The sequence below is a fragment of the Mesoplodon densirostris genome, chromosome 5 (genome assembly GCF_025265405.1).
Source record: "Mesoplodon densirostris isolate mMesDen1 chromosome 5, mMesDen1 primary haplotype, whole genome shotgun sequence".
Taxonomy (NCBI): Eukaryota; Metazoa; Chordata; class Mammalia; order Artiodactyla; family Ziphiidae; genus Mesoplodon; species Mesoplodon densirostris.
The window spans coordinates 93,441,286-93,513,043 of NC_082665.1; the positions used below are offsets into that span (position 1 = coordinate 93,441,286).

General features: G+C 39.8%; 2 protein-coding genes across 4 annotated transcripts; both read left to right on the top strand.

Moving 5' to 3' along the window:
- Positions 1-364: 364 nt before the first annotated feature.
- Positions 365-35,039, top strand: SKIL (SKI like proto-oncogene). 3 transcript variants are annotated; one of them, XM_060099124.1, is made up of 7 exons: positions 598-683; positions 2,284-4,047; positions 16,897-16,990; positions 25,887-26,119; positions 29,177-29,418; positions 29,712-29,936; positions 30,602-35,039. In XM_060099124.1, the coding sequence occupies exons 2-7, from the start codon at positions 2,946-2,948 to the stop codon at positions 30,758-30,760; spliced, it is 2,055 nt and encodes a 684-aa protein (XP_059955107.1). In that variant the 5' UTR covers positions 598-683; positions 2,284-2,945; the 3' UTR covers positions 30,761-35,039. The 3 variants fall into 3 exon arrangements, with proteins under 3 accessions (XP_059955106.1, XP_059955105.1, XP_059955107.1); XM_060099123.1 differs by lacking the exon at positions 2,284-4,047 and having other exon boundaries at positions 365-683; positions 16,893-16,990; positions 29,712-29,867; XM_060099122.1 differs by lacking the exon at positions 2,284-4,047 and having other exon boundaries at positions 366-683; positions 16,893-16,990.
- Positions 35,040-50,099: 15,060 nt separating this feature from the next.
- CLDN11 (claudin 11) lies at positions 50,100-63,790 on the top strand. Its single transcript, XM_060100025.1, has 3 exons — positions 50,100-50,426; positions 53,977-54,141; positions 63,558-63,790. The coding sequence occupies exons 1-3, from the start codon at positions 50,201-50,203 to the stop codon at positions 63,788-63,790; spliced, it is 624 nt and encodes a 207-aa protein (XP_059956008.1). The 5' UTR covers positions 50,100-50,200.
- Positions 63,791-71,758: the final 7,968 nt, after the last annotated feature.

Genomic DNA, 71,758 nt, shown 5'->3' on the forward strand with positions numbered 1-71,758 from the left:
CCTGCCTCCGCCCTGCCGGCTGCTGGGGTCGCGCACAGTGCACCGCGCGGCCGCCCTGCCCCCTCTCTCCGTGTCGCGCGGCGGCCGAACGACCAGGGCGCCCCCGGGTCTGGCCCGTCTCCACCGAGCAGCGGGTGGGGCGGGGGCGGGGCGGTGGCGGCCCCAGACAGCCGGCTGGGCGACTCGAGGAAGGAAGGAGGGAGGGCGGCGGTGGGGGTGGGGCGGGGAGGGAACATCCTGTCTGCGCCGGGTGCACCGCAGACAGCGCCGCGCGCCAGCCGCCCAGACGGCGCGCGGGGCTGGGAACGCCGGGCGCGCGCCTTGGGGGAGGGGCGCGCGCGCCAGACGACGGGCCGGGGGAGCCCTCGGGAGCCACAATAGGCCAGACGGCGCGCGCGTCCCCGAGGGGCTAGGAGTCGCGAGGCGGCGGCCGGCCCGCGGGCGCGGTGCCGCTGCTGGCTCCGTTCCCTTCCCCCCCGCTCCTCCGCCCCTCCGCCCTCGCTCTGCCCCGGGCGGCCGGAGACGGCGGCGGCGTCTGCGGGAAGCCGTGTGTCTCCGCAGTGACGTGGGCGGGCCGAGGACTCGGTGACGTCAGAGGGCTGTGTGTAGCGATGTGTGTGGGGTTCGGAGCGGCGCCGGCACAGCCGAGGGGAGCGGGCGAGCGGCGGCGGCTGCGGGCACAGGTGCGGCCTCGGCTTGCTGGGGGGACGCGGCGGGAGGCAAGGGGCGCGCGGCCCCCGGGGCGCCCGACGGCAGCGCTGGGGTTAGTGGGGAGTTAACAAAGCTCGTCGGGCTTCCTGGGGCGCGGAGGCCGGAGTCGGGGGTGCGGATGCGCGGGTCACGGGTGAGATCGGAGCCCCGGGGGGTTGGGGCGCGGGGCGGGTGTCTCACGGCGTATCTTGTCTCGCTGATGCCGGGTGGTGGGCAGGGGCAGGGCGCTGCACTTGACCGGAGCCGTCGGGACCCCGGAGACCTGGGCGCCCGTCCCCGCCCCCCCGCCCCCCCGCTGCCTGTCTGCGCTGCGCGGGGATGCCCCGGGCTCGACCCGGTTGGTCGGCGCCCAGCGGCTGGGGGATCCTGGCTGGGCTCCCCACCCGCCCCTCTCTCTTCTGTCCCCGGGCGGGCGAGGGAGGTGCAGTCTTAGGGGTGCTGAGGTAACACCCGAGAACTTCCCGGGGAGAGGGTGCACGGGGGATTTCCAGTCTTCCCAGCGGCCCACTCAACGGGGTGGTGTGGGGAGGGCACTGAGGGTGTTCCGAGACCGCGGGGGGGGTGCTCCTTTTCCTCCACTTCCCACGACCCCCTGGCACGCCCCGAGGCGTCCCGGGTCCCTTCCTCCCCACCCCCCCGCCGCCTCCTCGGGTTTGAGGTGGGTGGGTGGCTTTGCGTGGGCCGAGGATTTCAGGGTTTGGGGGCTCCCCCATTCTAGGTCTCGCCTCCTCCCCTCTTCCTTGGCCAGCGTTGGCTGAGGTGTTCCTGTGGTGGGCGAAATCAGTACGTTGGCTAGTGGCCTTGGTCCTTAACCCTTTGGGTCTGTTTTAAGGTAAATTGCTCGCAGTTTGGGAGGCAAAAATTTCTATTTATTGGATTCCTTTTGGAATTTCTGTCAAGAAGGAAGTGGAAGAAGAATCTTTTTTCCCCTCTTCCTCCATTTGCATTCTTTGTGAGGTCTGTCTGCCTTGTGCTTTTTGTCCCGGATTAGTCTTGTTCAAGGATGGAGACTCCCAGGAGTGGAGTCTGTAGCTTTTGGCTTCCATTAAGCAAATTCTCTAACCCTTTAAAGGGAAAGTTAATTTTTGCCTACAGTCATTCCAGAAAAATAGCCTACACTGACTAGATGAATTGTGCACTTAAGATTGTAACTTACATATGGTAGGTATGTTAACTAGTTTCTGATTTTTTTGGATGAAACTGGTGGGTTTTTTTTTTTTTTTTTTTGAGAGATGAAATAATAGGTGATTTTAGCTAAAATGGCGTAACTGAGAAAACCTTTAGTATTGAGTTTTGGGTGAGATGATCTCTTTAAGGTTCTTCCTGTTCTGAGTAGGAGTAGCCCTCTCCCTTTTGAGGGATATTATTGCAACCTTTACCCATTCTCCGAATTGCTTTCCTATTTAAATGAAGATACTTCTAGGTAACTGGTATTAGATTTAAAGGAATCACTGAAGTGTCACCTTTGGTAAAGTGAACTCAGTTTAAGATTAAGAAACTATTTTCAAACTGACCCTTTGGGCTCTGGAGCAAATTCAACTGTAACTCTCCCCCAACCCCCCTCTCTTCCAGATTAATTAAAAGAAGAACGAACAGTAATCCTGAAGATAACTGGGCAGTTTTTCTTTAGGTTTCATTTTTAATTGTAGAAGTTCAAGTGGAGTCAGAGGCTCTTCTTAACTGTTTGTGAGGATTTATACAAGCCTTCATTTTGTCCACACAGACCAACAGATCATCATTTTTAGAGAAGATACTTTTCTCCCTCCTTTTTTGGTGTCCTTGGTGCCAAATACTAAATTTGGGTGCATAATTTTGTCTCAAGTAATTGCATAAACTTTTCGCATGTTGTGCTTAAAACCAAACCAAACTGTTGCGTTGAACTTGGACATCTTGAATTGAGAGAACTGGTAACTTTATTTTAATAGTATATCTGAAGAACTTAAGAAAACAAAGGCTTCCTCGGAGGTGTGCCTCTTAAAATTACTTTCTGTGTTATTAGACAATAAGAAATTTTATAGCACTTGCAGTGAAATTATACTTAAGAGTATAAGCAGAACCAAAACAAAGTTTCAAAATCTATTGAGTAGTTTAGGGAGATCTCTTTGGAAATTTAAATTTTCTGTGAGAGTAAGTTACCATAAGTATTGGTATACATTGTGTTTCTCTCTTCAAATAAGCAACTAGATAACAATGCAAATCTCAGACTTACTTATTTAACACAATAGTTTTTAGCAATGGAAAACCTACAGACAAATTTTTCCTTGGTTCAGGGCTCAAATAAAAAACTGAACGGGATGGAAGATGATGGCAGCCCTCCAGTGAAAAAAATGATGACAGACATTCATGCAAATGGAAAAATGATGGTAAACAAGATGCCAACTGTAAAGAAGGAACACTTGGACGACTATGAAGCGCCAATGGAAACTGATGAAGAGCATGTCAAGAGAACCTGTGCCTCTGTGCCTGAACCTTTACATTTAAATCCCAGTTTGAAACACACTTTGGCACAATTCCATTTAAGTAGCCAGAGCTCTCTGGGTGGACCAGCAGCATTTTCCGCTCGGTATTCCCAAGAAAGCATGTCACCTACCGTATTTCTGCCTCTTCCATCTCCTCAGGTTCTTCCTGGTCCACTGCTCATCCCTTCTGATAGCTCCACAGAACTCACCCAGACTGTGTTGGAAGGGGAGTCTATTTCTTGTTTTCAGGTTGGAGGAGAAAAGAGACTCTGTTTGCCCCAAGTCCTAAATTCTGTTCTCCGAGAATTTTCACTCCAACAAATAAATACAGTATGTGATGAATTGTACATCTATTGTTCAAGGTGTACATCAGACCAGCTTCATATCTTAAAGGTCCTGGGAATACTTCCATTCAATGCCCCGTCCTGTGGGCTGATCACATTAACTGATGCACAAAGACTGTGTAATGCTTTATTGCGGCCACGCACTTTTCCTCAAAATGGTAGTATACTTCCTGCTAAAAACTCATTGGCCCAGTTGAAGGAAACTGGCAGTGCCTTTGAAGTGGAACATGAATGCTTAGGCAAATGTCAGGGTTTATTTGCACCCCAATTTTATGTTCAGCCGGATGCCCCGTGTATTCAGTGTCTGGAGTGCTGTGGAATGTTTGCGCCCCAGACATTTGTGATGCATTCTCACAGATCACCAGACAAAAGGACTTGCCACTGGGGCTTTGAATCAGCCAAATGGCATTGCTATCTTCACGTGAACCAAAAATACTTAGGGACACCTGAAGAAAAGAAACTGAAGGTAATTTTAGAAGAAATGAAGGAGAAATTTAGCATGAGAAATGGGAAGAGGACTCAATCCAAGGCAAGTTTTTTTTTTTTTAATAGCAATTTTGAATAACGGTAATGGTTTACTTTGAAGTTAAGAGTCTATTTAGAATATAACTGTTAAGAAACTATTACTGCTCATGCAACAACAGCAAAAACTCATCTAAATAATATGTTATGTTTGTATTACATGTTTTAGGCTATAAAGTGCTTTCCTGTATGTGTTCTCATTTGATCTTCCAAACAACCTACTGAGAGAAGTGGGATTATTCCCATTTTACAGATAAAGAGAATGAGGCTCAGAGAGATCAGGTGGCTTTCCCAAGATTATATAACCAGGGACTGGAGGATTTGGGGCTTCTTTCTCAAGCCATGTCCTCGTTTTCACACATCTTGCTTTTTGATGACTAAATCAGTTGTTTTCCTAGGACTCAAGATAATTTACACTTTGGTGTTATATCTATTTGCAAATGATATAATAGCCCAAACAACTCTGGTGGTGGGCCCCAAACAGCGTTTTTCAAAGGTATATTTAGGATTTCTGACATTGTTTCTATAATTGAATATTCAGACTTGATCAGTACTGGAGACAAATGCAAAAGACAGATTTATCTGAAGACTTCATGATTCTAGTCACCAAGAATTTTTTATAAAGAGAGGAATAATTTAAAAAAATTATGACAATAAAGATTATTTTATTTTTTTAATTAAAAAATTTATTTTATTCATTTGTTTTTGGCAGCATTGGGTCTTCATTGCTGCACTCAGGCTTTCTCTAGTTGCAGCGAGCGGGGGCTACTCTTCCTTGTGGTGCACAGGCTTATCATTGCGGTGGCTTCTCTTGTTGCGGAGCGCGCGCTCTAGGTGCCCAAGCTTCAGTAGTTGTAGTGCGCGGGCTCAGTAGTTGCGGTTCATGGGCTCTAGAGTGCAGGCTCAGTAGTTGTGGCGCACAGGCTTAGCTGCTCCACGGATGTAGGATCTACCCGGACCAGGGCTCGAATCTGTATCCCTGCATTGGCAGGCGGATTCTTAACCACTGCACCACCAGGGAAGCCCAAGATTATTTTAGATTAAATAAATATTAATATAAAAATGTCTCAGCAAAGAGATTTTAAACTTATTTTCCCACTGCATTATCTGGTAGGCTAAACTAGTTCATTCTAAGAGTTTGAATGGCTGGCTAATAGATAAGATTTAGGCTATTAAATATTCAGTTTGTTGATCTGGTTTTTAAATATTTTCCTACTTGATTAAAATCAGTATAATAGCTAACACTAAGTGTTTAAAATGTGGCAAGCATTGTATTTGAACAGTTTTACACGTATAATTTTATTTGATTGGTACCACAAAAGATTGGCCATGTTTCATCTTAAGAATCTAATTTTTCCACTATTAATTAGTTTTTATTCCTTGAATATCTCTGCTCTTTCTACTTCACAGAAGTATTAAATGACTGAAGTTTATTTACAGCAAGATTAGAGCTTGGGCAAGAAACTAAGGTTTCGTGGCCTGTGCTTTAAACCTTTCAGGTTTTGAGGGAAATTTAGTTACAGTGTAGTTTTAAGACAGTGATTTGCTTCTGAAGCCCAATGAAGATAATTTCAGACTTGAATTCAGGGTCGTTTGCTACTTGCTGATTCCAAAGGGTCAGTACTTCTTGGAAATTCCTTGCCTGTGGCTACTAGATAAGTATATTGTTTAACTGATTTTAAAGCAGAATTGACTTCAAGCCAGTTCTCACATTGTTGGACATGCTTACAGCTGGCCTGGTCCCATGCTGAAAATTGTGTTTAGAATTGTCTGTATTCTCAAAATGTGGAATGCCCCTTTTGATATTTATGATATCTTGCCCTAACCTAACTAGGACTCTTACATGTCCATAGGTGGCCACATTATTTGCCAGATATTCTTGGTCCAATCTTGATTGCTCTGACATAAGCATTTGGGGGATAAATTACTTTGCCTAATATTCCTGCTTTGTGTTTGTGAGAAAAAATATCTGAGAACCATGATAAAGGTTAAAAAAAAAAAGGTGATGAATTTACTTAACTGAAACTGAATGTGCTAGGGTTTGGTTAAAATTGAAACTGTCCTTCATCAGGATGTAGTCATTTATTGTCTCAGAATTTATTAATTTGAATTCAGTTTTTATTTGGGGAAGCTGTGAGATTTTTCCCCCCATCTTTTTACTATGTTATGTTTTGCAGTATTTGCTAGTGTTTCTGGTGTATTCTATTATTTTTTCCAATTTTATGTGAATTTTAAGCAATTTAAGGGAATTTGAAAATTTCCAGTAATCAAACCTTTAAGAAAGAAGTTTTTGGGGAGTTCATATGTAGTAATATATGCTTGCCGCTTCACATTTTGAAAATTTACTCCTCAAAACTTGGTGAAGTAGTTCTCTTTTGAAGTTGAGATGAGAAACCGGTGGGTTCAGATGGGTCACATGCTTCTGGTTGTATAACTGGTAGGTGGTAGAATCAGGAGTTGAATGCAGGTCTTCTGACTTCAAGTCTAGTAATTTTCACTACTTTTCCCATAAGCAAACTCAGTAGCAGAAACTGAATTTTGAGAAACATTAACTTTTCTTATTATCAACTTACCTTAGTATAATGGTTCTTAAGCTCTCTGTTAACTTGTATGTAGACTAAGGTATTTTACTGGGAAGGGGGCACGGGGATAGTCCTTGGCTGGGGAACATTTTTCATTATCTTCTGTGAGTCACTGAATTGGTTGCCCAACAAACCAAATACATCCAGAGGAAGCTCATTAAAAAAAGTCAAAACAGGCTTTTTTAAAAAAAAATTAAAGCATATGCTAAATATATTAACCTTATCTAAAGGTCCTTATGTTTAGTGTGAACACTAATGTAATTGGGTATGTTTAGTTAATGTAGTCAGAGTAGAGTTTTGGATTTTAAAAATCCCCTCAAACTCAGTAGGCAATTGTTTGAAATGTAGCAACTGTTGAATTATTTCTAAGGATGAAAATTATATTAGTGATGGTCACCAAACTATTTGCATAACTAAAACCTATATTTACTTTGCATAGTTAGGAGCTATATTTAGATGGGAGAAATAAGTGGTAGAAGGTCAGTGTTCTAAGTGAAGAGCTGACTATTCTTTGCAGACACCAGAGGTATAGTATTTTGAACTCTTTCTCACTCAGGTCACCACAAGAAATAATACTTGATTTTTAGATCTGCCTAGGTTGCTTTTCAAAATGGTGTTATCAAAACTGTCTCTTCGAGAGGCATGGACATATATACACTACCAAACGTAAAATAGATAGCTAGTGGGAAGCAGCCGCATAGCACAGGGAGATCAGCTCGGTGCTTTGTGACCGCCTGGAGGGGTGGGATAGGGAGGGTGGGAGGGAGGGATATGCAAGAGGGAAGGGATATGGGAACAGATGTATATGTATAACTGATTCACTTTGTTATAAAGCAGAAACTAATACACCATTGTGAAGCAATTATACTCCAATAAAGTTGTAAAAAACAAACAAAAAACCCCCCAAACTGTCTCTTCATATCATTTGAGTTTTTTATGTTTTTATTAGAAAAATTATTATTGTATTTTATAGTGCACAAATATATGGAAGAATATATTCTTGATTCTTTTCCATATCTCCAGTGGGTGTTATTTATTTGATCTAATTCTGATTCTGTTGAATCTTAGTTTCTATCTGTGGAAAAAAGGTTTGCCAAGCAAACTGATCATTTGTAAGTAAAATTTGAAGGGTGATGTTTCCTTGAGATTATTTTCAAGCACATTAGAAAAACCTATTTGTAGTCAACTGATAAGATCATTATAGGTGATTCTTTGCTGTTACAGCATGTGGCTGACAGTGTCCAGTTCACTAAGTAAAGATGGTTTAGGCCTTTATAATTTTTTAGGGGTTAAAATTTAGATTTCTAACATTTAGACTTGACTACTGTTAGGTAAGTAAAATAATATAGTTCTTACTTTGCTTAGGGAAAAAAACCCTGTGGATTATCTGTGATGCAAATAGATTACCTAAAGATATCAACTTAAAAGTTTTCCTCTTAAAGCCTATTACTTAAACATTTCACTTTTTTTAGTTTTGCATTTTTCTTACAGTTCATTTCTGTGAGGTCATTGGCAATAATGATAATCCTACAAAATATTTCTCCCCTCTTGTAAGCTATTATACTTTTGTTTAGGAAGTGTGTTTCTTAATACAAACCTAAGTGAGGTAAAGAAATACACTAGAGAGAATGGGTAACTACAAAGAGTAGTGTTGGGACAAAATGTGTACCAGTAATAATTGTGATAGATTTGATGGTAATTTGTTACATCAGAGGCAGAGTTTGCATTTTATGATTAGCATAAATTTTTATTAAGTGGCTATAAGGTCAGAATCAAATGAAGTATTTGTGCTCATATAAGGGACGAGTATAATATTTTTTTCTAACTTTCTAAAATTAACAACTGTCTTAATGAGTTTTGAGACTATCTTTTTCCTGTTTTCCCAGAATTTAGTTTACTGCTTGGCAGGTCAAAGTTACTCAGTGAAAAAGAAAAAAATTTTTAAACTGAATAAATTTTGGGAGACAATGCTCCATTGTATTTTAGAATATTGGGGATTTTTTTGGAGAAATTATGGTTTAACCCTTAATAAACATATAATGTGCAAATAAACTGTTGAATAAGACAGCTGATCAAATGAGAGAATGGATGTAAAAGTACTTTGGAAGTTAAGAGTCTAGAAATATCAGATGGTACTTCAAACTATTATTGAAATGTTTACTAATATGTATTTCAGGATTTTTCCTTTCCCCAAACATTTTCTTGATTTATCTAGAATTATCTGAAGATATTTCTAAGTAAGATAACTGAGTGTTGGGCTCAGCTGTATCTCACGTTTAGTTGTTTGTACACAGTAATTATACTATTTGGATATTTGTTTATTTATCAAAATGAAGTATGCAAGAAGAAAGTACAAAACACGTTTGTTATAAAATATGTTATAAGAAGGAAATTTCAGTGAAATCTTTAGAATGGCTTTGGGAATAGTGCCCCCTTATGGTTTAGGAAATATAGAGTCTATATTCATTTTATCATTAAAATTTTTTAATTTTTTAACATTTTAAACATTTTAAAATGTTAATATTTAAAAAAAGGCTTCTGATAAAAAGCTTTATCCTTTTGGTCTGAGAAATGGGAAAAAAATTAAGAAACTTCAAGGAAGAAAAGAAAAAGGATAGGCCTGAATCAGTACATAGTTAGCCAGTAGTGTTCTCATACCTATGCATATGTTATAATTTATACCACTTGGAGAACAAGGAAGAAAGCAAGAATTTGATTAATTTCAATGCCTTTAGAATTCTGGGAGTAGAGAGTGTGGAGCCAGAACTCAATTTGTTCAAGTAAAGAGACAGAATTAGTTTGGGAATAGTTTTAGTAATGGCTTGAACCTTTATTTTGTCCATGCGTAAAATTTGGTCTGTTGAGGTTTCATATACGTTACATATACATTAAAATAATGTAAGGATTTTATTTGACTAAAAAGGCATAAAGAATATATAATTTAAGGTGTGATTTGGTTCCATCACTAAATAAAGTATTACAGCACCATGCTAGGCGAAAGAGAAATGAATAGGAAAGATTTATGAATAGTTAGTTTAAAACTCATTTTGATTGCTAGACTTAGAAATGGGTCACAGAAATATGTATGTAAAGACTAGTTGGAGGCTCCCTAGGGCAGGAATTCATCTTGTAGTTTCTAAACCTAGAATGTGACGGATGCTTAACAAAAGTTTGGATACAACTGAATGAAAAGTCTTAGTAGCCCTAGAAAGCTACCAGTGATTTTCAAGGCGGAAAAGAGTTTAGTTTTAAAGCAAAGCAGCATTTTGTTTTTATTTGTGGTATTGAATTTATTTTGAGATTTCTAATAGCCTTAAAAGTGCATATTTTGTTTATCTTGTGGGTACAAGGAATACAAAAGTTAAAGAAAATTACTAAAGACCATTTTGGTACAGAGTACGGCTTTTATTCCATTTTGAAAAAAATTTTTGGTGTGATTATGAAAGCTATATAGGCCCATTAGAGTAAATCCTTAAAAAAGTACAAAGAAGAAAACAAAATTTCCTCATTATTTCTCCATGGAGTGATAACCACCATTGGAATTGATTCCTTTACGTATGTAATGCTTTGTAAATCTGTGCAAAAGCATCTGTAGAGTGCACATGTTATTAATTTAAGACCTAATTGTTGAAATAATACATTTGGACAAACTTTAGGACATGTACTTAGAGTAGTGTTTATCAAATTGCAATTTGTCACCCATGCAGCCTTTCTCATCTGGGGCTCTATGAGAGGAGAATTAAGCCATAGAAAGGATGGTATATAGTACCTTTCTAAGTCCTTTGGAGAGAAGTTAATTTAGTGCATACAATGGAAGCTTTGCAGAGTTTGGGCTTAATTTTCTTGAGAACCTCAGTTGAGAAGGGTGAGGGGGGAATATCAAAGAAGTCAATTTACTGGGTCACCAGCATTTTAAAAATACATGAAATCGAGTAAAATTTTTAAAAATGCAATATATTGCACATAGTAAAATTAATTAATTTACATTTTGATATTGTCAATTTACATTATTTGAAGGCCAAAATAATCTGAGTTTTTTTTTTTTTTTTTTTTTTTTTTTTTTTTTTTGCGGTACACGGGCCTCCCACTGTTGTGGCCTCTCCCGTTGCGGAGCACAGGCTCCGGACGCGCAGGCTCAGCGGCCATGGCTCACGGGCCTAGCCGCTCCGCGGCATGTGGGATCTTCCCGGACCGGGGCACGAACCCGCGTCCCCTGCATCCCCCTGCGTCGGCAGGCGGACTCTCAACTACTGCGCCACCAGGGAAGCCCTGAGATAATTTTTAAAAAGCATCTATGCTGAAATGGGATAGAAAAGCAAAGCCTTACATGTATATAGATTAAAACTTTTTTAAAAAATTAATTTATCTTTGGCTGCGTTGGGTCTTTGTTGCTGGGCCCAGGCTTTTCTCTAGTTGCGGTGAGCGTGGGCTACTCTTCGTTGCAGTGCGCGGGCTTCTCATTGTGGTGGCTTCTCTTGTTGTGGAGCACGGGCTCTAGGCGCGCAGGCTTCAGTAGCTGTGGCTCACGGGCCCTAGAGCGCAGGCTCAGTAGTTGTGGCGCACGGGCTTAGTTGTTCCGTGGCACGTGGGATCCGGGATTGAACCCATGTGTCCTGCGTTGGCAGGCGGATTCTTAACCACTGCACCACCAGGGAAAACCTAGATTAAAACTTTTTATAACATATTTTAGTGAAAAGATGTATATGACATGGAAATTTTCAAATAATTGCAATATTAAGTGGATTGGACACCATAGAATTCCAGTGTAAATTATTTTTCAAGTCCCAGAAATTATTTTTCAAGTCCCAGAAATTAACAGGATTTTTATCAGTTTGTTCTGTTTCCTTTAAGTTTTTTTAAAAATAAACTTTATTTATTTTTGGCTTCATTGGGTTTTCGTTGCCGCACAGGGGCTTTTCTCTAGTTGCGGCGAGTTCGCAGTGTGCTGGCTTCTCATTGCAGTGGCTTGTCTTTGTGGAGCACGGGCTCTAGGCGTGCGGGCTTCAGTAGTTGTGGCATGCTGGCTCTAGAGTGCAGACTCAGTAGTTGTGGCTCATGGGCTTAATAGCTCTGCGGCATATGGGATCTTCCACCAGGGCTCGAACCCTTGTCTCCTGCATTGGCAGGCGGATTCTTAACCACTGTGCCATCAGGGAAGCCTTGTTTTCTTTAAGTTTAAGGGAGGAATATCGTACTACTGACTTTTACATGGCTTTGTTTCCATGAAGGATTTAAGAAGAGAGTTGCATATTATAAGAATGTGAGCCTTTGCTTTTCCTGTGAGAGTTTTTAAGCACTTTAAACCTAAAATTGGCTTTGTGAGGTAGATATGATTCTGCAGTGTGGAGGAGCAACGGGTTGTTGTGATTTCTGCAGATCCATCTTTGATAAGTTAGTGGAAGTGCTTAGACCATATTGTTCCGGTTTTGCATTAGGTTGATTAATTCTAATAATTACAATGAAATGAGGCACAAAACTAAGCCTTAAAATCTCTTAAGTAGCTATTTGCTACCTTGTAACACTATTCCTGTTTCAGTTGTTGAAACACTCATTCACAGCCTGTTGGAAGTATTGAGGAATCCTGATCCTATTCTGAGAGATTCAGTTTCTTTCAGTAGGAGTTGGCAGCTGTCTGGTAGGGTGTCTTTTGTGTCCTTCTGAAATCATTTATGGACCACTTGAATGTCTTAGTATTATACACAGTAAAAGGAACCTGGCAGGTATATTGGCTTTATATAGCTAGGGAGTTGTTGCTTAACTATGTGTTTGGTCATGTGTTTACTAAGGTTGCTAACGATTTATGTTTGGCTTGTACAAAGTAATGTGTATTTAATATGCATTATATTTTACTTTTTATGTAAGCACACCATTATAGGAGGACTATGAAATTTATCAGTCTACTAGTCCTTCATATGCTTACTGGCTTATAAATACCAAAATGTAAAAATTAATCTTTGTCTTTCTAAATTCTATTTTAAAAAATATTTTCCACATATTTTAAAAAGATTTAATTCTTATTTTTTGAGGGGAATTTTTGAAATCCCATCAATACTTTGAGATATTGTCTTGATTTCTTTAGTTCATCATTGTTTGTCATTAGGACTTAAAGATCATAATATTAATCTGACACTGTAATTTAGAAACTAAAGTGCCACCTAAAATCAAAGTTTATTATTGAAGATAAATCTGGGAATTTTCAAGCATTTTGATTTTTGTTTTGGGGTTTTTTTTTAGTGCAGATTGGAATGTTAGTATACAAAGGGTGCTGAGTGGGTGGAATTGCTTTTGTAACTAGAAAGTGGTGACAAATGCTTATTGGTCTTTTTGTAAATGAAATCAAGTTCTCTAAACTATTTGTCATTGTGAGGCTAATAAGCATAGTAGCAAAATACAATGATTCTTTATTAGGAAACCTGATTATTAAAGGGTCATGTGTACATAACACAGTAAGTTGAAATTTAGAGAAACTTGCATATAACATTTCCTAATTTTTACTTATTTAAAGTTAACTTCTATACAGTTTGGGCTTATTTAAATTTTGCTTTCATAGACGTTATTTGTTGTTTTACGACTTAGAGAAAGAACTTTTGGAATGAAATCATATGTCTGAAATTTTTCTTGTATGTTTCAGATGAGGATGCCATCTGTTCATTTTGTGGTAGATAATTATGGGGAAGTTGGGCAATAGAAGTATTTTAAAATCTTAAGGCTCTAACTTAAGCTACTAAGTGATCTACTTCTCTTCTTTGCCAAGTAATGTAATGTATTCTATTTTAATGTTTAAGTACATGAAGGGAATTAAATTATTCTCATATTGAAAGGTAAAAGAAAAGGCAATAGATGTGCTTATCTTGGTGTCTCATCTTTATTCCTGATCAGTAGTAGCATTATTGCTGTGCCATTTAATTATATTGTTATTTTTTTGAAGACCTAATTTGTATGTTGCCACAAATGCAGAATAGATGAGAAAATCTGGCATGCCCGTGAATGTTCTGTTGTATAATATGTGCTTTTCGTAATTGTTTTTAACATGCAGTTAGGATAATTTTTTTTTTTTTTTTGTGGTATGCGGGCCTCTCACTGTTGTGGCCTCCCCCGTTGCGGAGCGCAGGCTCCGGACGCGCAGGCTCAGCGGCCATGGCTCACGGGCCCAGCCGCTCCGCGGCATATGGGATCCTCCCAGACCGGGGCACGAACCCGTATCCCCTGCATCGGCAGGCGGACTCTCAACCACTTGCGCCACCAGGGAGGCCCGCAGTTAGGATAATTTGTTATAAATGTGTTTATGGCTTACCACAGCATATTAGGTAAAATTAACTCCCAACATTTTATCATGGTTAGTGTTGTGCATTTCCCCATCATTTATATTATTTAATTTGTAGATCTGATCTCTAAAAATACAGCCCAGAGACTGTTAGGATTGTTGGTACTTCATTGAACAGAAGGGTATTAAATGTGAAAGAGACTATCTTGTGAGTGTTGTGGTAGCAGATTAACCTTAAAAAAGTCCACCCTGGGAATTAATGAGCTACACTGTCGTTCAGAATTCATTCAACAAATATTTATTGAGTCCCTACTACATGCCAGGCATGGTGCTAGGTACTGAAAATACAAAAGTGATTAAGACAGTACTTGACCTCAAGCTGCTGTTTAAGCAGAGGCGTAATAGCCACTCGTCAGGGATTTTGTATAGGGAGTTCAGACATTAGAGGACTGCACTAGGTGATCTTTAAGGAAGGTTTTTTTTTTAATAACCCCTCTGTGACTCTCTTCATGTGTTGGTGCAAGAATAGGAAACAAAGGTCAGAAACTAGAGAGGGATGGATGTTTAAATGGAAAGAATGTGCTAGCAATTATTTAAAGTGGCATTTGAAGTTTAGAGACATCATAGAAACAAAGCTATACTGAGTTTGGATCATGAATAAAGGTAAAACTTACACAAATCAAACTGTAGAGTTTTAAAATGCACTTGATCAAAATTGAATCAGATTTGAAGTCAAGATCTCTGGCTGAAGAAGTTTAGAATTTGTTATTCTGAAGATTTGACATTCCAGTTATCTGTAATAGGGAAAACTTTAAAATATATAAATCAATTTTAGTAATTTTAATTTAAAAAATCTGGAAACAGTTGATTTCTTGGGCAGTACATCCAGAATTGTCTCAGATATAAAACTGATTTAAAGTGGAGCTTTCCATGTTTTCTAAATAATGAGTTTAACAAATAACTTCTAAAAATGAAGTTATCATTTAATTTGAACCAATCTTATATTTCATTGATTTGTTAGAGTGAGCTTATCCCTGCTCATTAACACCCTTTTTATCACAGTGTTGGCGTAAAAAATGTTCTGCCTAAGTGAGTTTTCTAGATGATGAAACTACTCTTCTCAGCACTGTGTCTTTTTAAAAACTTGAACCTTTTTAAAAATGAATTCTAAAATGTCTTAAATAGTTTTCAGTCTCTCTGAATGGTATGTGTATGGTATATATATGTATATGGTATACTAATAAATATAAATATCGACTATAACTATGTCATGTTGACTCAAGACTTCTTAAACATCAGTTACTCTGTTGTGATAAGGGTAGGGAACAATTGAGATACATTAAATTATTTGCCCTGTCCTATGTGTGATAAAGCCCTCAGATTGTCTTGCTTTTTTAATCAGTTTTTGTGTTTGTGTCTTGTAATTCTCCTCTCTCCCTAGGCTGTCAGCTGGCACCTGGTATCTATCATTTAGTATTTCTGTTGCCAGCAGTCAGTTCCCTTTCTAATTTATGGTAGAACTAAGCTATAGGCTGAGAAACTGTGTAAACAAATGATTGATTTATTTTATAAATAAGCAGTTGATTTTGCCCCAGATTTTGAACTTTAGAATACTTGATCAGGATTGTGAGGTTTTGAAACAAATTCTACTCTTATAGAGTCTAGAGGCCGTCACTGAATACTCACCTCTTAAATCCTTTCAAAATGCTGTTCTTTTCGCTATAATCTTGTGCTCTTGTTAGTCTTTCAAATTCCTTGCCCAGTAATTCTTTTTTTTTTTTTGCGGTACGCGGGCCTCTCACTGTTGTGGCCTCTCCCGTTGCGGAGCACAGGCTCCGGACGCGCAGGCTCAGCGGCCATGGCTCACGGGCCCAGCCGCTCCGCGGCATGCGGGATCCTCCCGCACCGGGGCACGAACCCGTGTCCCCTGCATCGGCAGGCGGACTCTCAACCACTGCGCCACCAGGGAAGCCCCATTGCCCAGTAATTCTTAACAAAACATTGATCTCCTACCAATATGTGTGTGTGTCAGGGGAGGGGAGACAAAACATAAAACAAACCAAATGAGGAAGTTAGTAGCCACAGGTTATTTATTCTTTTCTATCAGTTTCTGAACCTCAGTTTTCTTAGCTGTAAAATGGAGATAATTATACCTACTTAATGAGGTATTCATTAGAAATAAGCAGGATATAAAGTTCTTATCATGAACATTGAGGTAGCCAGTTACCTTCTCCTCTTACTTTATTTACAGGTAGAGTTCATCCTTCAGGGCTAAAAAGAGCTTTTCATATTTATGAGAAAGTGTGGTTTATTGATAAGTATTAGCAGACACAGTGGTTTTAAAGTTTAGCAAAATATTGCTGTAGAATGTTATCTAATATAATATGCTAAGAAATACTATAGGGGGCCTCCCTGGTGGCGCAGTGGTTGAGAGTCCGCCTGCCGATGCAGGGGATACGGGTTCGTGCCCCGGTCTGGGAGGATCCCATATGCCGCGGAGCGGCTGGGCCCGTGAGCCATGGCCGCTGGGCCTGCGCGTCCGGAGCCTGTGCTCCGCAACGGGGGAGGCCACAACAGTGAGAGGCCCGCGTACCGAAAAAAAAAAAAAAGAAATACTATAGGGATGGGGGTATATTCTAGGTAATTGTAACAGTGAGAAGAATCAGAACTTAGTAATGCTGCACATTTGCAGAGTACTATTATTTAAAATGGATTTTTAAAATAGATTCCATAAGTATGATATTTGATGAAATCATTCTGGTAGTCCATGTTAACATACACGCTAAAACTGTTCTTGTGATGGGACAGTTCTTGTCCCTTTTCGGTTTTAAGTGACTACACGTGATACTTTAAGGAAAGACTGCCTTATTAGAAGATGATTCTTAAATAACATTATTCTTTACTAGTCAGTGTTCTCTGGAGGCAGCCTATGGCTCTGTCAAGTAGATACATAAAATTACCCATCACATCCTCCTTCAATAAACTTTTCCCCTTCCACATTTTTCTACAGATAGATACACCACCAGGAATGGAATTACAGTCATGGTATCCAGTTATAAAGCAGGAAGGTGACCATGTTTCTCAGACACATTCATTTCTACACCCCAGGTGAGTGGGTATTGGCTCATTCATTCATTCATTCAACATCTATACATCAGGTACTATTCTAGGCCCTGGGAATTCATTTTATAGTTTTAGGTTTTTTTTGCTAATCAGTGAAATGAATTATAAATAGTGTTGAATATTTGAATTAACCTTTCCTATGTGTTTCTATGTTTTTTTTTTCCTAGAAATAGGTCATTTCTTTTTTGCCCTAAAGTGAAAAAATTGGAAGTTTTCTTTTTACTTCCCTTCAAGAAGTAAACCAACTTTTCAAGAGTGTGGTGTGCAACTTTCATATTTTATTTTATTTTTATTTATTTATTTTTTTACATCTTTATTGGAGTATAATTGTTTTACAATGGTGTGTTACTTTCTGCTTTATAACAAAGTGAATCAGCTGTACATATATGTATGTTCCCATATCTCTTCCCTCTTCTGTCTCCCTCCCTCCCACCCTCCCTATCCCACCCCTCTAGGTGGTCACAAAGCACCGAGCTGATCTCCCTGTGCTATGCGGCTGCTTCCCACTAGCTATCTATTTTACGTATGGTAGTGTATATATGTCCATGCCACTCTCTCACTTTGTCACAGCTTACCCTTCCCCCTCCCCATATCCTCAAGTCCGTTCTCTAGTAGGTCTGTGTCTTTATTCCTGTCTTACCCCTAGGTTCTTCATGACATTTTTTTTTCTTAAATTCCATATATATGTGTTAGCATATGGTATTTGTCTTTCTCTTCCTGAGTTACTTCACTCTGTATGACAGACTCTAGGTCCATCCACCTCATTACAAATAGCTCAATTTCGTTTCTTTTTATGTCTGAGTAATATTCCATTGTATACATGTGCCACATCTTCTTTATCCATTCATCCGATGATGGACACTTAGGTTGTTTCCATCTCCTGGCTATTGTAAATAGAGCTGCAGTGAACATTTTGGTACATGACTCTTTTTGAATTATGGTTTTCTCAGGATATATGCCCAGGAGTGGGATTGCTGGGTCATATGGTAGTTTCTTTTTTGTAGTTTCTATTTGTAGTTTCTTTTTTTTGTAGTTTTTTAAGGAACCTCCATACTGTTCTCCATAGTGGCTGTACCAATTCACATTCCCACCAGCAGTGCAAGAGTGTTCCCTTTTCTCCACATTTATTGTTTCTAGATTTTTTGATGATGGCCATTCTGACTGGTGTGAGATGATATCTCATTGTAGTTTTGATTTGAATTTCTCTAATGATTAATGATGTTGAGCATTCTTTCATGTGTTTGTTGGCAGTCTGTATATCTTCTTTGGAGAAATGTCTCTTTAGGTCTTCTGCCCATTTTTGGATTGGGTTGTTTGTTTTTTTGCTATTGAGCTGCATGAGCTGGTTGTAAATTTTGGAGATTAATCCTTTGTCAGTTGCTTCATTTGCAAATATTTTCTCCCATTCTGAGGGTTGTCCTTTGGTCTTGTTTATGGTTTCCTTTGCTGTGCAAAAGCTTTGCAGTTTCATTAGGTCCCATTTGTTTATTTTTGTTTTTATTTCCATTTCTCTAGGAGGTGGGTCCAAAAGGATCTTGCTGTGATTTATGTCATAGAGTGTTCTGCCTATGTTTTCCTCTAAGACTTTGATAGTTTCTGGCCTTACATTTAGGTCTTTAATCCATTTTGAGCTTACTTTTGTGTATGGTGTTAGGGAGTGATCTAATCTCATACTTTTACATGTAGCTGTCCAGTTTTCCCAGCACCACTTATTGAAGAGGCTGTCCTTTCTCCACTGTACATTCCTGCCTCCTTTATCAAAGATAAGTTGACCATATGTGCGTGGGTTTATCTCTGGGCTTTCTATCCTGTTCCATTGATCTATCTTTCTGTTTTTGTGCCAGTACCATACTGTCTTGATTACTGTAGCTTTGTAGTATAGTCTGAAGTCAGGGAGCCTGATTCCTCCAGCTCCGTTTTTCGTTCTCAAGATTGCTTTGGCTATTCGGGGTCTTTTGTGTTTCCATACAAATTGTGAAATTTTTTGTTCTAGTTCTGTGAAAAATGCCAGTGGTAGTTTGATAGGGATTGCATTGAATCTGTAGATCGCTTTGGGTAGTATTGTCATTTTCACAATATTGATTCTTCCAATCCAAGAACATGGTATATCTCTTCATCTATTTGTATCATCCTTAATTTCTTTCATCACTGTCTTATAATTTTCTGCATACAGGTCTTTTGTCTCCTTAGGTAGGTTTATTCGTAGATATTTTATTCTTTTTGTTGCAGTGGTAAATGGGAGTGTTTTCTTGATTTCACTTTCAGATTTTTCATCATTAGTGTATAGGAATGCCAGAGATTTCTGTGCATTAATTTTGTATCCTGCTACTTTACCAAATTCATTGATTAGCTCTAGTAGTTTTCTGGTAGCATCTTTAGGATTCTCTATGTATAGTATCATGTCATCTGCAAACAGTGACAGCTTTACTTCTTCTTTTCCAATTTGGATTCCTTTTATTTCCTTTTCTTCTCTGATTGCTGTGGCTAAAACTTCCAAAACTATGTTGAATAAGAGTGGTGAGAGTGGGCAGCCTTGTCTTGTTCCTGATCTTAGTGGAAATGGTTTCAGTTTTTCACCATTGAGGACGATGTTGGCTGTGGGTTTGTCATAAATTGCCTTTATTATGTGGAGGAAAGTTCCCTCTATGCCTACTTTCTGGAGGGTTTTTATCATAAATGGGTGTTGAATTTTGTTGAAAGCTTTCTCTGCATCTATTGGGATGACCATATGGTTTTTCTCCTTCAGTTTGTTAATATGGGGTATCACATTGATTGATTTGTGTGTATTGAAGAATCCTTGCATTCCTGGAATAAACCCCACTCGATCATGGTGTATTATCCTTTTAATGTGCTGTTGGATTCTGTTTGCTAGATTTTGTTGAGGATTTTTGCATCTATGTTCATCAGTGATATTGGCCTGTAGTTTTCTTTTTTTGTGACATCCTTGTCTGGTTTTGGTATCAGGGCGTTGGTGGCCTCATAGAATGAGTTTGGGAGTGTTCCTCCCTCTGCTATATTTTGGAAGAGTTTGAGAAGGATAGGTGTTAGCTCTTCTCTAAATGTTTGATAGAATTCACCTGTGAAGCCATCTGGTCCTGGGCTTTTGTTTGTTGGAAGATTTTTAATCACAGTTTCAATTTCAGTGCTTGTGATTGGTCTGTTCCTATTTTCTATTTCTTCCTGATTCAGTCTTGGCAGGTTGTGCATTTCTAAGAATTTGTCCATTTCTTCCAGGTTGTCCATTTTATTGGCATAGAGTTGCTTGTAGTAATCTGTCATGATCCTTTGTATTTCTGCAGTGTCAGTTTTTACTTCTCCTTTTTCATTCTAATTCTATTGATTTGAGTCTTCTCCCTTTTTTTCTTGATGAGTCTGGCTAATACCAGTTTTGTTTATCATCTCAAAGAACCAGTTTTTAGTTTTATTGAGCCTTGCTATCGTTTCCTTCATTTCTTTTTTATTTATTTCTGATCTGATCTTTATGATTTCTTTCCTTCTGTTAACTTTGGGATGTTTTTGTTCTTCTTTCTCTAATTGCTTTAGGTGCAAGGTTAGGTTGTTTATTTGAGATGTTTCCTGTTTCTTAAGGTAGGATTGTATTGCTATAAACTTCCCTCTTAGAAGTGCTTTTGCTGCATCCCATAGGTGTTGGGTCATCGTGTCTCCATTGTCATTTGTTTCTAGGTATTTTTTTATTTCCTCTTTGATTTCTTCAGTGATCACTTCGTTATTAAGTAGTGTATTGTTTAGCCTCCATGTGTTTGTATTTTTTACAGATCTTTTCCTGTAATTGATATCTAGTCTCATAGCATTGTGGTCAGAAAAGATACTTGATACAATTTCAGTTTTCTTAAATTTACCAAGGCTTGATTTGTGACCCAAGATATGATCTATCCTGGAGAACGTTCCATGAGCACTTGAGAAAAATGTGTATTCTGTTGTTTTTGGATGGAATGTCCTATAAATATCAATTAAGTCCATCTTGTTTAATGTATCGTGTATCCTTATTTATTTTCATTTTGGATGATCTGTCCATTGGTGAAAGTGGGGTGTTAAAGTCCCCTACTATGAAAGTGTTACTGTCCATTTCCCCTTTTATGGCTGTTAGTATTTGCCTTATGTATTGAGGTGCTCCTATGTTATGTGCATAAATATTTACAATTGTTATATCTTCTTCTTGGATTGATCCCTTGATCATTATGTAGTGTCCTTCTTTGTCTCTTCTAATAGTCTTTATTTTAAAGTCTATTTTGTCTGATATGAGTATTGCTACTCCAGCTTTCTTTTGGTTTCCATTTGCATGGAATATCTTTTTCCATCCCCTTACTTTCAGTCTGTATGTGTCTCTAGGTCTGAAGTGGGTCTCTTGTAGACAGCATATATATGGGTCTTGTTTTTGTATCCATTCAGCCAGTCTGTGTTTTTTGGTGGGAGCATTTAATCCATTTACATTTATGGTAATTATCAATATGTATGTTCCTATTCCCATTTTCTTAATTGTTTTGGTTTGTTATTATAGGTCTTTTCCTTCTCTTGTGTTTCTTGCCTAGAGAAGATCCTTTAGCATTTGTTGTAAAGCTGGTTTGGTGGTGCTGAACTCTCTCAGCTTTTGCTTGTCTGTAAAGGTTTTAATTTCTCCATCAAATCTGAATGAGATCCTTGCTGGGTAGAGTAATCTTGGTTGTAGGTTTTTCTCCTTCATCACTTTAAATATGTCCTGCCAGTCCCTTCTGGCTTGGAGAGTTTCTGCTGAAAGATCAGATGTTAACCTTATGGGGATTCCTTTGTGTGTTAATTGTTGTTTTTCCTTTGCTACTTTTAATATGTTTTCTTTGTATTTAATTTTTGACAGTTTGATTAATATGTGTCTTGGCGTGTTTCTCCTTGGATTTATCCTGTATGGGACTCTCTGTGCTTCCTGGACTTGATTAACTATTTCCTTTCCCATATTAGGGAAGTTTTCAACTATAATCTCTTCAAATATTTTCTCAGTCCCTTTCTTTTTCTTTTCTTCTTCTGGGACCCCTATAATTCAAATGTTGGTGCATTTAATGTTGTCCCAGAGGTCTCTGAGACTGTCCTCAGTTCTTTTCATTCTTTTTTCTTTATTCTGCTCTGCAGTAGTTATTTCCACTATTTTATCTTCCAGGTCACTTATCCGTTCTTCTGCCTCAGTTATTCTGCTGTTGATCCCATCTAGAGTATTTTTAATTTCATTTATTGTGTTGTTCATCATTGCTTGTTTCATCTTTAGTTCTTCTAGGTCCTTGTGAAATGTTTCTTGCATTTTCTCTCTTCTATTTCCAAGATTTTGGATCATCTTTACTATCATTATTCTGAATTCTTTTTCAGGTAGACTGCTTATTTCCTCTTCATTTGTTAGGTCTGGTGGGTTTTTATCTTGCTCCTTCATCTGCTGTGTGTTTTTCTGTCTTCTCATTTTGCTTATCTTACTGTGTTTGGGGTCTCCTTTTTGCAGGCTGCAGGTTTGTAGTTCCTGTTGTTTTTGGTATCTGTCCCCAGTGGCTAAAGTTGGTTCAGTGGGTTGTGTAGGCTTCCTGGTGGAGGGGACTAGTGCCTGTGTTCTGGTGGGTGAGGCTGGATCTTGTCTTTCTGGTGGGCAGGTCCAAGTCTGGTGGTGTGTTTTCGGATGTCTGTGGACTTACTATGATTTTAGGCAGCCTCTCTGCTAATGGGTGGGGTTGTGTTCCTGTCCTGCTAGTTGTTTGGCATAGGATGTCCAGCACTGTAGCTTGCTGGTCGTTGAGAGAAGCTGGGTGTTGGTGTTGAGATGGAGATCTCTGGGAGATTTTCGCCGTTTGATCTTATATGGAGCTGGGAGGTCTCTTGTGGACCAGTGTCCTGAAGTTGGCTTTCCCACCTCAGGGGCACAGCACTGACTCCTGGCTGCAGCACCAAGAGCCTTTCATCCACACAGCTCAGAATAAAAGGGAGAAAAAGTAGAAAGAAAGGAAGAAAGAGGATAAAAGAAAATAAAACAAAGTAAGGTAAAATAAAATAAAGTTATTAAAATAAAAAAATAATTATTAAGAAAAAAAATTTTTTTAAAGTAACAAAAACACACACAAAAAAACGGATGGATAGAACGCTAGGACAGATGGTGAAAGCAGAGCTATACAGACAAAATCTCACACAGAAGCATTCACATACACACTCACAAAAAGAGGAAAAGGGGAAAAAATAATAAATCTTGCTCTCAAAGTCCACCTCCTCAATTTGGGATGATTTGTTGTCTATTCTGGTATTCCACAAATGCAGGGTACATCAAGTTGATTGTGGAGATTTAATCCGCTGCTCTTGAGGCTGCTGGGAGAGATTTCTCTTTCTCTTCTTTGTTCACACAGCTCCCGGGATTCAGATTTGGATTTGGCCCTGCCTCTGCGTGTAGGTCGCAGGAGGGCGTCTGTTCTTCGCTCAGACAGGACGGGGTTAAAGGAGCCGCTGATTCGGGGGCTCCAGCTCATTCAGGCCGCAGGGAGGGAGGGGTACGGAGTGCAGGGTGAGCCTGCGGCGGCAGAGGCCAGCATGATGTTGCACCAGGCTGAGGCGCGCTGTGCGTTCTCCTGGGGAAGTTGTCCCTGGATCCCGGGACCCTGGCAGTGGCGGGCTGCACAGGCTCCCCAGAAGGGAGGTGTGGAGAGTGACCTGCGCTCACACACAGGCTTCTTGGTGGCGGCAGCAGCAGCAGCCCCAGCGTCCCACGCTCCTCTCTGGGGTCCGCGCTGTTAGCCGTGGCTCGAGCCCGTCTCTGGAGCTCCTTTAAGCAGCGCTCTTAATCCCCTCTCCTCATGCATCAGGAAACAAAGAGGGAAGAAAAAGTCTCTTGCCTCTTCGTCAGGTCCAGACTTTTCCCCGGACTCCCTCCCGGCTAGCCGTGGCGCACTAGCCCCTTTAGGCTGTGTTCACGCCGCCAACCCCAGTCCTCTCCCTGTGCTCCAACCGAAGCCCGAGCCTCAGCTCCCAGCCCTGCCCGCCCTGGCGGGTGAGCAGACAAGCCTCTCAGGCTGGTGAGTGCTGGTCAGCATCGATTGTCTGTGCGGGAATCTCTCAGCTTTGCCCTCCGCACCCCTGTGGCTGCACTCTCCTCCGCGACTCCGAAGCTCCCCACTCCTCCATCCGCAGTCTCCGCCCGCGAAGGGCCTTCCGAGTGTGTGGAAACCTTTCTTCCTTCACGGCTCCCTCCCACTGGTGCAGGTCCTGTCCCTATTCTGTCTCTGTTTATTCTGTTTTCTTTTGTCCTACCCAGGTACGTGGGGAGTTTCTTGCCTTTTGGGAGGTCTGAGGTCTTCTGTCAGCGTTCAGTAGGTGTTCTGTAGGAGTTGTTCCACGTGTAGATGAATTTCTGATGTATCTGTGGGGAGGAAAGTGATCTCTGCGTCTTACTCTTCTGCCATCTTCCCCCTCTCTGTCAACTTTGATATTTTATTTTATTTTTTTTATTTTTTTATTTTTTTTCTTTTTGCGGTATGTGGGCCTCTCACTGTTGTGGCCTCTCCCGTTGCGGAGCACAGGCTCCGGATGCGCAGGCCCAGCGGCCATGGCTCACGGGCCCAGCCGCTCCGCGGCATATGGGATCCTCCCAGACCGGGGCACGAACCCGTATCCCCTGCATCGGCAGGCGGACTCTCAACCACTGCGCCACCAGGGAGGCCCAACTTTGATATTTTAAAACAAAACTTTTTTGAAACTTAGAGGATTTCATAGTAGCCACACCCCTCAAAATCAATTTTCATATTTTCAATAAAAATGCATCTTAGATTACAGTTTTTATTTATAAAACCTAGATTTTTATCTGCTGCTCTACATATTTATCTCCCTAAGCACAGTGATAAAGAATCTCAATCTTACTTAATTTATATAGTTCCTTCTATTCCTATTACATTTGAAGTAAGTTTTTGGGCAGTAATAAACCTGTCAGTTTTCTTAGCAGAATACTGAGTTTTCATTCTCAGAATTCATGTGATTGGTAAAGAGGGACTATATAGATGTCCTGTACAAGGGAAATGTGATACGAGATGAGATTATTTAGAGTTCAGAAGATGAAGTGTTAGGTCAGTTAAATGGTTGCATCTTTTGGCTAAAGGTTCAGCAGATTATAGTTAATCATATGGCACTTAAATATCTAGCTCAAATTTTGTTCCATGAGTCTCTCAGATAATCTCCTGAACAATTTTATATGAGCTTTGAGTAAAATTGGTAGTTATCCCTTTGATCTTAGTTTTGCACAACTTATTATTGCTGTTTTATCAAATAAGTAAGAAATGCTAAAGTATTTTCAGAAGATTGCTCTGTGGGGTTTGATCCAAGGAGGACTGCCCAGTAGCTGGGCAGCATTCAGAATGCTGCTTCTCTCCCTGAGAAGGGAGAAGGCCCTGGGAGCTCTTTGTTGGGGCTGTGATGAGTCAGGCCATAGCCTTGCAGTGTGGGACTGAATCAGTCTCACCACAATAAAGAGCAAGGATTCCTTGCTTTGGAGGGGTGGCAGACAAGCAATAGTCTTCCAGAGTAGTGTATAGTCTGTTTTCTTTCGGCATAAACCTTACCTACTCAGGGCTGTTGAACTGCTCTGTAAAGTACTTCATGGTTTTAGTTCTCATGTGGTTTTGAGGGAAGGAGAAGAGACTGATTTTCAAGTGCTTAGAAACTACTTTTTGTAAAATAACAAAAATAACCTCATAATTTTACTCTTTCTGCCTCAACTACTTTTTCAAGAATTCCTTTCTATGACCCTTATTTTCTGAGTTGTTCTGTTATCTGTTTTGATTTTTAAAAAATTGTTTAACCATAGAAATTGATGTCATATATTTTGCTTTTTACCTAAATGTAATATGTATCTTCTTTTGCCATTCTCTGTTTTCAGCTACTACTTATACATGTGTGATAAAGTGGTTGCCCCAAATGTGTCGCTTACTTCGGCTGTATCCCAGCCTAAAGAGGTCACAAAGACAGAGGCAAGTAGATCTATACCAAGACACTCAGAGAAGCCTCACAGTAGTGGGAAACATCAAAAAATAGTGTCTTATCCAGATGTTTCACTGGAGGAACAGGAGAAAATGGATCTAAAAACAAGTAGAGAATTATATAGCTGCTTAGGTGAGTATTCAGAAATTATCTTTTTAAAATCAAATATCTAATAAACATATTCAGCATTTTCAAAGAGGATTTCTATTTAAGAGAATTTTCCAGATAATGGAAGCTTTTATCTTAAAAAAAAACACCTTTCAAAACTCTTGAGTGGCTACATAGACCCTCAGTTGTTCTGCTTATCTAGAATGGTGATATATATATAGAAGCTAATGAGATAGAAAATAGACTACCTGGCTGCATATTGCAAGTGACTTTTGTCTAATTTTTTCTTCTTCCAGCCTTTTCTTTACTGTCAGATTTCTTAAAAGGTCCTTATTTTTCTTTCTAATTTGCTGTGAACTGAGAAACCTTTTAACTAATAATATGAAAAGTATATGATAATCGATAAAAATATTGAATCAACTTTGTTATACACCTGAAACTAATATAATATTGTAAATCAACTATACTTTAATTTAAAAAAAAGTATATGTAAGAGTAGTTAGGTATAGGACTCAGAGACACTTAGTCATAGAATAAGCAAGGTTTGAAAACTCATAGCTGTGGGAGCCAGGCAGATGGCATAAATGCAGAATGCTGGCTGGACATTAAAAAAAAAAAACTGCATAGTTACAGTGCCTTTTAAAATACCGTGGACCAGACAAGACATGTCTGCTCACATGCTGCCTGTGTTACCCTCTTCATAGATGCAGAGCTTTGCTTACAGCTTAGGCAAGTGTGACAGTTCTTTTCAGCTTTCTCAGAGCAATCTAAGAGTCCTCTAGTTACCTGTTTTCATAGATAATTGAGATTCTTCAGGAGTTTTTGTACTTTAATTTTGAGATTTTTAAAACTCAGTTTTCCTTGTATTTAAATATGGCAAACAATAATTAGTAATGTATTAATACCATTATACCGTGTTTGCATTATATTTCCCAAATTATTTAATTATAGAGACTTAAAAAAATTGTTAAGATGTAATTCATATTCCTTAAAATTTACCCTTTTAGAGTATATGATTCAGTGGCTTTTAGTAAATTCACAAAGTTGTGCAATGATTACAAATATTTAATTTCAGAACATTTCATCACCCTAAAAAGGAACCCTGTAATCCAGTAGAAGTTACTCTTCATTCTTTCCTTTCACCAGGCTCTGTCAGCCATAAATCTGTTTTCTGTTTTTATGGATTTGCCTATTCTGGACATTTCATATAAAAGGGATCCTACAACATATGGCCTTTTGTTGTCTAGCTTCTTCCACCAAGGATATTTTCTCAGTCCATATTATAGCATGTATTAGTACTTCTTCCCTTTTTATGGCTTAATAACTTTCTATCATATGGATGGATAATACCCCATTTTGTTTATTCATTCATCTGTTGATGGACATTTGGATGTGTCCACTTTTTGGCTATTATGACTAACGCTGTTATGAACACTTACGCACAAGTTTTAATGTGAACGTACGTTTTCATTTCTCTTGGCTATATATTTTGGAGTGGAATTGCTGGGTCAAATGGTAACTCTATGTTTAATATCTTGAGGGACTGCCAAACTTTTCAGAGCAGCTGCACCATTTTCATTTCCAGCAGCGGCTTCTGAGGACTCTGATTTCTGCACATCTTTGCCAACACTTGTTATTGTTTGTCTTTTGATTATAGCCATCCTAGTGGTTGTGAAATGATATCTCATAGTTTTGATTTGCAATTCTCCAATGACTAATGATACTGGGTATCTTTTCATGTTTTTATTGGACATTGCAAATCTTTGGAGAAGTGCCTGTTGAGATCCTTTGCCTATTTTTAAATCGGGTTGTCTCTTTACAACTGAATTGTAAGAGTTCTTTGTACATTATGGTACTAGACCCTTATCAGATATAGGATTCGCCATTCTGTCAGTTGTCTTTTTACTTTCTTGGTAGTGTCCTTTGAAACACAAGTTTTAAATTCTGATGAAGTCCAATTTATTGTTTCTTTCATTGCTTACTTTAGGTGTCATGTCTAAGAAACCATTGCCTAATCCAGTTAAGAGTTTTAGCTCTTACATTTAAGTCCATGATCCATTTTGAGTTAATTTTTATATAAGGTGTGAAGTTCAACCTCATTCTTTGTATATGGATACAGTTGTCCCAACACTGTTGAAAAGAATACTCTTTCCTGATTGAATTGTTTTGGCACCCTTGTTGAAAACAAGTTGCCCATAAAAGTATGGGTTTGTTTCTGGACTCAGTCTTTATGCCAGTAGTACACACAATTTTGATTTCTGTAGCTTTGTAATAAGCTTTGAAATTGGGGATTGTGAGTCCTCCAACTTTATTATTGTTTTTCAAGATTGTTTTGGCTATTTTGGTTTCCTTTTATTTCCATATGAATTTTAGAATCAGCTTGTCAGTTTCTGCCACAAAGCCAGTTGAAGTTTTGATAGGGGTTGCATTGAAAAAGTAGATCATTTGGGGGAGTATTATCATTTATTGTAGTCCATTTGGGCTGCTGTAACAAAAATAACATAGACTGGGTGGCTTATACCACAAACATTTACTTTTCAACGTTCTAGAGGCTGGGAAATCCAAGATCAAGGCACTATCAGATTTGGTCTGGCAAGGGCTTGCTTCCTGGTTCATAGATGGCCATCTTCTCACTGCGTACTCAAATGGTGGGAGAGTTCTCTGGAGTCTCTTTTATAAGGGCATAAATCCCATCAGTGGGGGCGCTACCCTTATGACCTAATTATCTCCTGAAAGCCCTATTTCCTAATACCATTGCATTGGGGGGCTAGGATTTCAACATATGAATTTTGGAGGTCACTGACATTCAGATCATGATATCATCTTAACAATATTAAGTCTTCCAATCCATAAACATGGGAGGCTTTCCATTTATTTAGGTCTTTTATTTCTTTCAATAATGTTTTGTAGTTTTCATTTTACAAGTTTTATACTATTTTGTTAAGTTTATCCCTAAGTATCTTATTATTTTTTATTTCATTTGTAAATGAAATTGTTTTCTTAATTTCATTTATGGATTGTTCTAGTGACATTTTAACAGAGTGATATTCATACTTTGTTACTTCATTTTGCCTCTCAAAGATCCATCAGTCTCGAATAATTCTACAAGCAAAAAGAAACCTGAGCCTACCACTTGCAACTTAGCCAGAGACACAAGCAAGGCGGGAATTGACCGTGATGCTGCAGCTTCATCTCCACTTCTTGTCAAAGATGTCATTTGTGAGGATGATAAGGGTAAAATCATGGAAGAAGTAATGAGAACTTATGTAAAACAACAGGAAAAACTGAACTCAATTTTGCAGAAGAAGCAACAACTTCAGATGGTAAAATTGTTATCTAAATGATAGTCCATTGTGAAAAGATACTTTTGCATATTCTTAAAGAAGTCAAGATGAGATGCTGTAAATGTATTTAAGATTATTCAGTTTTACATTTATAAAAAAGATTAATATACTTTAAAAGTTTTAGAGAAGATAGTTTTCAAGATAATTACTTATGTATAGAATTGACATGACAGCTGAATTTTAGATATTTTCTGTCCTGTTTTTTCCTGAATTGAAAATTCCAATGTGATAGAAATAAAGTAAAAATTATATTGTGATTCTTTAAATTATAGGAAGTTGAAATGTTGAGTAGTTCAAAAGCTATGAAGGAACTCACTGAAGAACAGCAGAATTTACAGAAAGAGCTTGAATCTTTGCAGAATGAACATGCTCAAAGAATGGAAGAATTTTATGTTGAACAGAAAGACTTAGAGAAAAAATTAGAGCAGGTAATGAAGCAAAAATGTACCTGTGACTCAAATTTAGAAAAAGATAAAGAGGCTGAATATGCAGCACAGGTAAGAATTACACAGTTTGTATAGTGTTGCCCTTTCAATGTGGAAATTGAAGCCGTTATTTTAATTTCATTAAAGAAATTACTTTATGTTAAGCTCATTTCATTTAGACTAGATTTCAAAATAGACAGTTCTGTTAAACACAACTTTATATCTTCCAAGATGATTTTTTGACCTTGATTACTTTATTACTTTACACTTATCAGGGTTCTGTAGTTTAGTTGTCCAAATTGCTAATCTCTAGCTATCTGAATATCAGAGGTTATGTTATTCTAATGTAGTATATGGGCTTTCTAATCAATGAATTAACAAACATGAACTGTTGCCCACTATGTTCACAGCACTCGGGCAAAAATGAATAGTAGCTCACAACTTGGGGAAGATGAACAAATAACTCTTAACCTGAGCCAGCTGTGATGAGAGGTATACTGAAGTGTAGGGCATAATGAAAGTGTTCTAGGTGTTCAGTTCTCTTGACCTTTTGTGTCACCCTCATTTTAAGGTCATGTCAAAGTATGATTAATAATAGTATTAGATATTCAAGAGATGCATGCATGAAATAGTTCATTTTTGTGATAAGTAATTTGAAAGTAGGTCTTTGCCATGATGTGAGGAGTAAGTGGAAAAACAAAACAATGAAAACTGACACAGTCTTCTAAATCACACAGCTGGCAGAACTGAGACAGAGATTGGACCATGCTGAGGCTGATAGGCAAGAACTCCAGGATGAACTCAGACAGGAACGGGAGGCAAGACAGAAGTTAGAGATGATGATAAAAGAGCTAAAGCTGCAAATTTTGAAATCATCGAAGACTGCTAAAGAATAGAAACCTTTGAAGAGATTCATCTGTGTGTTCCCAACAGGGTTTATTTTTGTTTGTTTGTTTGCTTTGGTAATTGAATTCTGAACAATTTATCTGCATGAAAATAACTAGGCATTGTATCCATTTGTAGATCAGAGAAAGTGAAGAGATTATATATTAGTATATAAATTTTTACATTTTCCAAATGAATGAAAATGTATGTTTCTTTGTACTTTTTTTTTCAACCAGCTTAGTAACAGTACTTTACAGTTTCAACTATTACATAATCTGCCTATATTTCTAATGCAATTTAACAGTTGCATACTTTTTAAAAGCTGCATTGTGTGATGGAAAATAGTTTTGATCAATTTTGTTATCCATATTTTAGATTCAATTTTAGATACAATGGTGGCTTCATATTTCATATATAGAGCTACTCAAGGGGTTGAATCTCCATTTTTTTTCATGAACACAATCTCCTTTCTGAGTTAATATGGTATACTCATTATTATAATCAAAATTTGCTTTTATTTTGTTCATATTGTTGAATGAATTTCCACCAGTTCTCTTCTATTTAATGTCTCCTAAGAGACATTTTGTCAATAGAGGAATTTCATTGATGAGGTTATAGCACACCCCATGGGGAAGGATAACATGCTTTCGTATACACTGCTGCTAAACACGAGAAGCGGTTATAATTAGATTTTCTGTTTAAATGTGGTTATATTTAGAAAAAATTTTTATGCAGCAACTTTAGAAGAGGGAATAAAATGTAATAATTTTTGAACTTTTGTTTATGTTGTTAATAGTGGTGTGAAAATATTAATGTACTTGAGAAAAATTGATACCATTGATGTACATCAGTTTCCATACAATCCATAGTCCTCCTGTACAGTTTTTATATGTAGTTGTGGGTCTTACTGAAATTTATATAATGGATTTGTTTTCCTTAATGGATTTGTTTTCCTTTAAATTGTAAAATATTAAACACTTTGAAGGTTATTTTGGACTTTTGTATGTTTAAATGTTAAGTCTTACCAAAATGTGCATGAATGGACCATTTTCAGTTACTATTTAATATCAAAATCAGGAATTTACAGTCAACTGGTAGTGTATGATAGGTTAATATAGGGAAGTTTAGTTATCTGCTACTAAAAGGTTTTTAGATAATTTTTAGAAGGTAGGAATTCCATAGTTTGGGGGAGGGGAAACTTCTTCTGCACTTTTCTTTTTTTTTTTGCACAGAAAATCCTGTCATTCTTTAATGGCAAATTTCATATTAGTTAATTCTTGGCTTAAAAGATACTAGGTAAAATCCTTAGTATGCATTTTTTAAAGAAAGTTTCCTGAAGCTACCATTAATTGACATTATTATCCCATGAATTTTATGTTTATGTTCTCGTGTAAGGTACTGTATGAAATTAACTTGAGAGCTAAGTTTATTTTTTAAATATATCAGCTAAGGTTAAGGTTATTTACTATTCCCATCTTAGATGATAGATACTTGGTATAGAACTTCAAAAATAAGTAGGTAATCATTTAACCAGTTATTTTCATATTTTGCTTAATGGTACTTATATATCCTAAAAGAATTTTTGTACTTCCCAAATACTAGAGTATGGTCTAAATGTGTATTTTCTATTTTCCATTTAACTTTTACTATATTAAACCTGCAATTAATTTGTTGATTCTTGTTCCTCCTTAAGGAGGAACGCATGTTAAAATGACATACAGGAACAAATATTAAAAATGACATACCCTCCTAATACCTTTTCTTTATCTGGAGAAAGAAAAATCACAAATACATTTTATGATACCGTTTCGTTTTAGTTGTGTGTTAGTTGTGTCACAGCTAAGCTTTTTGGGAGATATAATTCAGGCCCCTATAATTTCATTTATTTTTCTAATTCACTCAAAATGTACTTACGTTACTTAGTTAAATGGTAAGCTTACTTAAGTTTCAACTCAAAACTTCTAAAACAAATTGCTTAATCTTTGAAATATGTTATTTAAAAATTCTAAGCAATGCTTAATCACCTTGAAATTATCATAAACTCATAAACTCTTAATTTAGAGTTTAGTAAAGAACTATTTTTTCTAGTTCTTCACGTAAGGGAAACTTGCCACATGAAATTGTAGTCTTCATTTTCCAGAAGATACACTGACGTGCCATCAGTTTCTGTCTAACTTCTTTGAAAATTTTTTTTAGTCAATTGTAAATAGTATGCCTATTATAGTTAAAAGTAATTTCAAGTTAAACTGTACAACGTAGCTTGAAAATATAGAGACTTTGTAATACTCTACAAGTGGCCTCTGCTAAAAATATCCATATAATTATTATTCTATTTTTGCATGCTCATTTTGTGTGTTGGTTGCTAGCTTAAAGTTTGTTTCAGTGTTAGTTTTTGTGTGCCAATTCATCAGGCAAGCGGATTTTCCCTCAGATGTCATAATATTTTTCTTTTTAGGAAAAATATAAAAATATTTACTTTAAAAAGCTGCATTAAAGGAACGGCCTATCAAAAGTGCTAGAGCATCTTTAAAAGGAAGAAAAGATAGAATGTTAGTTTACTGGGTGATGAGTAATGTTTAATTTGGGTGATGATAGTTTCTATACTCTAAACTTTATGAGAAAAAGGTACCAAATCTATAGTAAATGTAAAACCTGCTGTCATTGAGGAAGCTCTAAACAACCCTTATTTCACAAATGCAACTTGTAACACTAGGAAAGACATTGACCAACAACGTAAGTTTGGCTTGTGCTTTAGTTTTGTAAAGCATATTCTTTTGCTTGAATTTCTGTGTCCAGGAGAGTCAGGATGTTTTATGGTTCTTGAACTAATTTTATAACATATTTAATATATTACCAGTTGAGCTATAAAATCATTTGTACATATTGAATTGAAAACCAGTTACTAAAGTAGGTGTAATAGACTGAGTACAATGATGCTTGCAGGTTATCCATATACCTTAGAAGACATGACAGAACAACCATTTTATTTGCACATCTATGGCTTCTGTTTGAAGGAAAGTAAAATGATAAAGAAACTTGAGTAATATGAAACATGCTCAAGGTTATTTCCCTAAAAGTAATAGGAAAGCTGGTGCTGAAAGTTTTTGATCAGTTTCTAAAATTTTCTTCTCAATGACTTATGTTTTGATTGCTTAGGGAAGAATCCTCATTTTTATTTGCTCTTACACATTTAATCTGCACGACAGGATATTAAAAATTAATGGAATGAAAAGTTGTGCTCATACTGTACATCTGTTTCTGTGCTTGAAACTACTTGTTAGTTTTTATTGAGCTGCCAGCAATAAGGGACACATTACTGCTGTATTATACATTGTGGGGTTGAATAACTTAAACAGCTTAAAATTTTTTTCTAGTGTAAGACACTTAAGAATTTCCATTATTGGAAGAAATTCGTATGGGTATTCAATATTGCATCTTGTTTAAAAGGACAGTCTTTTTTTTTTCTTTTGTAAAATCTTTCCATTTTAATTGGCTTCTAAACTATAATACATAATGCAATTTGGAGCCTGTTTTTTAGTGATAGAATTAAATGTCTTATATAGTGCTACTGTGTTTGAATTAAAGTGAACAAATGTAAAAACCAAAATTTTAAAAATTAAGCCCAGAAAACAAAATAGTGTATTAAGTTAGTTGAATGTAAGAGAAATTCGTAAGATTTTTTTTTCTTCAATATAAATACCTCACTTGAAAATAAAGCACAGCATACTTAAAGTAGTTCTAGTAAAAAAAAAAAAAAATCCTACTAAAAGAATTGCTAAATCTTGAACAACTCCTGGGGAATTATAGTTTGGGAGAAATAAAATATACTTGCTTTTAACCATCCTGTTAGAAGTATTTATTTGTCCTGATAATTTTAAGCCAACACAGTAGTCTTAAATTATTTCTGAAGTTCTAATCTGTGAAGGCAGTAAATGAAAGATCTGTTGTGCAACTGTTGAAACAAATTGTTGACTACATTGACCATAATTCAATTTAAAATCTTGCCAATGATGTACAGTTTTATGGTTAAAATTGCTGTGGTTGGTTGTATTACATGACACACAAAACTGTCCTCTACCTCACGTGAAATAAATATTTTATATGGTTTTACTATAAAACAAGACTCATCTATCTGGTCACTTAGTTTACAAATTTTGAATTATATTTATTGAAACATGACATACTGTGCTCTTAGCTTATACCTCAACTGTATTTTGTGCTGTTCTCCATTTTCATGCCTTGTAAATAACTTGTATAGATTGTGGATTAAATTCCAAATAAAAACTTTTAATGCCAATGAAATTGATTCAAGCTTTCTTGGTATCCTGTGTGAGTTCAATGTTCTTGTTTCTTCAGATTGACATTTTCTCCTTTTGTTTCTTTAAAGTCTATTCATTACATAGCAAATAACTAACTTGAGAAACTTTTTTTTTATTGTAAAATGTGAAATATGTAATATTTTATGTGATGAACATAGCATTTTGTGATTATTCTCTTTCAAGATACTTGGACTTTTGCTTTGACATCTTTTCCTCACTTCCACTTCTGGTATTAGTTGTCAATTACTGCATGACAAACTATTCTAAAATCTAGCAGCTTAAAACAACATATCTCACACAGTATCTGAGGGTCAGAAATCCAAGAGCAGTTTAGTTGAACGTGATGGCTCAAGAGCTCTTAGAAAGTGCTTTTATGATGTTACCTGTGGCTGAAGTCATATGAGAGCTTGACAGCTGTTGGATCTGCTTCTGAGCTCACTCAGGGCTATTGACAGGCAGTCAGTTCCCCACTGTACGGACCTGTTCATGGAGCTCTTCACAGCATGGTGGATGGCTTCCCCCGAATGAGTGATCCAAAGGAGAGAGTGATGCCACAATTTGATGACCTGGACTCTTAAGTCATATACTGTTACTTTTGCCTTGTACTATTTGTTAGAAGTCAGTCACTAAGTCCAGCCCATACTCAGTTGGAGGAGATTATACAAGGGAATGAATCCCAGGAGGCAAGTATTATTGGGGGATATCTTAGAGTCTGGTTACCATATCCTCCAAACTTTTTGTGTGTGTGGCAAAAGGTACATATAAAATTTACCATTTTAACCATTTAAGGTGTGTGTATAATTCAGTGGCATTAAGTACATTCACAATGTTCTGTAATTATCACCACCATATCCAGAACTTTTTCACTATCCCAAACAGAAGCTCTGCGCCTATTAAACAATAACTCCCTATTCCCCCTCCCTCCCTCCCTCCCTCCAGCCTTTGGTATCCTCTATTCTACTTCCTATCTCTATGAATTTGCCTATTCTAGGTATCTCATATAAGTGGAATCTAAATATTTGTCCTTTTGTGTCTGATTTAGCATTGTGTTTCAATTAGCATAATGTTTTCAAGGTACATCCATGTTGTAGCATGTATCAATTTCATTCCTTTTTATGGCTGAATAATATGCCATTGTGTATGTATACAACTGGAGAAATGTCTATCCAAGTTCTTTGCCCATTTTTAAATTGGGTTGTTTATTTTTTGTTGTTGAGTGGTAGGACTTCTTTATATGTTCTAGGTATTAGTCCCTTATCAGATATATGATTTGCAAATATTTTCTCCCATTCTTTAGGTTGTCTTTTCACTCTTAATAATGTCCTTTGATACACAAAGTTTTAAGTTTTGATCAAGTCCAACTTTTCTATTTTTTTCTTTTGTTGTCTGTATTTGTAGTGTTACATCTAAGAAATCATTGCCAAATACAATGTCATGAAGCTTTCCCCCTGTATTTTCTTCTACGAGTTGTAGTTTTAGCTCTTACTGGAATTGTTTTCTTAGTTTCCATTTCAGATTGTTCATTGCCAGTGTGTAGAAAATGCAGTTGATTTTTGGTGTTGATTTTGTATCCTGGGACTTTGCTAAATTTATTTATTAGCTCTAACAGTTTTTGTGTGTGGAATCTTTAGGGTTTTCTGTGTATAAGATCACATCACTTGTGAATAGAGATAATTTTACTGCTTCCTTTCCAATTTGGATGCTTTTTTTTTCTTGCCTAATTGCTCTAGCTAGAACCTCCAATGCTATGCTGAATAGAAGTGGTTAAAGCAGGCGTCCTTGTTTTGTTCTCCGAGGGAAAGCTTTCAGTCTTTTATCTTTGAGTATGATATTAGCTGTGGTTTTTTCATATATGGCCTATTCATTATGTTGAAGAAGTTCCCTTTTATACCTAGTTTACTGAGGTTTTTTTTTTTTTTTATCATGAAAGGGTGTTGAATTTTGTCAAATGCCTTTTCTGTATCAGTTGAGACGATAATGTCGTTTTTTCCCTTCATTTTATTGCTGTGATATATTACATTGCTTGGTTTTCATAAGTTGAAATTTCTTTTGCATTCCAAGAATAAATCTCACTTGTTCATGGTGTATAATCCTTTCATATGCTGTTATTTATTTATTTGAAATAATTTGACATACAACATTCTATAAATTTAAGGTGTATATGTTCATTTCATATATTTATATATAGTCTAATATGCTGATTTTGATTTGCTAGGGTTTTGTTGAGGATGTTTGAAGCAATATTCATAAGGGATACTGGTCTGCAGTTTTTTGTTTTGTTTTTTGTTATTTTATAGTGTCTTTGTTGTTGTTATTAGGTTAATCCTGCTTCATAGAATGAGCTAGAAAGTGTTATTTCTTGCTTTGATTGTTTTGGAAGAGTTTGAGAAGGATCGGTGTTAATTCTTCTTTCAATATTTGGTAGAATTCACCAGTGAAGCCATCTGGTCCGGGGCTTTGCTCTGTTGGGAGGTTTTTGATTGCTGATTTAATCTCCTTACTAGTTATAAGTTTACCTATTTCCTATTTCTTCATGAGTTGTTTTCATAGATTGTGTATTTCTAGGAATTTATCAATTTCATCTAGGTTATCTAATTTGATGGCATACAATTGTTCACAGTATTCTCAAAATCCTTTTTATTTCTATAAAATCAGTGAAAATGTTCCTATTTTCATTTCTGATTTTAGGAATTTGAGTCTTTTTCCCCCGTATTCAATCTAGCTAAGGGTTTTTTAATGTTGTTGATCTTTTCAAAGAACCAACTTTTGATTTTTATAAATTTTCTCCTTTTTATATTCTTTATTTATTTCCACTCTAATCTATATTATTTCCTTCTACTAGTTTTGAGTTTAGTTTGTTCTTCTTTTTCTAGTTCCTCAAAGTTTACAGCTTGCTTATTGATTTGAGATTTTTTTTTTTTTTGCGGTACACGGGCCTCTCACTGCTGCGGCCTCTCCCGCCGTGGAGCACAGGCTCCGGACGCACAGGCTCAGCAACCATGGCTCACGGGCCCAGCAGCTCTGTGGCATGCGGGAACCTCCTGGACTGGGGCACGAACCTGTGTCCCCTGCATCGGCAGGCGGACCCTCAACCACTGCGCCACCAGGGAAGCCTGAGATCTTTTTAAATGGATGCCTTTAAAGCTATAAATTTCCATCTTAGAAAATGAAAAGTAGTTACAAACCAAAACTGCAATAATTCTGGCTTTTATATTTGCCTATGTATTCACCTTTACTGGAGATCTTTATTTCTTCTTACTTCTTCAGGTTATTGTCTAGTGTCCTTTTGTTTCAATCTAAAGATTCCTTTTAATGTCTTGTAGGGCTGGTCTAGCGGTAGTCAGCTTTTGTTTATCTGGGAATGTCTTAATTTCTCCCTCATTTTGGAAGGACAGTTTTGCCAGATATAAATTTGTTGGTTGAAAGTTTTTTCTTTTGACATTTTACATCATTCCACTGACTTCTAGTGTCCAAGGTTTCTTCTGAGTATCAGCTAGTAAATCTTATTGAGGATTCCTTATTTGTGATGTCACTTTTCTCTTGCTGCTTTCAAGATTCTCTCTTTGACTTTGTCTCTCAACAGTTTGATTATAATGTGTCAGTTTGTCTTATGTGCAATACATTAAGCTTCTTAGATTTGTAGATTTAAGCATTTCATCATATCTGCAAGGTTTTCAGACATTATTTCTTCAAATAATCTCTTTGCCCCTTTCTTTCTTCTTCTAGGACAACCCCATAATTCTTCAAAATTTGTTTGGTTTATTTTTATAATTTCTATCTCTTTATTGATATTCTTATTTTGTTCATAAAATGTTTTCCTGATTTCTTTAGCTCTTTGTCCAGATTTTCCTTTAGCTTTTTGAGCATATTTAATAGTTGTTTTGAAGTTTTTGTCTAGCAAGTCCAGTGTCTGTGCTTTTTCAATGGTGGTTTCTATCAATTTGTTTTTTGGGTGGATTATATTTTTCACTTTTTTTGTATGCCTTGTGATTTTGTTGTTGTTGAAAGTTGAGCATCTGACAGTTATAATGCGGTAACTCTGGAAATCAGATTTTCCTTATTCCCCAGGGTTTGCTTTTCCTTTTTTAAAATTATTACTGCTGTAGGCTGTGGTAGTCCACATGCTTTGAGATTTTTCCACACCTTTTGCAAAGACTATTCCTTATTGTGTGTGGTCATGGAAGTGTCTGTTCCTTTAGCTCATGTTCAGCTAATTTTTTTTTTTTTCCAGTACGCGGGCCTCTCACTGTTGTGGCCTCTCCCATTGCGGAGCACAGGCTCCAGACATGCAGGCTCAGTGGCCATGGCTCACGGGCCTAGCCGCTCCGTGGCATGTGGGATCTTCCCGGACTGGGGCACGAACCCATGTCCCCTGCATTAGCAGGCGGACTCTCATCCACTGCGCCACCAGGGAAGCCCCAGCTAATGTTTTGACAGATTTCCTTGAATGTCAGGAGTTAAAAAACAAGACGACAACAAAAACTCAAAATATTTTAAAAAGAAGCAGAAAGACAAAAAAAACCAACTAGTTCTCACAGTCTCTGCATCTTGGCTCTATGTTAAAACACTCCTTCAAATACTCCAGTAGGCTTCCTCTGATCCTAGGAATCAGCCCAAAGTGAAAACTTAAGGCCTTTTCAGGCCTTCCTGGGTATGCAGCTTGCCTGGGCATGTGTGTAGCTTTCTAAATTCCCCCTATAGACAGCTGCTTTTGAATGTCCTAATTTCCCAAAGAATCACATCCTAACTCATCCTCCAGTTCTTAGACAATCTATAGGTTGTTTACACCTGTAATCTTCTTTTTTTCTTCTATTTTTTTGGCCATGTGGCATGTGGGATCTTAGTTCCCTGACCAGGGATGAACCCATGCTCCCTGCAATGGAAGCGCATTGTCTTAACCACTGGACCACCAGGAAAGTTCCTCTACCTGTAATCTTTTGTCCCAGGCATCTGTGAGTCTGTAGTCCACCTTGCACCTTTTACAAGCAGTGCCCACTGCTTTTTCCAAGTTCCAAGTTAGGCAAATTGAAGATGAGCGTCTTGTGTCGGTAGTTCAAGCACCTCCAGAGATGTCAGAATAGATGTACATGATGCTTTTCAAATAAAGTCTGCTCTGTTCCCTTGTCAAGGGAGGGAACTGGGAACTGGGCTGCTGCTGCTTCAAGATCAAGACTGCTGTTGCACTGGGGTGGGAAGGTGAAAGGGTGAATAAAAATGCCCCCAAACTTTCCTATCATTTTGAAGATGGCTTTTTCTTGATTGGGTGTTTGTTTTGTTGCTATAAACCTTTGACTATTTTTCAGAGCATCAACAACGGTCCTGACATTTTCTCCTTCTCTCTCTCTCTTTTTGGATGTTTCTGTGGAAACATATCAGTGTTTATCCAATATCAAACATATTGGAGTTTCCTAGTTCATCATTTGTCTTTACCACTCTTTTATTTAGCCCCAGTCTTTTTATAACCTGATCTTGTAAGTGATATACCATCACTTCTGTCATGTGCTATTGTTCATTCAGACTCACCCTGGAACAATGTAGGAGGAACTACACAAGAGTGTGAATACCAGGAGGTGGGGATCACTGGGAGTCATCTTAGAGGTTGCTTACCACAGCATAGGATGAGAACTTTCCTCTAAAGTGATGTTGGTTGAAACCACAGTTTTTATTTTATTTATTTTTTCCCTTGTTTTTTGGCCATGCAGCTTGAGGGATCTTAGTTCCCCGACCAGGGATTGAACCCGGGACCCGGCAGTGAAAACTCAGAGTCCTAACCACTGAACTGATAGGGAATTCCCTACCACAATTCCCTAGACATTAAGCTAGAACTTTAGTTTGGAAAACATTAAGAGAAGGTGTTTAGCTCAGATAACAATGATTACTGTTTGCCCTGGCCTCACACTGATACTCTACTAGATATTGGACTTCTTAGGGGAATGAGTCAGGCACAGCTTCCGCCTTTGAGGAACTCCCAGACAGCTGGACAGATAATTTGAAAGCAGCACGGCTCAGTCCTATACAGAGGGCTAGGGGAACCTGAGGGATAGACTTCGCTCACCCTGGAGGGTGAGGGATGTTCCTGTTCCAAATGACACCTGGATAGAACTTAGAGAGAGTGAGCTGTGGCTGTGCTGGAAGGCATTCTAGGTAGAAGGATCTGCATGAGGATAGGTTGGAGGCTAGTAATGAATGCAATATTATTCTTGCTGAGAAAACAATCCACATGGTTAAATTAGAAACTAGACAGCATAGTATGGGTAATTTATGTTTTGATAAAAGCATGCACAAGGTCTTATGCGACCCTTCAGAACTTCATAGGAAGAGGTAGGAAAGTCCTGTCGTAGGAGGTTCTTGGGCTAATTTTGGGTGACTGCAAAGTAGCTGGGTGGAGAGGTCACTTCTTGCAGAATGAAGGTGTAAAGCATAGGGGACCAGAAAGTGTGGTGTTCCGCTATGAGGAACGTCCAAGGAGTTCACTATGATTGGTGTGGACATTGCGTGGGGTAGGGAGCTGCACAGTGGATGGGATTTCACTTAACTGAAATGTAAGTGTTGTTGAGGGGTTTGTGTCATAAAGGGCCTGTGTGACCCTATATCCTAAAGGGCTTGAACTACGTTCTGAAGGTAAAGAGGACTGCTGGTGAGGTAGTCACATAATCATCAGGAGGGTCACATAGTGTATAGGGACTTGAGTACTCTTCATAGACCCTAATAATAATGAATATTTAAAAATTTTTAAAATATTTTATTTTAGTTATTTATTTTTTGGCTATGCTGTGTGGCTTGCGGGATCTTAGTTCCCAGACCAGGGATTGAACCTGTGCCCCACTGCAGTGCAAACATGGAGTTCTAATCCCTGGACCACCAGGGAATTCCCCCAAAATATTTTAAATTTAAAAATTAAACATTTTTTTCTCATCATAAAATCAACTCATGTTCATTATGGAAAATTGGAAAATGCCTAAAGAACAAAAGAGAGTAAAACTCCTCAATCTCACTACTCCAAGGAACGCTTGTTAATATTTCAGTGTATATTTTCCAAATATATTTATTTATATTTAAAAACTAGTCTCCAACTGTACAGGTATTTTGAAATAAAATTTAGCAATTTCCATTTTGAAATTAATATTTTATAACATTATCATCTAGTTCTTAGTTGAACACTTAATTGAAATGTAAACTGAAAAAGTTAATTGAACACTTTCATAATAATTATTTTATTTTTTGTAGGTAACTAATACTGAATTTTATTTTATTTTAAAATATTTTATTGAAGTATAGTTGATTTACAGTGTTGTGTTAGTTTCTGCTGTACAGCAAAGTGACTCAGTTAATACATATACATATTCTTTTTCATATTCTTTTCCATTATGGTTTATCACAGGATATTGAGTATAGTTCCCTGTGCCATACAGTAGGACCTTGTTGTTAATTCATCCTATATATACTAGTTTGCATCGGCTAATCCCAAACTCCCAATCCGTTCCTCTCCTAATACCCCCCCCCTGGCAACCACAAGTCTGTTCTCTATGTCTGAGAGTCCGTTTCTCTTTTGTAGACAGGTTCATTTGTGTTGTATTTTAGATTCCACGTATAAGTGATATCATCAACATAATTTTTTAGATAGACTTTTAGAAGCTGGATCAAAGAATATACATATTTTATTCTATTTGATATATATTGCTGAATTACTTTTGAAAAGGGGTTTATCAGTTGTGTTATTGGTATTTGGTGATGTTCATTCTTTGTGTTAGTTATTTTTATTGAATCACTTTTAAATAGCATTAATGAGAGCCTGTGAGAGCCCCCCAGTGGCCAAGCTAATTTCTGCAAAAATATTATCAGTTGATTAAAAAGGAATTGTATCTAGTTGTTAAATCTTAATGGCAAAAAGAGGGGAGTGGCTAGAAATATCTTAGCTGTTTTAAAGGCCTTATCCTATAGTTAGAGAAGAGGTGCAATTTGCTTTCCTTTCAAATTCTTGTTCATCAGACTACGAAATGTTTTGAATTTCACTGCTGTGTAATATGAAGGTTAAGATTATGTTAATTTCAGGGCTTCCCTGATAGTGCAGTGGTTAAGAATCCGCCTGCCAATGCAGGGGACACGGGTTTGAGCCCTGGTCTGGGAAGATCCCATATGTCGTGGAGCAACTACTTAGCACCACAGCTACTAAGCCTGTGATCTAGAGCCTGCGAGCCACAACTACTGAACCTGAGTGCCACAACTACTGAAGCCCACGCCCCTAGAGCCTGTGCTCCACAACAAGAGAAGCTGCCACAATGAGAAGCTTGCGCGCCTCAACGAAGAGTGGTCCCCCCTCTGCAACTAGAGAAAAGCCCGTGCGCAGCAATGAAGACCCAATGCAGCGAAAAATAAAATAAATAATAACAATTTTTAAGAAAAGATTATGTAATTTCAAACAGGTTTAATATCAACTGATTATTTTTTGGTGTTAAAGCTAATATTTATTGAGTACTTACTATGTGTCAGTGCTCCAAGCATTTTACATGTAGCAATGCATTTAATTCTCATGGCTATTATGAAATAATTACTATTTTAAATACCATTTTACTGGCAGGAAATAGAATATTAGTTTCTAACCAGAGTTACTTATCAAAAAGGTTAAATAACTTGCCCAAGGCCACACAGCTAGTAAGTATTGGAGCCAAGATTCCAACCAGGGCCCTTAACCTCCCTGCTCTAATGTCTCCCTGGGACTTTGGTGTCCAAGAATGTTCCCATTCAGAATAATTTCATAAAATAGGATCTTTATTTTATGTAAGAAACAAACAACAAAAACTATTAGTAAGATTGACACATAAGCTTCTCTTCTAGCCATTTTTAAATTGGAACAATATAATATTGATAACATAATCTATGACTTTATATTATATATTGAATGAGTAATGACACATGATAGTTTTGATCACTTTATAGTTCATACATTTTCAGTAAAAGAAAAAGTTTGACAAATTGCTCTGTACTTTGTTGCCTTAGGTAGCTAAATGCAAACACCTGCTCTTAATTTCTAAGCAAATTTAATAGTGTGGCTTTCTAGTTAATTTTCTTATTTTCCCTTTCCATACTTCCATACTTTATTACTATTATATTTTAGTAAATGTGATCCCCAGTTAGAGCTAAAACTAAGGACTTTTACTGCTCTTCAGGAAGTATGATCTCATTGGTTGAATTAGACGTGATTTCATCCAATGTATTCTGAAACTTCTGGTAGAGAAGCAGATAAATAGAATTGGCTGTTAGAAAGCAGAAGAGAGAAAACATTTTGGAAAGGACTCAAACCTTATACCCCAGGTACAAGCTTTTCATTATTTTGCTTTATCTCCAAGTGGACAAAGGGGAAATTTGGAATAAAATGGCTTCTGAAGGAACAGTATTTTAATTGCACCATGAAGGCCAAGAAATGGGACCCTGAAAATGCAAATTTTTCCTTAGTTGAATTTGAAATTCTAGATGGAAGTAATTTGTGAAGATGCTGCTCTTCTCTTGATGGAGAAACCTTGACTGAGGCCAGCATCTCTCGATAATCAGAGATTTTCCTGCTTGAGACCTGAGTAGCACATATCCCCTCCTCCTACTGGAGAGAGCTCCGCTTTAGGCCTTCACTCTGCCTCTTGCCCACCCCCTAGACCAGTTATAATCCCCATCTCCTGATTTCTTCTGCTCTGTCTTCAGATTCCCATCTGTCATGGACTGCATATTTGTGTCCTACCAAAATTCATATGTTGAAACCTAATCTCCAATGTGATGATGTTTGGAGTTGGGGTCTTTGGGAGGTGATTAAGTCATGAGGATGGAGCCTTCATTAATGGGATAGTGCCCTTATAAAAAGAGACCCCAGTGAACATGGTCTTCCACCATGAGAGGACACAGTGAGAAGACTGCTATCGGTGAACCAGGAGGAGGACTCTCACCAGACACGAATCTGCTAGTTGGTGTCCTGATCTTGGATTTATATAAGTTTCATGTGTATGACATCATATTTCTATTTCTGTATACCCTACAGCATGCTCCCCACCAAAAATTTAGTTTCTATCCATCACTATACGGTTGATTCCCTTTACCCATTTTGCCTTCCTTTTGCCTCTTCCCCTCTGATAATCACTACTCTATTCTCTGTATCTACATGTTTGTTTTCATTTGGTTTGTTCATTTATTTTGTTTGTTTGTTATATTCCACATATGAGGGAAATAATACAGTATTTGTCTCTCTGACATATTTCACTTAGCATAATACCCTCAAGGTCCATTCATGTTGTCACAAATGGCAAGATGTCATCTTCTTTTATGGCTGAGTAGTATTTCACTGTGTATATACCACATCTTTATCCATTCACCTGTTGATGGACACTTAGGTTGTTTCCATATCTTAGCTATTGTAACTGGCATTTCATTTTTTAAAGCTTATGTCTGATACATTATTTTACACTATGAATTGGTACTACAATGTTTCTAAAAATGTGTGTGTATGTGGAATTTTTGCATTACCAAATAGCGAAATCCACCAGAGAAATTTCTCCTTTTAAAAAGGGGTCTTATTAAAAGTATTTTTAAATGAATAATCTCACTTAAGTAATTTCATATATGTCCTATGTTTTCATGTTTGGTTTCCTAAAGAGATACATTTTAATATATGAGGAAAGCTTTCACAAATAAGTGTACATTCCACTTGGATCTAATGATCACACATTTGGAATTTGCGGTTAATCATGTTTCCCTACGAGTCATAGGCTTCTTTACACAGAAAATGTTTTTACCAGCTGTGCAATGATAAAAGACAGCCACTAGTAGGCGCTGCGAGCCCACTCCTTTGGCCCAAGCTTTGCTTTCAATGGGGGCTTTCGATGCTTGTCAACAAATACATTCGCCAGTACGATATGTATTTGTACTCTAACTGAATCACACTTAGTTTGATTAACTACTTTTAGGTATAAATGGTAGAAGAACAGTTAACCAGGCTGCTTCCTTTGTTCAGTACACATCTGGGGTTTAGGGCACTGACAATCTCTCTAATCCTCCCCTTTAAATATCTTTGAATAAGTTGAGGAACTTATGCTCAGACCATAGGAAAGACTCTTACATTTTTCATCATGGAAAGAGTATTGGACTTAGGGTCAGAAGACCTGGAATCAGATTTCAGGTATACCTTACCAGTTCTGTTACATACTACAGAAATGTGAAGAGATGGCATGGCAAAGTTTTCTGGGAGAAAATTAACTGGAAAAACCTCCATCTGGGAGGTCTGGGGATCCATTGTGCTCACTTATCTGGGGTGACTGGACCCTGAGAGACTGCTTCTCACAACTAAAAGGGTACCTGGGACTGTGGTAGACCTGGAATGTCAGTTTGTTAAGTTATGCTATGTAGGAAGTCAGATTCTAATGAAGAGTAGGGCTTGGGGAGTACAGTCACAGCCAAAGAATGCAGATGATTTTAGGAAAAGCACCTCGGCTGAGATAGCTTGAGGGACTTCCCCACTTTACAGAGAGCCTTGCCAAAGGGACCACATCCTCGGATTCTGTGGCCACCATACCATTTCCATCTCCTGTGGATAGTAGAGGATTCTCACGGCCTCTCTCTGCCTCTTGGTTTTGAAACATTGGCTGGTGTTAGGACCCTCCATTTGAGAACAAGGAAAAGGGAATTATCCTTCTTGGTTCCCCAAGAGGGATCCAGGGATGAGGAGGGAGTAACAGGAGAGTGTTGCTCGGATTCAGCCTCCTGCCTGGACCCTTCCCATGGGACGGAGATGCCAGGAGAAGGAGGATAAACGGGGGGACCAGGGAGCTGGCCCCAGTTCTCTATTCTTCCATGGCTGCCCAACTTTCTTTTCAAGGGACACACTCTCTCTTTATTTATGGCTAATTCATTCAAATAGGTTGTATTTTGATGGCCTCCCTTGAGTGGCCTTTTGTACATCTGTGCTGTGATCATTTAAACATTCATTTTAGGATTTTTTCTCCCATTAATAGATAACAATAGCAATAACCTAATTATTTTAGTTTTAGTCTTTATCAAAGGCAACTCATATTTCCAGTTGATCAATATTGCCTGTGAATAATACTAAAAGTAGCTAACATTTATGAGTGCCCAGCAGTGCCGGGCACTGTGCTATGTACTTCGTAAAAGTTATCTCACTTAATCCTCGCAATAACTGTATCGGGGCATCTGCTAGTCTCACTTTATAGATGAAAAACCTGAGAGTCACATAGGATAAGGGACAGCCCAAGTAATAAAGTTGGAATATGAACTCAGGAAGTTCCATTCCAAGATCTTAACTTCACAACTCCTTCTACCAGTTAGAGCCTGAGTTCTGAAATCTGCCTTTACAGATGTCTCTGTGTGTCTGTGAGACTTCTGGGTGATCTGGGCGATCTGGGCATCGTTGAATTATGATTGGTTGAATTTTTATTGTTAGAATGTCAAATGCTCATGGAGTCGCAAGAGTGCAGATTGCATAACTTCTTTTTTAATGAATTGATGTTGCTTGGGCTTTATGTTTTACTTCTTACAAAAGCTCTTTTTTATGTTATAAGGAAATATCTGAAAGCATCCAGGTCAATAGACCCTGGTGATGAAATGCCCCAAACACAATGACTCACTCAAAAAAGGGACATATTCCTATAATAGAGTATTTCCTACAAATCAAACTTGTATGATTTCAAGGAGAACACATAAGAGTGCAAAAGTAAGGGTTCTGAATTATATATAAAAAATGTGTATGTATGTATATATATATAAAATCATATTATATATATAATATATAATAGCAGCCCAGGTTCCCTGAGGCCTTACTTTGTACCAGACATTGTTTAAAGCTCTGTATGTATATTAACTCACATAATCATCAAGAAACCTATGAGTTAGGCACTATTTTAACCCTTATTTTACAAATGAGAAAACTGAGGCCCAGAGAAGTGAGGTAACTTGAATCCACAGCTAGTAAATGGTGGAGACAGGATTCGAGGCCAGGCGGCCTGCATTCTTACCCACTGTGCTCTCCTGGGTGATTACTGCAGCTTTTTACTGGACACTCTCTCATCTCTTACAGAGCCTTTTCTGTCTGTGCAGTTGATTTCTTTGGGGTCTCCTTGAGGCAAGACTTCTCTAGAAGACATGGTGATTTGCCCAGCAGAGATATGGGAAAGCTTAATACCTGTGACTTATGATCTATATCTTAGAGTGTTGAGTAGGAAGTTTTGTGCTTGCTGAAATCCTTCTCATCTTTAAATGTCATGATTGTTGATAGAGGGATATAATAAGCCAAATGTATCAAAGGGAGTTAAAACTGTTTAATGTAAATACAGCCCAAGGACAACTTCTCTACATGACAGAAAAGTACATATAATGGGTCTTACCTGAATGCACGGAGAGAAGGGGGCTTGATGATGGTGACGACGACAGCTTACACTCGCAGAGCACTGACTCTAGGCTAGGCAGTGTTCTCCGTGCAGTGCAGACACTAACTTATCTACAGTGAGCAGGAGCCGTCAGCCTAGCTTTTAGTGCCAAAAATGAGACACGACCCCTTCAGGAATTTTCAGAAAGTGACAATCAGGACCGGTTCCCAGGAATGGTTAATGAGGTGGAATGCAGGCTACCCCTTCCTTGTTATGTGAACTTGGGCAACTTAACCTCTCTCATGCTGTTTCTTCATGAGTATTATGTGTAAACAATCGTCCCTACCATAAAGGGTTGCTAAGAGAATTAAATGAGATGATTTATAAAATATAAACGCATGCACATGGTACATGACAGCTGCATAAATGTGAGTTGCTATTGTTGCTGTTACCATTACTCTGGCCATGGCCACCTCTGATGAGTTGTGACCATGGGCAAAGGATCATTTTCTTTCTACCAGTAACTATGGTATGATGAATGCTTCAAGTCTGTTTCTGAGGGCAATTCTCAGCTCATAAGTTACCATCCTGGAATATTCCTGGACAATGGAATATTACTCAGCCATAAAAAGAAATGAAATTGAGTTATTTGTAGTGAGGTGGGTGGACCTAGAGTCTGTCATACAGAGTGAAGTAAGTCCGAAAGAGAAAAACAAATACCGTATGCTAACACATATATATGGAATCTAAAAAAAAAAAAAGGTACAGAGGAACCTAGTGGCAGGGCAGGAATAAAGACACAGACATAGAGAATGGACTTGGTGGGGGAGGGGGAAGCTGGGGTGAAGTGAGAGTAGCATCGACACTATATATATATATATATATATATATATATATATAGCTAGTGGGAAGCAGCCGCGTAGCACAGGGAGATCAGCTCCGTGCTTTGGGAAACCTAGAGGGGTGGGATAGGGAGGGCGGAGGGAGGCTCAAGAGGGAGGGGTTATGGGGATTTATGTATGCGTGTGGCTGATTCACTTTGTTGTACAACAGAAACTAACACAGTACTGTGAAGCGGTTATACTCCAATAAAGATGCATTAAAAAACAAAAACAAAAACAAAACAATCCTGGGCCAAGGAGGAACTGTACTGGGCGCTCTTGGGAGTACCACGGTCCTTGCTCTCAGCTGGGAAGGAGTAGGGAGAAGCTGAGGAGGGATGGAGCGAAGCGGAGACCCAGAGATAGGATGAGAGAGGGGCAGCAAGAAGAGAAAAAGAATTCGCAGCAAAATAGAACTCGCGCCTGACGCGGGCCCTCTTGTCGCTGTCCATTACTTGGACCTGGATCGAATTATTTTCTTTCCAAATTTTATTATTTCCAACACTCACCGTGCGACACTCGCCGGCGGGGCGGCGGGATCACCCCCTCCCTAACTCCGCTTCCCTCCACATCCCACTCCTGACCCCGCCCGGCGATTGGCCTGCTGGACCCGGGGCCGTCGCGGATTGGAGCTCGCCGGCCGGGTCTGCGGGGTTTAAAGAGGGGGGCGGGGACGCGCTGCCCAGCCGCGCTGCTGTCCTCGCCGCGCGCCCGTCGTGCAGCTGGGCTCGCTGCGTCTCGTGGCTTCCCGCTTCCTCCAGCATCCCGCATCTCGCCGTCGCAGGCCAGCGGCTCGCCAGCGCGGGAGAAGGAGGACCGGGCCAGGCGCCGTCGAGCCCGGGCGCGGGCACAGCTAGTGAGGGGCGAGGCGCAGGGTCTCCAGGGCGGCCACGATGGTGGCCACATGCCTGCAGATAGTGGGTTTCGTCACGAGCTTCGTGGGCTGGATCGGCATCATCGTCACCACGTCCACCAATGACTGGGTGGTGACCTGCGGCTACACTATCCCCACCTGCCGCAAGCTGGACGAGCTCGGCTCCAAGGGGCTGTGGGCCGACTGCGTCCTGGCCACGGGGCTGTACCACTGCAAGCCCCTGGTGGACATTCTCATCCTGCCGGGTAAGGACCCTGCCTTGCAAGTGGCTGTCCTAAATAAACCCTTTCCTTCCGGGCAGACGGGGGAGGGGAGCATTAGGCAGCGTTCACAGAATCATTTGGGGGCTTGAAGACTTTGGGGCATCTTTTGACACCTTCCGTCCTACTTTGTTGAGGAGGAATTAGGTAGCCCTGAACTTAACCTCTCTCAGCTTCAGTTTTCTTATCTGGAATTTGGGATGACAGTGGTGGCCACTGGCCGGGTCACCCTGAGAAGGTAATGAACTGAGACAGAGACACATAGTTGGAGCTCCGTACGTGTTAATTACCGTAGCCTCACCTGCCGCGTGCTCCCACTGTGGGTGGATCAGAAGTACTTCATCCCCCGGCCTCCTCCTGCAGGCGCCCTGCTTTCCCTGTTAGAATCCACCCGCAGAGGCTGGAGGAGGAAAGAGAGAAACAAAAGCATTCCAGCTATCCGAACAGGCTCAGGCTGAGTTTCCCAGTCCTTGTGGGACGGCCGAGGTGTCCTGGCCAAGTTAGGGCCCTCCTACGTGCGCGCAGTCGGTTCCCACAGGCCCCGGGGCCTGTCCCATTTCCCCCACCCCTTGCCCCCGCAGTGGAGGGCGTCGGTCCTCGGGCCTGCCGAGACTCCCCTCCCAGTCTCCGCACCCTGGGGTCGGAGAGGGAAGAACGGGCGCCCCTGGGAGGGCCCATTCACTTTGGGAAAAGGCGCACCTCCGCGGGTCGCCCCCTCCCCTACGGCTGTGCCTCAGAGTGGGGAGGGGAGGGAAGAGTTGCCTAGTTTCCACCTTCCCCGACGCCAGCCGGTGCCGAATCTTAACTTGATGCCCCGTTGAAAAATTCTGGGCAAGTTTCAATTCAGATTTAAACCTCGAGCCAGTTGGATGATTGACAAGGTCTCCGGAGCCCCTTCAGGTTTTCTGCTCGGAATCATGGCTTATCCCGGCCCAGGCCTAAGAACGACTGTCTCGCTAGCCTTTGAGGATGGTGCGCCTTTAAAGGCCTATCCCAGTTTCCTTAACAAGTGGAGTAACTGGGCGGTCTGCCGGAGTAACTGGCCCCGAGGCCGCCGCCAGTCTGGGAGGCTTTGGCTTTGGCCTTCTCCTGGATGAGCCTTTCGCTCCCGAAGACTGCCCCCCTTTAAGCCTCACCTCAAGTGCTTCCTATTTCCAGGTCCTTGTCGGAATCTATCTGCCCTTCCTCCTTGCCACCCTGGTATTTGACCCCTATCCCCGTCAGTGCACGTTTCAACTTTTCTGTTCATTGTTTGTGAGTCAAGTTCTCCTACCACATTTTAAATTCCTCCAAGATATAGCTAGCATCCTACCCTCTTTGCATCTTCCCCTGTACTTGGCACTGCCCCTGACACACAGCAGGTACGCACAGTGCGTGCCAGTCCTGCCCTCCATTTTGGACTTTCAGAATGACAGAGGTCTGGGGAACCCAGATGTGGACCCACCTTCAGTTAAAGCTGCCGTTGGTAGACCTGGGTCAGACTCTGGGATGCAGTGCTCACAATCCGAGTGATTTGGGACAAGTTCCTAACCTCTGTGAACCCCAGTTGTCTTCTTTTAAAAATTAAAATGAAACCAACCGCCTATCTTTCAGAGTTGTTTTGGGGATTAAATGAGATGAGAAGTGTAAGCCTCCTTAGATGTAGTAGAGGCTCCATAAATGGCAGCTATATTTTTTATTAAAAGCTGGGCATGGTATTTTTAAGAATCTGACTTGAAGCAGAAAATGACTCTCTGCTTCCTTCCTCCTGAAATTAAGTTTGCTGAGCATTCAGTGACAAGTGGTTTATTTTTAGAGAACATAGACCATCCTACAGATGGAGTACATTTTAGGGAGGGCCTAATCCTTCCTGTGGTCCCCTCCCTCACACAGTAGGTGGGCACAGGGACAGACCTCAGTCTCCATCTTTAGATTCTCAAATGTGGCCTTGGCACCTAGCATGTTCACAGACTGTGCCATGAATTTCAGAATCCGGGTGGCTAGCTGACTCTCCTTTATGCCAGCCCTGGTTCTCTGACCAGTCGCAGGGGCTTAGGACTGAGGTCAGAGGTCTTGCCCCAGACCTCCTGTGGCTCCTTTCTGGGGGTCTTCAAGTCAACAGATACTTGATTGATTGATTGCCCTTCATTCGGAAGAAACTGAGTTGGACGATTGTTGGGAGTGTGTCCTTGTGGAGTCTGAATTCTGGCAAAACAAATCTTGCTAAGAGGCAATCTTGCAGTTGGGTCTTGGTGCACAGGTAGGCTGGCCACATTCAGTGTGAGGGTCCTGGCACATGAGGCAGAAGCTGGGGCTTGTTTTGGGGTTTGCCATTACCTCTGCTTCCCCCACGTCACTAGCTCTACTTTCCTCTGAGTCAAGAGGGAGAGTTACAACTCCCCCACCCCCTTTTTTTGAAGGAGGGGGAGTGTTTTAGTGAGAAACGATACATTTAATTGTGTCGTATTCTCCCAGCATCTTGTCAGATTTATTTTACATAAATATTGCACATATTATAATCTGTTTCTTAATAAAGTAGTTACCTGGCATTTTATTTGACAGTATAAAGTTCAGGTAGCTTTGCTCCACTCTTATTATTCAACTCGTTAATTCCTTCATTCATAATTGTATGTTTACATCATCTATTGTGGGCACTGTGTTAACTCCATGAAGACCAAGGCAGGTGTCTGTCTTCTAGGAATCCCTGGGACTGGAGAGATGCCTTTATGGAAAGTGGACCATTGTGGAAGCATGCCCAGGGCCCAGTCGGAGAGGCAGGAGATGGAGCCTGACCGTCTATAGGGGACAGGATTCATGAGCAAGCAGTATCTGGGGAGATATCAAGAGAGGAAGCCTGAGCCTTAGCTTAGTCTAGTTAGGGCCACATACTGTTTATACACAATGTGAATTAAAAGCACATGGTTAAGGGACAAAATCACCTAGTACACCTGGAGATAAAAGTACTGCCTTGACACAGAGTACTATTAGGAATACCAGTAATAATAGCTGACCCTTTTTGGAGTACTTAGCCTGTGCTAGGCACTGTTCTGAGCACTTCATGAATTAACGAATTTAATCTTAGTTGAATTCCATTGGAGAGATGTAGGTACTATTATTATTTTTACTCTGTAGGTGAGGAAAGTGTCAAGACACTTGCCCAAGGTCACACAGGTAGAGCATATCAACAGCAGGCTGGGATCAACACAGACCATCACAGAAGAATTCTTCAAAGATTTGAATTTTAATCTGAATTTTTCACAAGGTGATGTAACAGTGTAATTGTACTCTTGGCCTCTTCATCTCGGAAGCTTGGATGAGTGGTCTAAACCAGGGATCCCCATTCAGTCTCTCCAGCCCCCAACCTTCCTTTTTTTTGTCACTGAATCACTTTAAAAGTTGAACATGCAAAGTGATCTTGGACAACATTTAACATATTATAAGTCCTGGAGTGGGACAAGAGGGAGGAAGGCAGATGGTGCTGAATTCCTGTGAGGCAGGATTGAGGATTCAAGGGGACCCGTGGCCTAACCCACCCTGTCTGCACTCTTGTTCCCAGGCTACGTGCAGGCTTGCCGAGCCCTGATGATCGCTGCCTCAGTCCTGGGTCTGCCGGCCATTCTCTTGCTGCTGACGGTTCTCCCCTTCATCCGAATGGGCCAGGAGCCTGGCGTGGCCAAGTACAGGCGGGCCCAGCTGGCTGGCGTCATGCTCATTCTGCTGGGTAAGACAGCTTTCTGTAGAGCACCCCAGCTCCCAGCAAACCTGAAGAATCTCGGGTCTTGCTGCTGCTTCATCGAGTTCAAGAGACATGTGCAAGGAAGGCATGTGAATCCACTGGGGGAAAAGCCCCCCACAATGTGTATCCCTTTATGTTTCTTGGGCGGTTGATGCAGAGGGATAAGTAATGTCTGTGGGAGTCACTGAACATAAAAGTAAGTTAAGGGACTTCCTTGGCTGTCCAGTGGTTAGGGCTTTGCGCATCCATTGCAGGGGGTGCAGGTTCAATCCCTGGTCCAGGAACTGAGATCCCACAGGCCGTTTGGCACCACCAAGGAAAAAAAAAGTGTAAAAGAAACAAACAAAAAGGATTTTGAGGGTATACCTAAGAGAGAGAACAGAAGGCAGAAGAGAGTTACAGGGCAGCTCTCCACTCAGGCTTCACGATAGAATCCCTTTTTGGAAACACCTGTGTCCAGGTCCCACTGCAGGTCCATTGAATTAGAATTTCTGGGCATTAGACCAGGCAAAGATATTTTTTGAAAGCTTCCCAGGTGACTCTTGAGTGCAACCAGGATTGAGAACTTCAGTTAACATATAAAGAAAGACCAGAGAAAGAGGAGGGCAAGATAAAAGTAAGATGCTGAGGGTAGTAGATCACTAGGTGATGATTCCATCTTTTATTCAGTAGGCATTCACTGAGCATCTGCTGAGTGCCAGGCACTATGGTAGGCACTGGGGATATTGGAGAAAAGAAGGTAGTCTCTGCTTTGAGTGTCCTTGGACATCTTGATGTACTTGGTGTGCTTGCTCACCTAAAAAAGGTACACAGGCTGTGCACACACATAGGAAGGCACCTGATCCAGATTGGAGGAGTTTTCCAGAGCAGAGGACCCTAGCGATGAATTTTGAGAGTTGGATAGAAGGTGGTCAGGTCATGGATTGGAGAGAGGGACAGCTCAGGCCAAGGACACGACATGTGCTTGTTCAGTGTTCCTGATTACACCTGCACACGGGGGTCTTGATTTAACAACCTAGGGAGGGTCCTTCTAGCTCTACACTCTGACATGCATTTTAAGAACAGCAGCTCTTGTCGCCAAGTGCCCTGAGACATTGTGAGGAGACATTGGTGTGGATATGAGTTAGATATAAATCATGTTCTCCTGGGACAGGAAATTCCCATCCCCAAACTGGTATCAGACCATGTGTTTGAGGGGGAAAGGTAAGGAGCCAGGGTTCTGTGTGGATCAGTACCACTTAGTGATGGTCACCCACAGTGACACCGGTGAGGTGAGGAGACATGAGACATAGGGGTAAGGTTTCCCTTGATTGCAAAGGGATGGAGGTTTTTAGAGGCTTGTGAAGCCACGGAGAATTCAGAGAAGGGGCTTGTGTGTGTGTGTGTGTTAATAGGAGTGAAAAGACCAGAAAACCTCTGTAATTTCCAGAGAAGAATTTGGGCATGGACATTTTGGTTCCCGCCACAAAGAATTTGTGTGGGAGTGCCACACAGAACACACAATCAGCATCACATGCTTCATCCAACTCACAGGGTCCTTCCTTGTAGTGCTTTTCGATGCCCAGATCTTTGCATCTGAACTCCCTTTCCAGTAGGTAGACAAAAGCTCTACAAGTAAACTGGTTTGCAGAATCCAGGTGAAACCCTTTTCATCCTAGATATTTGCAGTTGTTTGTAACTTTCCTCACATTCTTACAGAAGCCTCAGAAGGATTTCTCTTTAGCTCTGAGGATCCCAAAACCAAAGGATGGGTCCGTTGTGTTGAGTGTTCATCTTTAGAAATCCTAGCCTTCCATATGAGAGTCACGGAATATCCACAAGTAAGAGAATACATGAGAAAACCCCAAACCCAAACCCTGTAGAAAATAAAGATACAAAAGCAAAGTCATAGAGACAAATTGGTATTTTAAAAACCCCTGAAAACAACTTAATTGTCCAGTTGAATATAATGATTATTAAAAAATAACAACCCGTTGTTTGAAACTTCCTAGACGAATTAAATACTGTTTTTCTTCATCTTTTTCAAGTGGGTTGGTGGATGCAGACAGAATCATAGAGAGGAGAGTGAGAGGGATGGGCAGGTATGGGTGTGAGCTTCTCAGTCCTTGTTTGCTCCCCAGAGGGAGACGATGGAGGGGGCATTGAGTGATCTGACACCCCTTCCCCCAGGGAGGCTGCCCCTTTCTGGCCACTCGCTGTAAGGATGGGATGAGGGCACTGCTCCTTGCCCTCTTGTAGCCTTGCATCTCAAGTGGTACTTGCGTCCTCTTTGATGGCTCCTGCCTGGATTTGTTTCTCAGTGGGTCGCAGCTTGCCTTTGGGTTGGATGTTGTTTAGACTGGAACAAGCTCGCTTGCTTGCTCGATCTGGAAATGTAAAGCTCATTGTCTCAAGTGTGGCATCTGCTGGCCTCCCCTAGGTGTTCTCGGCAGGGAGCCCGAGTGCCTTGTTTCCCCTGCTGGGCAGTGGGTGGGAGGAACAAGAGAGAGTGAAGCCTCCCTTTGTGTGGCTCAGGATGGGCTTCTGTCCTAGGGGTCACCAGAGGTGCTCCAGTTGAGGTGTGGTCCCCTTCCAACGGGGGCCAGGCACACTGGGGTGTGGGAGCCTGGGAACCGGAAATGGTGTCAAAGCTAATCTTGGGATGAAAACTGTAAGCACTTTTAATTAAAATCAATTCTTCCTGACTCTGAAAACCTTTCGTTATTTTTCAGAAAGCTTAAAAAAAATTATGTCTGTGGTACAACAGCTTATCTTCTCAGGAGTCTGAGTTCAGTGTTGTGAGGATTTGGTTCCTGCTGTGGGGGAAGGAATGGGCGCCTGATGCTGCCGACTTCTTAAGCCAGATGAGTAGTTCAAAGAGCAGCAGGTGCCTCAGATCCAGGACGGAGCAGAGGCAAATCTAATTCTAACCTATGGCTTTTCTAGAGCCCCTGCTGAGGCAAGAGGTATCTATGCCCTGAGATGCTTCATCTTATTATGTGGAGTCAGACCAACTGTACTAAATCTTGGACCTACCGCTTTCCAGCTGTGTGAATGGGGCCAGTTACTTAATGTCTCTGAGGCTTTATATAAAATGGGGACAATACTGCCTGCTTCTGAGGTTGGTAAGAATAGTGAAATGATGTATGCAAGTTATTTAGCATGCATGGTGTCTGGCGCCTAGTAGGTGCTCAACAACTGGTTGCTATTTTATAGATGTTGTTGTTTAGAGAAAATAGAGAGCTAACCTAGAAGGCAACTGGGTATTCCTTCCATCACATCTGATGTCTGCAGGGTCATCTCCACACGTGAAACTGGTAAGGAGAGATGACGAACTGTTCCTGGAAACACCAGGTCACATCCTGGTCTAATGGAAATATTTTCTTTGCTTACTTTGTACAAACCAGAGTGTAGGGATCAATAGTTTGAGTTTTTGACTTATTCCATTATGAAAAGTCATGATAAGCTACCCAACTGAAAATGCTCAAGCTTAGTTCTGATTCAGTCTAATTCTCATCTCACTATAAGTTACAAAGTACCTGATTTGGGTGTTTCTTGGGGAGATGGGGTAGGGAATGGAAGGAAAGGAAATGTATTTTCCTTCCTAAGTGGAATCCTTCGTCTTCTCTCCTCCTTTTAAAAAGTATGGCCTCAGGAATCCTATTTGTATTGGAAAAAAGTTTTCAACTTGGAACTTATAGGCTAATAACGAAAGTGCCGTAAAATAAAGGGTATATGCAAATGTGGGAAAAATTGAGCTTGTCACACACAGAGAATCGGATGTCCTAGGGGGATTGGGAATCCTTGGGTGTGAACTAAACAGTGATGCCCTTAATCCCGGAGTATTGAGATAATAGAAAAAGTCTTCTTTCAAACTCATTAACTTTACACAGAGTTCCTAATCTAAATCAAATTTCATGTGGGTAGAAGAAAGGATGTGGCATCTTAGTATGGTTGTGGCTTAAAATGACCTTATTAGTAAAATTGGAGGAATTAACTGCTTTATGAGGTCTTTTCTGTCTCTAACTTCAGTGTTTTTTAAAAAATTAACAAATAACCACGAAGTTGGCTTTTAAAAAAGGTTGTAGGAAAAAAAGAGATAACGATGTGTGGAATAGAAATAAAGAGAAAAAAGTGCTGAAAGCAGGCCAGGAAAATAATGTACTCAAATGTTCCATTGACTTGATGATTGTTGTAAATATTAGATCTTCATAAAAGTCACTGCATAGAGGCCTGTGTCCTTTGGCAGCTGTTTTCTTAAGTCAAAATTTAGACAGTGACAAATGAAAAAAGGAAAGACAAAAAATTTTCTGGTTTCAAATTATAAGGAAACAACAAATACATATGACTCCAACCAACAGCTGGTTAGAAGTCTGATTACTTGTTGTCTTGAGTTAACTGGCTTCTTTGTGAAAAGCTAAAGTGAATTGCTAGTTAGATCGTATGACATAATAGCATCAATTGCGGAAGATGGCGTTCGGTGCACTGTAAAATGTTAAATGGAAGGGGATTTTAAAAAAAGGTGTTGTGGAAAATTTGAAACATACACAAAAGTAGAGGCTAGTGTAATGAACCCCTGTGAACCCAAACTCATTCCCAATAATGATCAACTCACATTCAATCTGCTTCGTCTCTGTATGTCTACCTTTCTCCCAGTCCCCAGATTTTTTGTTTGTTTGTTTGTTTGTTTGTTTGCGGTACGCGGGCCTCTCACTGCTGTGGCCTCTCCCGCTGCGGAGCACAGGCTCCGGACACGCAGGCTCAGCGGTCATGGCTCACGGGCCCAGCCGCTCCGCGGCATGTGGGATCTTCCCGGACCGGGGCACAAACCCGTGTCCCTGCATCGACAGGTGGACTCTCAACCACTGCGCCACCAGGGAAGCCCTCCCCAGATTTTTTTGAAGCAAATCTCAGATGTCAGATCAAGGAAGATTTTTTCCAGTATTACTAATGTAAGTCAGAGTAATTTAAGTTATTTTAATGAAAATATTGCTTTGTGCTGGAAATTATGCCTTTAAAATTTCTTTCAATGCTTAATACTGAAAGTGACAAAGCCTGAAAACAGAGGTGTTCATTGGAGGAAGGAAGAAATGTCAGGGTCTGCTGCTCTTCTGTCTTTCTGGGCTTCTTTGTCTGTCTGTCCGTCTCTCTCTCTCTCTCTAAGTTGTTACCTCCAAAGCCAAACACACCTGTACCAATTTTATTCAACTTCATCACATTTATTTAACTCCATGTATCATGTATCACCCTGTGTCATCTAATCCCTAAGTAGATGAAAAGCTACACTTACATTTCATTCCTCTTAAACTGCCTTCCCAAATATTTTCTGTGTTTGGCTACATCAAGATCGTTGCTAACTTTTAATAAGGGTATTTCCTATCAACTAAAGAACTGACTGTATTAAATTATTTGAAATTTATCAAAAAGGGCAAACAATTTTATTCTATGAAGAGCAAGGAATTCTGCTTGTGAGAGGACCAAGTCCAGATGAATCTATATCTACACAGTGAAGCTTTCTTCTTCCCTTCTCCTTCTTTTGTTTTTTTTCAGATGAAGATATTCCTAATTTTCACTTTCTAGTCCCCCACAAGTGGCAGAATTTTTTTCCTCTTGTGCAGGTAACTGTTGCATCTTCTGAAGGTAGAAGAGGAGAAACAAATTGAAAAATCTAAGTGTTAAAATTGCCCCTGTCCTATTTTTAGAGACTTAATTTAAAAATAAATTCTGATGACATAAAAAGAAATGAAAATTCCCTTTATCTTCCTTCAATGTTCTTTACCTTATGGGTAACTGTGACTTTTTAAGAAAAACATTTTCTTTATTTTCCCCAAATATGGAGAGAATCATTACAAACTCTTTGTATGTGTGTGTCTCTCTGCAAATAGCAATAGTTCTAGCAGGCCTCCTATGTCTTTAAGAAAGCCAAAAATTACTGCCAGTTCTATTAATGTGTCACATCTTTTAGTTGAGTATGATATGACTTGCATTTTTAACTTTACTGATTAAAACTAGTAAATCAGTAAATCCCCTTTCCCTTCAAACCATGCTGAAATTGAGTAAACTCCTTTTTTAGTTTTTAAACATTCTTCATTGTGAGTTCAGTTGAAGGTCACAGTGAACCTCTCATTCCCTTTATGTTGTGTGGCAGTCTGTCATCTTCTAGTGGTTTTTGATGTGGTCCATCTTTGAGAGCCACAGGAATTCCACCCAGAGTTCAATTATCTACTAGGAAATAAAGAGCCTGCTGGTGCTCATTTGCCTTGTTTTGCATGGATTGTAAAAGAAGGAAATCTTTAATGAGGTAAATCATGAGCTTGTAGCTTTGAGTGTGTTAAAGTCACATTAAAGTTTTATAATTTTGGAAGTCAGTTTTGGTGTGGATGAGGTGGAGAATAGACTAGAAATGAATCTACCTCTCATCTCTCCATCTGTCTGTCCATCCATCCACCCATTCACTCACCCAGTCCTATAAGTTCATTATTTAAATGTTCAAACATTTTTATGATTTTTCCTTTTCTAGTGAATTATATAGGAATAAAATCTAACAAAATCTCTAAAACATTCAAAATCAAGACTGATAATTACTTTTGAATAGCGAGCCTGATTCTTTCCCTACGTGAAGATAGCCTAGCTTTATTACTTTGCTTAGGAAAAGGGAAAGAGTTCAGTGAAATTAGAGGCAACTTTTAAATCTTATTCTATAAAATCTAAACCAACCTGCAAGTTAAGTGAGGTTTAAATGAAATGTGGAGAATGCTTTTGTTTGTGTGTGTGTGAGTGTGTGTGTGGTATATATAAATACAAAGTAATTGAAAAACATAAAACTTAATTTGAACCATAACTTGTTTTGAATCCAGTTAATAGTTTATAGGAAAGATCAATTGGATTGAACCAAATCAACTGGGAATCAAATCTTTTTTTTTTTTCCCCTATGGAATTCGGCTTTTCCCTCCCCACCTTTCCCTCTAATCAAGCTTGGGTGTTTGGAAGCCCTTGCTAGGTTGCTGTTTTTTCCTGTATCAGAACGAATGCCCCTTTTTGGCATCTAGGGATGTGTAGCTGGATTGTGTCTTGATATGAAGAATCTAGAGCAATTCTTTCTGGCTCAAACACTCTAGAAAAAGCTTGTGCCCCTTTCATGATAGAGAAAAGGCTTTTCTCTGTGCCTCACTGAGAGTATAACTATGACAATAGCCAAGCAGTTCTCCAAGAGTGCCAGATTTGGAATCTGTGGCCAGAGGAAGAGAAAGAAAAAAATTGTACCTTAAGTATTCAAAGCCCTGCGTTGGAAAGGGAAGGTTCCATCAACCAGATCAACTGGTGTTCTTGAGAATACTCTATTCACAGAAGGAAAATACATCTTCTTATGGTATCGCGTATAAAAACATTACAGAAGCTGGCATGATGGTGCTTTACTCTTTAAGTGAAGCTATTAACATATGGATAGATTTTAGCTTCTTAGATAATCTGTCAATATATAAACTGCTTAAATATATGAATAGTTCACAGTTAATGGAATGAATTTAAACTGTTAGAAAGCCAGTTGGAGCAATTCAAAGCCCCCAAATTCACTTTCTTACTTCTGACTTCCAACTGGGATCTATACTTTTTTAGGACAGGAATCACATCTATTTATATATATCTATACACACCTTGTGGGGATGGGCTTAGTGTGTTGTCCACAAAACCCTATGTTACAAGCTACACAAGTGCAATGAGATAGTCTAAAAGGTCTTTCAAAATGGGTAAGACTTAAATCTTTTCTTCAGTTTAGAACTAATGTACAGGGCTGTTAGATTTGAGTGCTATGTTAAAGAAAAATTACATTTTTTTCTCTGTGGGCATAGAAGTAAGTTAGAAAATTACTCTGTATGAGCAGAAAAAAGCTTTCTGAGTTGAAAGTGACAAGGGTACCCCTTGTAGCAAACAGTGCAGTGCCCTGCAGTGAATTTATCAAAGGCTTTTTGACTAACAATTAGAAACCTTATTATTATTATTACTTTTTGGTCTGTCAACTTTAATGTGCCATCCCAACCTACATCTTTAACTAAAATTTCTGTCCTGCTGTAGTTGTGAGAGATCAGATGATACCAAAAGAAGAATGGAGTTACTTTGCCTAGAGCGTTGTCGTGTAGTACATTAGCCACTAGCTACATGTGTTCATTTAAATTTAAATTAATTAAAATTCAAAATTTGGTTTTCAGTCTCACTAGCCTCGTAAATGTTCAATAGCCCATGTAGCTTGTAGCTACCCTATTTGACAGTGCTAGTGTAGAGGTTTAAAATGTTTTGTCAAGTCTTTATAGGCTCCTGCCTGCCCTGTTTTTTTGGTTTTTTTTTTTTTTTTTTTTTTTTTTTTTTGCAGTACGCGGGCCTCTCACTGTTGTGGCCTCTCCCGTTGCGGAGCACAGGCTCCAGACACACAGGCTCAGCGGCCATGGCTCACGGGCCCAGCCACTCCGTGGCATGTGGGATCTTCCCGGACTGGGGCACGAACCTGTGTCCCCTGCATTGGCAGGCGGACTCTCAACCACTGCGCCACCAGGGAAGCCCATGCCTGCCCTGTTTTGTTACTTTGCTTGGGAGGAGGTGAAAAACTAAATGATGTAGAGGCTATTTCTTATGGTGATGACATTTGTTGTGATGGGTCACAACCCTTGAATGGGTAACTTCTTTTACTCTGAGAACTGTTCATGTGTGTATGGAGATTTTGTGACTGTGAAGCAGCACAATACAAACTCAGACTCCTCGCCGATACTCCACTGAGGTCTGGCAGTATTCACCACAGCAAGAGAATTTTCATAGCTTCTTCCGGTCTTTGTACTATGAATTGACCAAACTGAAAGAATAGAGTGGAAATTGGAGTGGACACTGTCTTGTTTCTCATTTTCGAATAGCTCAGGTCATCCAGTCATTCAACTGGTATACATTGAGCACATACTCTGTGCTTTGTACTGAGCTAAACTCTGACTTTACAAACATAAGACATGGGCCCTGCCTTCAAGGAACTCAGAACTTGGAATGGGAAGTAGACATGTAAAGAGAGAATTATAATGCAATAGGTAGGTGTAAGAGTAGAATTATAATTATAGGTATATAAAGTCAAGATATATAAATAAATACAAATACATATTTTTTGGACTTAAATGATGTATTTCTAGGTTTTTACATCAGAGTTCTTTTGTCTCCATCACCTGTTGAAAAAATAAGGACCTAGCAGTTTGGTACAAGCTTTTGATCAGCTTATTCCATAGATTCAAACCTTTAGGTTCAGATTGCCCCTGCGGGAGCAGAACTGAGGGTATTGAGTTTGGGGAGCTGGTTGGAAGCCAGAGGGGTGCGTATGTGGGGTGAAGGGGAGCCTGCCCGCTGCTGGTGTGTGATGGGGATGCCCAGTCACAGCCCTCTCCATGTCTCCCCAGCTCTCTGTGCCATGGTCGCCACCATCTGGTTTCCTGTGTGCGCCCACCGTGAGACCACCATCGTGAGCTTTGGCTACTCCCTGTACGCGGGCTGGATCGGTGCTATGCTGTGCCTTGTGGGTGGCTGTGTCATCATCTGCTGCGCCGGAGATGCCCAGTCGTTTGGTGAAAACCGTTTCTACTACTCTTCGGGCTCCAGTTCCCCCACTCATGCCAAGAGCGCCCATGTATAAGAGAGCTACCAGCCTGCCCATGGAGGTGCTATAGATGCTGGGCCCATGGCCCTAGGTTTGCTTGCCACAGTGAGAGGGTGGGAAGCCCACTCCTCTGCCAGGCTCCAAAGCCAAAGGTCTAGAAAAGCATCCTGTCTGGCATTTTGTAGTCTTAACACCCCCTCTCCTTTTGTTGCCTTAAGAGAAATCTTTAGCTCAGATGCCACACATTTTTTCCATGGTTTTGCCCACTATTAGCTGTTTTCTGGGGGCATTCCTTTGTCATATATATATATGTGTATATATATATATATATATACATATATATATATGTATATATGTATATATATATACATATATATGGGAAAAAAATTTCCCTCTCTCTTTAACTTTTAAATATCTTGCAAACATTGCTGAGTTGGGTGTGGGGAGAGAAATAAAAGACACTTTCAAAGTGTTACAGATGACAATGGGAGCCTCATAAACATGCCTCTCTGTTCCCTCCCTCCTCTGTCAGCTCCAAGGTCACTTAGTTATAACCAATAGAAAAAGATAGAATTGGGAACATGGGGTGGGGAAGGGAGGGGAATTGTGGAACTTTCCCTCCATGGGAAAGTTTCCCTTTTGTAAGTTGAGGGCAAGGGGTGGAGATATTTTTTAGTTTGTGATTTTACATTTATCTGTACATACTTTTTCAAGATTGCTCATTTTTATAACCATGGTTTTCCTGAAATTCTCAATTCATCAGTATGAAGGAAATGAACCAAATAGACTTTAATGATACCATAAATAACAGTACAAGTGAGTATAACTCTAACTGACATTCCACAAAACGTTTTTGATTTCCAGGTTTGTATGATGTAGTTTTGAATCCTACACTTGCATGTGCTTCAATTTAACACATTTTAGAAGCTTTTCCCCATTTCTCTCTATTTTCATTCTGTTAGCTGCCTTGAAGCGATATTGTTTAACATAAATTGTGCTGTTGAATTTGGCTTTCTGGGTGCAAACACTGATGGTGTATCAGTATCTGAGACCCCAAACTCTCCAAACATTGATGGTGCATTTTGTTCTTTAAATGAAATCTGTGCAATAAAATAACGGACTGTCTGCAAAACTGGCCTTTAATATTCTGTTGTATCCAGAGGTATTCATTCATCAATTGAAAATTTTTTCATTAATCTCTATTAGTAATTTATAGGGAACCTGGTCAGGGATTCAAAAACAAGTCATTCTGCACTGCCATGAATAATTGAAAAGTTATATTTTATTCGCTGTATTGTGGTGGTAATGTGTGGTAGTAAAAATGTAACCTAGATGCTCTCTAGGTCTCTTAAGTGGGGATGTTATGGCTTCTTTAAGTCATATATAAATAGGCAGCCATCAATATCAAGTGCCAAGTATCACACAGTTAAACTCCTTTATCTATGTTGAGTGCTTAGTAAAGGAATTGGCTAGGTATAAAGGGAACTATAAAACAATCCCATTTTATTGGATCTTTAGGTCATAATATCTAAATGTATTTCGTTCAAACATATGTATGTATATGTTTGGTAATTTTGAACAAAGACAAATACATTGAATTGATTTATGTGTGTTTTCTATACCAGAAACTTTGTCAAGTTACAAGTCTGCTCTAAAAAAACAGATTACAGTCTATTTTGGCCGTATTTTTCCAAAAATACTAATTTCATTAGCTGATAGTATAATGATTGGCAAACATTTCCTCTTTGGAAATATCCACTTGGGCTAGTCATTTTTGTAGAGATCTGTGTACATCAGGAGATTATAACCTGGTGGAAACTATTTCTAAATTACCTATGGAGAAAAGATAATCTTCTTGTTGACCAAAATATTTGCTTAGTTATGATACAGTCTTGTAAGGGCACAAGTGGTGTGATTGATTATATTGGAGGACTCTCCCTACCTCATGAAAACTTGTCAGGGAGTAATGATTGGGAACATGGATAGAGCAGGAGGCTCTCAGGGGGCGTGGACAAGGAAGGCCCTAGGTCCCCACAACCGTCCCCCTCGTCACAACCACCGGCTTGAATCAGAAGTGTCCTCTTACGGATGCATGCACTCACTGACCCACCCACCTCCCTGAGACTGCTGCTTGCTTTCTCTCATGAGGGGGTATGCTTTAGGAGCCCCACTTTTCCCTACAGCAGGAGAAGAGATACCCCAGTCTCTCCAAGGTGATGGTTGCCCACCTAGTCAGGGAATCCCATATTGTAGGTCATAACTCCAGTGTTGGATTTTATTATCAGTGTGAGGGTAGGAGGGAGGGGTATAGCTGTTCCTCCAGAACAACACTGCCCAGTAGAAATGTAATATGAGCCACGTGTATAATTTAAAATTTTCTAGGGGCCACATTAAAAAGCTAAAAGTAAACAAGCAAAATTAATTTTAATATATTCTATTTTAATCCAATGCATCAAAATATTATCATTTTATTATGTAATCCATTATTATTATTATTATTATTATCATTATTTTTGGCTGTGCCACACGGCTAGTGGGATCTTAGTTCCCTGACAAGGGATTGAACCCGGGCCCTTGGCAGTGTGAGAGAATGGAGTCCTAACTACTGGACCGCCAGGGAATTCCCTGTAATCAATTATTAATGGGATATTTTATGCTCTTCTTTTTGTATTAAGTCTTTGGATTCCAGTGTGGCTTTTACACTTACAGCACCTCTCCATTTGTCCTGGCCACACTGCAAGTGCTCAGTGGCCATGGCCACATATGGCTAATGGCTATTGGATTGGACAGCACAGCTATAGAACAGCAGGTTCTCCCTTAGCAACAGAAGGGGATTCAGTCTTGATGATTTTAGCTGCCTTCATTAGAGCTCCGTTAGAATCTGGCACATATCGTAATTGTCACTCAGGGGAAGACAGTGACCCCTGGTCACAGGTAAAATGGCAGACCCAAAGAGCTCTACCTGAATAACAGGGAAAAGGGAAGTCCTGCTCTTGAGACCTGTTTGTGCCAGGAACTTCACACACTCAATCCTTCCCTGTTGTATAGATGAGGAGAAGAACATGTAGAGAGTTCAGGTTATTTGTCAAGGTCAGATTGCCCCTGTAGAGAACTAAAATTGGATTCAAGTCTAGCTCTAAAGCCCTTATTCTCCAAGATAAGGATCACTACAGGAAGTCAGGTAAATTGCAGATTCACCTTGGACACCGACTCAATAGATATGGGTTGTTTCCCAAGAAGCTGCATTTTTATTGTGCATCCCCAGTGATTCTGAAGAGGTGGTTCCCACGCCGCACTTTGATAAACAGTGAAGGGAAGGACCTCTTCCTCATGCCTTTTTTGTAGTGCAGCTAATCCCTTCCTTCATCCCTCTTAGATGGTCCTCGGTGGCAAGATTACTCTAACAGTTATATGCAGCTTCCCTCCAACTCTTTGGCCTATTCTGAAGGGACCACATGCAGGGGACCTTTGGTTTGAAATGAACCAGTTCTGCTCAAGCTTTCCAAGAATTTGATAGAAACCACATTAGAGAAAGAATGTTTCAAGGAAATCTCTGAATCTACAGATGCTAGTTACAATGACAGAAAAAAAAAGAGAAGAGAGAGAGAGAAGATTGTCTACTTTAAGAATACAAGTTACATATTTGTGCTGAACTGGTGGTTAGGGATAACAATAGAACAAGGTTTGGTTGTATCTTGCCCTGTAGTTTTGTTTTTTTTTTAATTTCAAATCTGCGTTTCAGTGTTTCTCTATACAATGTACACAATGTGAACTGCAACATCTTAAATGTTTGGCAGGACATTCATGCTCATGACCTCACATGCTGGGAGGACAGGGAGGCCACTGTAGGGCTGGCTTTGGGCAAAGGCAGCATCAGTGCTGCCATTGAGATGTCCCCACAAAAGAGTGTGTGACAGCCAGATGTGCAGCTTAAAGGAGACTAAACCAGAATTGTGGGTGGAACATTGGCACATGCTGCTTATGGCTTGAATAGCAGCTCTTGAGGAATCTATATTTCTTTACCTCACGCAGAATCTCAGAGCTCAGGCTTTGTGGCCCTGGGGCTGGGGGAGGGAGTGGAGATGGAAGGGCTTGTCACTGCTCCATGCCGCATTGTTGAAATGAAAAACATGGAAACTGTAAGCCATTTCTAGAGGATTGTAGAAGGTAAGAATTGCTTATGCTTTATAGCAAAATTACCTTCCAAATGGAAAAGAGCACCTAGTTGTCACAGTCTGGGGCTTTCTTTAATTAAAATGTTATGTCGGGCTTCCCTGGTGGCGCAGTGGTTGAGAGTCCGCCTGCCGATGCAGAGGACACGGGTTCGTGCCCCGGTTTGGGAGGATCCCACATGCCGCGGAGCGGCTGGGCCCGTGCGCCATGGCCGCTGAGCCTGCGCGTCCGGAGCCTGTGCTCCGCAACGGGAGAGGCCACAGCAGTGAGAAGCCCGCGTACCACAAAAAAAAAAAAAAAAAAAAAAAAAAAAAAAAATGTTATGTCAAGTTACATTCAACTTTGCTTTTCAAACTGTGATGTTCATACCTATCACCTAGGGGTCTGGTTAAAATGCAGCTTCTGATTCAGCAGGTCTGGGGTGGGGCCTGGGACTCTGCATATCTAACCAGCTCTCAGGGGATGCTGATGCTTTTGGTCTAGACTCATACCTGGAGTTGTATACACTCATTAAAGAAAATTTGAACACTAGACAAGTCACAAGCTCTTAGAACTTTAGTCATCCTAAAATGGATTTTAAGAGCATCTGTTAAAAGTATTTATTTATTCATTAATTGATTCATTGGTTAATTAATTAAGCAAACATTTGATGAGCACTTGTTATGTGCCGGCCATGCATTAGCCACCAGATATGAAAAAGAATCTCAAAGTCAATCCCAGCCCTCAGTTAGCTCACAGCCTAGTGGTGTAGTCAGGAACGTCATGAACCATGATGCCGTTAGCTTCTTATCATTGCCATCTTTAATCTACTTTGGAAATTTATACCCTGACTGAGAGGAGAAAATAAAATACCAGCAGAAGCACATTAGTGCACAGATTAAAGATAAGAGTTTACAGAATATTTGATATATAAAGGCATATTGACCAGATCTTCTCCCAACTTTGCACCTTTTTTATGGGTGTTGAAAGTCAGCCAATCCCCAAACTCATTAATCTCTGTTGATTTAATTATGCACAGAAGAGTGAGTAATGGGCAGAGAAGGCCTTCTCCAGGTTTCTGCACCGTGTCCTGCTGAGACCTTCCACAGAGGAGCATGCTGTTTTTTAGGGGTGGAATTTAGTTGAAGTTGTCAATCTTTTCTTGTTTGAATGATATAAAAACTTCCTCTCCAGGTGTCAGAGCTCAGCTTTTATTACGATAGGTGCAACAAGAACAGTGAAGTCAACTGCTACTGACTTGTCGTAGAAGGCTCAACCAGGTATAGTGAGCAAAGAGGAAACTTGAAGCAGTGACCCCATGCTGGGGATTGTAGATGGTCCAAGGGTGCTGAACTGTTCCCAAGAAAAATATGAAGAATAATATTTCTTTTCTTAGCTGACTAAAAAACAAACAATAAAAGTAAAAATCTGGGCATTCACCGAGTGACTAATACAGGCACACTCTATTACCAAGTCATTTCATGAAATCCATTCTACACACGGTAAAAGTTTAGCAGTTCACAGTCTTGGCCTATTAGATGGTTCTTCTTCACAAAACCCTCAGGGACCCTGGCTCCTTCCAGCTCACCGCTTTGCTAGCCCCAGGGGGTGACTCTTGAACTCATGGTGCAAGATGGCAGCATCTACATTGCAGCTGGAGAAAGGATCAAAGAAAAGGGCCAAAGGCTCATGCCCACCATCTCCTAAGATAGTTCCCTGAAGCTGCTGCAGGAATCTGCTTGCAGTAAGTCACATGGCCACATGTAGCTGCAAGAGAGGCTGGGAAGTATGGTCTTTATCAAGATTGGCTACATAGGGCCTCCCTGGTGGCGCAGTGGTTGAGAGTCCGCCTGCCGATGCAGGGGATACGGGTTCGTGCCCCGGTCTGGGAGGATCCCATATGCCGCGGAGCGGCTGGGCCCGTGAGCCATGGCCGCTGAGCCTGCGCGTCCGGAGCCTGCGTGTCCGGAGCCTGTGCTCCGCAACGGGAGAGGCCACAACAGTGAGAGGCCCGCATACCGAAAAAATAAAAAATAAAAAAATAAAAAAAAAAAGATTGGCTACATAATCTGCAGTGCCCAGGATAAAATGAAAATATGTAGCTCCTTTTACAAAAAGCAGGGAAAAAGTGTGGTTAAAAATACTTAAAACATAAAGCTTTTTCCTTTTTTTTGTGGTCTCTCTCTTGACCTGTCATGGTGGATTTTTTTTTTTTTTTTTTTTTTTTTGCTATTTAATGTTGTTCTAAGTAAAGAAAAATTAAAATTTTAAATTACAAGCCTGAATTTTACCATTCTTCTTTCTTTTGTGCATCTGTTTTAAATGCAAATAAAAGAACAGTTCACTTTTACATGGAAACACTAAAATTCCACAATTTCTATTTGGTAGCATGTACACATATTAGTATTTCTTATTAGAATGGTGGAAACATTGCACAAAAGTAACTCATTTTTTATTTTACTTCTTGATATGCACACATTCTGCCAACATGCTCTACCTTCAGCTTACTGATAAGTAAGGAAGGATTGAAATGAATAGGACCTATAAGTTGCCCTATCTTTCCCTTTCCTTCTATGTCATCATTTTCAGTGTAAAGTGGTTGGTGAATACAGGGAATTAATACAAAGATAATGTTCCTTGGTCATTCATGTTTCTTAGAATTCCATTGTCTTCTTTCTCTATTTGAAGAAAGTTGTTGTTTGAATGGTAAGTGTGGCCTCTGGGGACTGTCCGTGTACCTGTTTACCTAGGTTTAGTCTGTTCAGGCTGCTATAACAAAATACCACAGACCGGAAGCTTATAAACAACAGAAATTTATTTCTCACAGTTCTGGGAAGTCCAAGATCAAGACACCAGCATGGTCAACTAATGAGGACCCTCTTCCTGCTTCATAGCTGGCACCCTTTCCCTGTGTCCTCACATGGTAGAAGGAGTGAGGGTGCTCTGTGGGGCCTCCTTTATAAAATCACGAATCCCTCATGAGGGCTCCACTCTCATGACCTAAGTACCTCCCAAAGGCCCCACCTCCTAATACCATCATTTGTGGGTGTTGGGATTTCCACATATGAATTTTGGGAGGATACAAACATTCAAACCATGGCACTCAGTCATAGGCATAACTAACACTTACCTCTGAACTTTCTATGAGTCCTGCTGAACTCCCATACATCATGGGTCCATCAGAAATCTGTGCTCGTGGGAATCACGAACACAGATAAGGTGGCAAGAAGTGATGGACACATGCATTGCACATACTTTCTCAGCTCAAATGCATGCTCCATGGTCCCATTAGACTTCACTTACAAAATACAAGTCCCATTAGACTTCACTTACAAAACACAAGTTCAATGATAAAATTATTAAGAATCCGAGATGCCAACAGCAGAGAATTAAGCCAGGGTTTAATGGTCCTTCTGCTTGTGGGGCTTGCGAGACTATACAGGTGGCATGTCCATGAAGCTGGACCTGGCCTTTATTCTATCTGGCTGTGTGCCTGGTTAATTGTTTAAATCTGTAAGAAGAAAGAGTGGATTTTGAGGGAAACTTGTAGCCTATGTCATATCTTCTGACATTCTATGAAGAGGGCATCTGTTTTAGTCAGTTCAGACTGCTATAACAAAATACCATAGATTGGGTGGCTTAAACAGTCAACATTTATTTCTCATGGTTATGGAGGCTGGGAAGTCCAAGATCAAGGTGTTGGCAGATCTGGTGTCTGGGGAGGACTCTTTTCCTGGTTTGCACACAGCTGCCTTCTTGTTGTGTCCTCACTTGGTGGGGAGAGAGAGAGAGAGAGGGGGCTCTAGTCTTTCTTCTTCCTCTTACAAGGACCCAAATTCCATTACAGGGGCT

Bases quoted from the DNA above. Each gene is read 5' to 3' on its own strand.
- SKIL (XM_060099124.1), top strand. From the start codon at position 2,946: ATGGAAAACCTACAGACAAATTTTTCCTTGGTTCAGGGCTCAAATAAA. The intron at 26,120-29,176 runs GTGAGTATTCAG...TGCCTCTCAAAG, and splicing joins AGAATTATATAGCTGCTTAG to ATCCATCAGTCTCGAATAAT. The intron at 29,419-29,711 runs GTAAAATTGTTA...TTTAAATTATAG, and splicing joins AGAAGCAACAACTTCAGATG to GAAGTTGAAATGTTGAGTAG.
- CLDN11 (XM_060100025.1), top strand. From the start codon at position 50,201: ATGGTGGCCACATGCCTGCAGATAGTGGGTTTCGTCACGAGCTTCGTG. The intron at 50,427-53,976 runs GTAAGGACCCTG...TCTTGTTCCCAG, and splicing joins GGACATTCTCATCCTGCCGG to GCTACGTGCAGGCTTGCCGA. The intron at 54,142-63,557 runs GTAAGACAGCTT...ATGTCTCCCCAG, and splicing joins CGTCATGCTCATTCTGCTGG to CTCTCTGTGCCATGGTCGCC.